At 32.9% G+C, this 72,089-nt stretch overlaps 5 protein-coding genes and 1 long non-coding RNA gene across 20 annotated transcripts; 4 read left to right on the forward strand and 2 right to left on the reverse strand.

The window, feature by feature from the left end:
• Window positions 1-21,374: 21,374 nt before the first annotated feature.
• Window positions 21,375-25,059, forward strand: LOC112281938 (protein WALLS ARE THIN 1). The gene is made up of 8 exons (XM_024518999.3): window positions 21,375-21,736; window positions 21,938-22,130; window positions 22,439-22,501; window positions 22,879-22,995; window positions 23,170-23,419; window positions 23,714-23,872; window positions 24,104-24,255; window positions 24,545-25,059. Exons 1-8 carry the CDS (start codon window positions 21,475-21,477, stop codon window positions 24,738-24,740), a joined length of 1,392 nt encoding a protein of 463 aa, XP_024374767.1. The 5' UTR covers window positions 21,375-21,474; the 3' UTR covers window positions 24,741-25,059.
• A 2,019-nt stretch (window positions 25,060-27,078) lies between these two features.
• LOC112281529 (F-box/LRR-repeat protein 15) lies at window positions 27,079-36,532 on the reverse strand. 13 transcript variants are annotated; one of them, XM_090249659.1, is made up of 20 exons: window positions 35,448-36,131; window positions 35,186-35,276; window positions 34,832-34,918; window positions 34,440-34,666; window positions 33,914-34,107; window positions 33,465-33,729; window positions 33,157-33,289; window positions 32,857-32,959; window positions 32,382-32,582; window positions 31,963-32,233; window positions 31,508-31,606; window positions 31,025-31,113; window positions 30,494-30,593; window positions 30,139-30,309; window positions 29,642-29,955; window positions 29,248-29,446; window positions 28,501-29,039; window positions 28,207-28,270; window positions 27,865-27,951; window positions 27,079-27,558 (listed from the first exon to the last, which is right to left on the reverse strand). In XM_090249659.1, exons 2-20 carry the CDS (start codon window positions 35,259-35,261, stop codon window positions 27,460-27,462), a joined length of 3,318 nt encoding a protein of 1,105 aa, XP_090105785.1. In that variant the 5' UTR covers window positions 35,262-35,276; window positions 35,448-36,131; the 3' UTR covers window positions 27,079-27,459. The 13 variants fall into 13 exon arrangements, with proteins under 13 accessions (XP_090105785.1, XP_090105786.1, XP_090105787.1 ...); XM_090249660.1 differs by having other exon boundaries at window positions 35,664-36,100; XM_090249661.1 differs by having other exon boundaries at window positions 35,844-36,090.
• Window positions 36,533-43,985: 7,453 nt separating this feature from the next.
• Window positions 43,986-46,566, reverse strand: LOC112281849 (uncharacterized). The gene is made up of 6 exons (XM_024518795.3): window positions 45,933-46,566; window positions 45,614-45,741; window positions 45,333-45,468; window positions 45,097-45,157; window positions 44,847-44,925; window positions 43,986-44,672 (listed from the first exon to the last, which is right to left on the reverse strand). The coding sequence occupies exons 1-6, from the start codon at window positions 46,245-46,247 to the stop codon at window positions 44,438-44,440; spliced, it is 954 nt and encodes a 317-aa protein (XP_024374563.1). The 5' UTR covers window positions 46,248-46,566; the 3' UTR covers window positions 43,986-44,437.
• Window positions 46,567-49,534: 2,968 nt separating this feature from the next.
• LOC149989379 (uncharacterized) lies at window positions 49,535-51,686 on the forward strand. The gene is made up of 2 exons (XR_016502585.1): window positions 49,535-50,977; window positions 51,243-51,686. It is a non-coding gene; the product is annotated as an uncharacterized LOC149989379 (long non-coding RNA).
• A 1,014-nt stretch (window positions 51,687-52,700) lies between these two features.
• LOC112280910 (dol-P-Glc:Glc(2)Man(9)GlcNAc(2)-PP-Dol alpha-1,2-glucosyltransferase) lies at window positions 52,701-56,442 on the forward strand. The gene is made up of 10 exons (XM_024516852.3): window positions 52,701-52,716; window positions 52,890-53,167; window positions 53,277-53,365; window positions 53,573-53,832; window positions 53,959-54,032; window positions 54,218-54,506; window positions 54,704-54,841; window positions 54,953-55,151; window positions 55,451-55,593; window positions 55,879-56,442. Exons 2-10 carry the CDS (start codon window positions 53,039-53,041, stop codon window positions 56,145-56,147), a joined length of 1,590 nt encoding a protein of 529 aa, XP_024372620.1. The 5' UTR covers window positions 52,701-52,716; window positions 52,890-53,038; the 3' UTR covers window positions 56,148-56,442.
• A 3,069-nt stretch (window positions 56,443-59,511) lies between these two features.
• On the forward strand, window positions 59,512-64,863 carry LOC112281892 (O-fucosyltransferase 35). Of its 3 annotated transcripts, none has more exons than XM_090249662.1 (9): window positions 59,512-60,320; window positions 60,675-61,621; window positions 61,931-62,074; window positions 62,245-62,332; window positions 62,542-62,612; window positions 62,761-62,849; window positions 62,988-63,120; window positions 63,263-63,969; window positions 64,110-64,863. In XM_090249662.1, the coding sequence occupies exons 2-9, from the start codon at window positions 61,163-61,165 to the stop codon at window positions 64,330-64,332; spliced, it is 1,914 nt and encodes a 637-aa protein (XP_090105788.1). In that variant the 5' UTR covers window positions 59,512-60,320; window positions 60,675-61,162; the 3' UTR covers window positions 64,333-64,863. The 3 variants fall into 3 exon arrangements, with proteins under 3 accessions (XP_090105788.1, XP_024374654.1, XP_090105789.1); XM_024518886.3 differs by having other exon boundaries at window positions 61,085-61,621; XM_090249663.1 differs by lacking the exon at window positions 59,512-60,320 and having other exon boundaries at window positions 61,432-61,572.
• Window positions 64,864-72,089: the final 7,226 nt, after the last annotated feature.

The following is a 72,089-nucleotide window of genomic DNA, read 5'->3' on the forward strand; positions in this document are numbered from 1 at the left end:
ATAATTACAATGTTTCATTTGATAAGTCAATAAGTAATAGCTCTTGATTTGAATCTTTTGGTTGTTGGTTCTCTATTTTTTTAGTATCACAAATGCACAAAAGTTCCAAATAAAAGTAAAAGATAGAATGCTACCTTTTGTAGATCTTATTTCTTTTATAGCAATGATTTTCTATTTTTTATCTTGATTTTTATAAATATTTTCAATGAAAAATTTCAACCTTCTTTATTACATTTGTAAGATTTATTTCTAGCTTCCATGTGCATTTATTAATATCATATTTTTACCAATGAACAAGATATTTTAACCTATTTTAGGATCGCCTTAAATCTAAAATTTCTTCCACTTTAAATTCTTGATTATTATCCATTTTTATAAGAGGAGGTGGCATTTGTTTTCTTTCCAAGATATTCATTGTTTTATATGGCTCAAGAAGAGTGATATAGAATATAGAATAAATCTTTATAGATTGACATAGATATAATCAATAATCAATAGGATTTACTTGTTCATTAATAAAAAAAAAAAACTTCAAGCCTATGATAGTTCAATTTGTCACAAGAACAAGTAGTCTTGATATTGTAATAAACTAACCATACCTTCTCACCCATATTGAATTATAGTTGTTCTTTGTAATAGGCATATGTATTGATCTTTTGTTGCTCTTGAGCTTCCTATAATTGTACCTTTATTGTTGCATATAGCTCTGACTAATAATTTGCCAAATCTTTTGTTAAAAAATTTTTAACTTTTGAAAAGTCAAAAGTATCAAGTCGTAGATAATAAACATAATCTGTAAAGAAAGGTTTTTGTTGAGTAAAAGAATATATTAAATTATTATATGCAAACTCTACCAATTGCAAAAGAATTGTTCAATTATCTTGATGATAATTCATAGTATATCTCAAATATTGCTCCAAAACTTGATTCACTCATCCATTAGTTTGAGGATGAAAATTCAAAGAGAGTTTTATATCTACTTTTAATATCATGAAGACAATTGTCTAAAATCTTGATATAAATTGAATATTCTTATTTAATATAATATCCTTGGATAATCTATGATAGGAGTAGATATTATTGAAAAAAACTTAGATATTTCTTCACCTATGATAGATTTTGTATATGATACAAAATATGTGATTTTAGTAAAATAATCGACTATCATGAATATAAACTCATACAAACCTGAAATTAAAAGATTTATGATAAAATCTATGGAAATAAAAGACTACGGTTGCTCTAAAATAAATAATGACTATAAAAGTCCATAAGGTCAATGATAAGGAATTTTGGATCTTGAATAAATATCATATGATTGTACAAAGTCTTTGACTATCTTCTACATTTGAGGCCACCAAAAATTCTCTAGATTTTAGCTCTAAGGTCTTGTTGTATATAAAATATTCAGCTATTGAAAAGTGATGACAGGCTTGAAAAACACATAATCATGCTTTGACTTCTAGAATATCTAATCATTCTTTGAAGTAGAGTAGAATATTTTTAAACTTGAACTTGTAAGTATCATTAGACTCAGAAGAATTATTCTTGATATTATGAACAAGAAGATCAAAAGACATACTTAATTGAATTTTCTTGATAAAGATTAAATCAACAATCAATATTGATTTTATTCCTAGAAGATGAAAATACTCCAACTTTAAGATAATAGTTTTTTATTGATCAAAAGCTACATTTCTTTTTTTTGGTGCAAGATAAGAACATCTAGAAATTGCATCTAATAAACCTTGTTTTTTTTTCAAGTTTATAAGTGATCTTGAAATCAAATCTTGATAAAGACATACTTCAATGGACTTAGCAACAATTTAAAACATGTGCTGATATAAACTACTTGAGGTTCTTGTGATCCATATATACAATAATTAGATTAAAAGCACTTTTTAGATAATGATGCCATTTTTTGAAATGAATCCATAATTTTAAGAAGCTCTTTATTATAGATCTTGTAATTAATCTCAGTTGCTGAAAATTTCTTGAAATGAAAAGCAACTGGGTGGAGTTTATAATTTTCTTCCATTTGTGATAAAATAGCACCCATAGTAAAGTTCAATATATTTTTTTTTATAAAGAATGTCTTAAAAAAATTAATGCAATATAAAATTCGTGCAAAAATAAATGATGTCTTTATGGCTTTAAAAGATATTTTTGCTTCTTTGTTCTATTCAAATTTATCTTTACATGTCAAATGTATAAGAGGAGCCGTAATTTGAGAGATATTCTTGATGAAGATTTGATAATAATTTGAAAATCTTAAAAAACATTGCATATCTTTGATTTTTTTTGGAACCTTCCAATCCATGATAATCTGAAATTTCTTAGGATCCATTATTAATCCTTCATTGGAAATAATATATACTAAAAAATCATCTTAAGTAATGTAGATTATACACTTTTTCATCTTTGCATATAATCTTATATTTCTAAGTTTTTGTAATACATGACGAATATGAAGTTCATATTCTTCTTTATTCTTAGAGTAAATTAAAATGTTGTCTAAATAACAGAAAACAAAATTATCAAGAAACTCACAAAAGACATCATTCATGAAATATTAAAAAATAGTTAGTACATTCGTGAGTTCTAAAGGCATGACATTGTATTTAAAATGTCCATACCTAATTTAAAAAGCGGACTTTTATTCATCTCTTTTTTTAATGGAGACTAGGTTATATATTCCTATTAGATCTATTTTTATATAGATCTTTGCTTGATTGAATTGATCAAAAAGTCCTAAAATGAAAGGTAGGAAATACTTATTCTTGATAGTGATCTTGCTAAATCCTTGATAATCTACGCATATCTACAAAGATCCATCTATTTTCTTCACAAATAAGATAAGAGCTCTTGTTGGAGATTTTGAGTGGCATATGAAGTTCTAGATAAATTCTTGTCAATATATTCTTTTAGTGCAATCAATTTATTTTGTGATAAGCTGTAGATTAATTTCAAGGGTGGTTGAATTTCTTTTTGTAGATCAATTGTATAGTTTTTATGATCGATGCTTTAGAAGAATATTTATATTTTTTAAAAAAAACGTCCTAAAAATCTTAATATAGACTAAAAATATCTCTTGACATCTTTTTACTATTAAGAATGGATGTAGCATATATAGCAAAAGATGGCCCTTTTGTTGTCGCATGCACAAAATTCCTTGTACCTATTAATAAGGATTTGCATGAATTAGGCTTATCTATTTTTACTTCACTATTAAAATTTTATATTAAACTAAAAGAAAAATTAAGGTTACAAGAAATTGAATTTATCTAAGTGTTATATTTTTTTAACCATAATAATTCTAAAATAATTGGATTGGAGAAGGATCTTATTACATTAAATATTATTATACTATTATGATCTTTAATTGCTTCATGTAAAGAAATAATCTTATAAGTAATGTCTTTAGAAGATAATGAACAATCATCTATGACTTTTTCATTTACAGATTTAATTTTCTTACTCAAGTTATTTTTTATTTTTTAACAAAATCTTTGTCTATAAAAGAAGCTAAGGCTCCTGAATCTAATAATGTAAAGACTTTATAATTTTTGATCCTAAATATATATCTATTGTAAAACAAGGTGAGGGATCTAAGAAAAGAATATGACCTTTATTAGATATTGCACATGATTTCAACTGAAAGGTTCCTATTATAGCTAGAAAAACTTGTGTTTTGGTGCATTGTCTTCTTTGGCAGTTATATTCCTCATTTTGTAATTACATTGCTTCTTTGGATAACGTTGAGTAGTGTATTTAGCTTCTCTATAATATAAGTACAAACCTTCTTAATGACATCAAATCTTTTTCTACTCCGTGAGGGATTAAAAACATATTATATCAATTTGCATTAGTTTTGGTCTTGATGAATAAGTTTCTAAAAATTTGAGAATTTTTCTCATTACTTGAGTTGTTTCTCTCTAACCAAGTTTTTATTCTTTATAGTTTTCAAATAATCAATTATCACATGTAATGGCTTGAATAATAAATTTTTCTTAGGATTTTATCTTTGGCATTGTTAATAACAAGTTTTTGACATTATCCTTTAATATATATTAAAATTGATTAATAAAGGCTTTGTTATTTTTGTCCACATCACAAAGGATATTTTGAAATTCAATAGTATATATAGTGGTTGACCGTGATCCTTGTCATAAAGATAAGAGCTTCATCTCTACTACTCTTTTTCAATCATTTTTTTTAAATCTAGTTGTAAACACTTTCAAGAATGAATTCAAATCATAAAAGAGTAGTAAATTCTTTTCCATTAAAGATACAAATCAAAAGAGAATATTTCTAGATAAAAGTGCTATTATGAACTCAACTTGAGTAGATCCATCAGATTATTGAAAAAATTCAACCTTAAATAAAGCTTAATTTGTTGCAAAAATCTTTGAAATTTTAATCTTATTCCATTAAACTTATCTAGCATACTAATTCATGTTCTTATTGTACTTGTAGGAGTAAAACTTCTTAGATTTGGTTGTAAGGTCAATTTACTTGCTTCCTTTAATTGCACAATTTCTTATTGTAGGTTCTAAACTTCTTTCATAGGTATAGGATTAGTATTTCTGTAGTTGTTACTAATGATGTATGAGTGTAAAATTCACTCCTCAACCCCAATTACAAGATGGCCTCAATTAAGAATTGCTTTTAATTGGTGGTGTGAAGTAAAGTATACAATTAGCAAAAAAATCAAAGAAGAACAACCACAATATAAATAGAAGAAATGAAATCAAGTAATTACAACATCCAAAATTAATTCATAATTTTTTCATTGTATTTTCATCCAATAAAAAGTAAAAAAATAAATAAAAATATTTTTATTATCTTTCTAATGACATAAGAAACATATAAATCTAAATTACAGTGAGTAAGTTATGAAGTTTTAAAGATAAGTAAATAATTAAAAAATGAAGTAAACATATTTTATCTCAAGGATAATTTGTTTATAGATCAAGGATTCGAGCCTCACCAAGGCTCACATATAGTGTTTAAGGGTGTCTAAGAGAGGCCACGAGGCCATAGTCTTATCCTCGTAACTATCTTCAAGGTGCTATAACCCAAATGGGACTTGTGCACCTCCCTTCCTATAAGGACTACACTAGTTGCTAGTCCTCCTATTTTCTACTAGAAGGACCAATATTTTTGTATTTTTGACCTCATTGTGGTATTCAAAAATATCCAATTAGCCTAAGGTCCAGAATTGGCCTTTAAATCATACTCCATTTCTTCATAAAAGCTCCCAAAGTGATAAAACTCATTTTTTCTAAGATCTTAAAAATTGTTCTAAAAATTCCTAAAAAATTCTAAATAAATTCTAAATAAATTCTGAAAAATTATATAATATTTCTATAATGCTAATTTCTATTCGAGGCTACATTTTTCTACCTTAGTGATTTTTGATGATAATAAAAATTAATTTAAATCCACTATAAATCTTATTTTTTATATCAATAACTAAAATGATATGAGGTTCTTTCTCATGCTTCTTCTAACTACTAATATTTATAGTTTTTATAAATAGTACATATAGATAGAAGACCAATATAAATATTAGTCTTAATAAATAATCCTTAATATTTAAAAATGAATAAAAAGATAATTGCTTCCAAGACTTACTAAGACTCCATTTCTACTACTAACATTCTAATTTTCTATTTTTCTAAGGATTTCTAAACTAATCACTATATATCATAATTTAAAGCATTCTAAATGCATATTTTTATCCTAAAACAATAAATGAGTTAATTTGATGATTTACATGATGCATGAAATTTTCATTCTAAGAATATTGACACGTTTGTAAGGATTTGTAATAGTTACTAATCTATTTTTATATCTACTAAGTATATCTATGGAGTACAAGATACATATTTTAATTTACAAGAAAAATTATATATATATATATATATATATATATATATATATATATATATATACTACATAATTAGCTTATTCCATAAGCTATCAATACATGGTTAACTTATTGATCAAGTTTCTATTCTATCAATTAACTACAAATATATGTAAAGTCAAAGCAACCTCTATAAAGATTCTAAAAAGCTTTTCTAGGAAATATCATAAAATAAATCTATTTTTATCTACTTCTATTTTATCATATAGGTAAATATCATAATAAATATGTATATCTGAGATATACAGCTATCACAAACATACATAATTATTCTAATAATTATCTATATGATTAAGTAGAATTAAGTAAATATAGATTAATTTCATAATATCTCCTAAAAAATCTTTTTAGAAGCTTTATAGATACAATTTTGATTTTCCACGTATTTTTAATTAATTGATAGGTTAAAAACTTGGTCAACAAGTTAATCATGCAATATACATGTTAATAGCTTGTAGCACAAGCTAATTATATGGTGCACATATAGATAATTTACATATAGATACATTTAGTAAGTTAAATCATATGTCTAATAAAATCAACACTTGTTGGAGGTCTTATAGAATATCTCTATATAGCTACTAGTTAGAGAATATCTATAGAGATAAGAATGAAGCCTTTTTTACTCTTGTCAATACTTTTTTAGTCCTTAGTCTTATTTTAAGACTTTCTAGTCTTTATGTCTTTGGCAATAGCCATTCTAGTTCAATATATTACCATCTTTGAGTGCTTTTGTAGTCTTTTTGAGTGATATAAGAGTATATTAAGGATTTCTTCTTTCAAGGTTCATGTCCTTGATAATTTGACAAAAATATAAACTTATTATTCTTATCTTTTTTTTAGAAGTAAGTAGATCATCTTATTTCTATTGTTGTATTTTGAAGGTTGTACACTACCTACTTTTAAAGAAAAATTTTAGTTTTCTTCCTGTAATTGTTTCTTTAAAGAAAGTAGATTACTCTTTTTTGTGGAAATTTTCATTTGATATTAGAGGTTACAGATCACCTTCTTTTAATTTAACTTTTTGAATTTATTTGAATTTTTTAGGGAAGAAAAGCATATGGATGCTATTGTCAACAAAAATAAGAATAGATTTACAACTATTACAAATCTTTACAAACTTATCAACACTTTAAAAGTAAAAAGCTTACATATTTTTAATATAAAATATGAAGGCACTATCCTTACATCTATAGAAAAAGTCCATAGTAAAGTTTAAAGTTTGTGCCAAGAAGTTTTACAATTAATAAAAGTAAATAGATTAATTTCACAATTAAATCCTAAGAATCATATTACTATAAGTATAAAAGAGGTAAGAATTAGTATGCTAGATATAAATCATTAAATCAATTCATTGATTTTTTTAGAATAAAAAGATGCATTTAGATTTCCAAAATTATAATATATGATGAATGGTATAGAAATTCTTAGATAAATAGAGAATTAGAATATTAGTGGTAAAAATAGAGTCTTAATAAGACTTAGAAGTAATTATCTTAGTTGATTTAGTAGCTTTATTTATTATTGAGTATTAAAAATTAGTTATTAAGATTAATATTTGTATTTGCCTTCTATCTATATATATGTTATTTATAAAAAATTATAAATATTAGTTGATAGTTAAAAGAAGCATGAAAAAGAAATCCATGTTTTTTTAATTATTGATATAAAAATAGGATTTATAGTTGATTTTTATTTATTTTATTATTATATGAAATCACCAAGGTAGTAATTTTTCTACTAGTAAAAAATAGGAAGTCAATCAGCTAGTATAGTCTTTATAGAAATCCTATATGGGTTGTAGTACCTTGAATGTAGTTAGGAGGATAAGACTAAGATCTCATGGCTTCTTTTAAAAACCCTTATATACTATATGTGAGCCTTGGTGAGATTCAAATCCTTGATCTACAAGCAAGTTATTTTTGAGATAAAATATTTTCACATATATTTTTATTTATTTACTTATTATTTTTAAATCTTCATAACTTATTCAAAGTAACTTAGATTTATAAGTTTCTTATATTATTGAAAAGATAAAAAAATATATCTTTTTAAAATTATTTTTATATTTTTATATTTTATTTTTATTGGATAAAAATTTAGTAGACAAATTATGACCTAGTTTTAGATTGTGTAATTACTTGATTTCATTTATTTCATTTATTTTATACTTATTCTTCTTTTGTTGTTGCTATTTACTTCATTCACTTTATACTACCAACTACAAATAATTTTTAATTGAAGCCATCTTGTAATTTAAATTGAAGGATGAAATTTACCTTTAAATTAAAAAAAATTGATGGAAAAAAATCAAAATCTTAAAGATTTTTACAACAAGTAAAGATTTATTTAAGGTTGCATCTTTTTCAATATCTTGATGGATTAACTCAAGTTAGATTAATTAGAATACTTTTCTTTGGAAGTATTCTTTTTTAGTTTGTAGCTTTGATGGAAAAAGATTTATAATTATTCTATGATTTGAATTCATTCTTGAAAGTATTTATATTTATATTTGGAGAAAGTGATTGAAAAAAGTTAGTAGAGACCAAGCTCAAATTACTAAAATAAGGGTCATGTTCAACCACCACATATGCTACAAAATTTCAAAATCTTGATTGTGATATAGATTTGAATGACAAAGCCCTTATCAATCAATTTCAATGTGAATTGCAAGATAATATCAAAGATTTATTATTGATAATAACAAGAGAAAATTTATTAAAGTAATTTATTGCTCAAGCCATTGCATGCAATAATTAATTCTTTAAAAGATGCTAAGAATAAAGATTTGATTGAAGAAGTATAAATCAAGCTATTTTGATATTTTTTTAATTTTTGGAAGCTTATTTTTTCACACCAAAGCCTATGCAAATTGACATGGTACATTTTAAATTTCTTATAGAGCAAGAAAAGATTTTTTATTATCAAAAAGGCTTATGCCTATATTGTAAAAAACTAAGTACACTACTCAACATTACCTAAAGAAATAATAAAATCACAAAATAAAGAGCATGGTTGCCAAAGAAAATGAGATGTTGAAAGAAAAACTACTCTAGTTACAATAGGGACTATGCGACTGAAATCTTACAGAACACCTAATATAGGTCATATTTTCTCTTCAAATCCTTCACCTTGTTTTATAATAGAAGTTTTTTTAGGACCAAAAAAATCACAAAGTCATAGTCGTATTAGATTCAAGAGCCTCAACCTCTTTTATAGACAAAGACTTTGACAAAAGATAAGATATATCTTTAATTAAGAAAATCAAAGCTATATATGTAGAAGTAATAGATGGTCATTTGTTGTTTTTTAGAAATATTAAATATCAAACTATTCTTTATTATTAAAAGAATATTCTAGTAGTTATGATAGTTTAATAATATTTAATATAATCAAATTTCTTTCTAATTCAATTTTTTAAAGATTATTGTGGCTAAAAAAATATAACCTTCAAATATACTGGATTTTTTGTAACCTTAATTTTTTTTTATAGTTTAGTCCAAGCTTCTGCTAAGCAAGTAGAAATCCATTAAATTAATATATCCAAACCATTATTGATAAGTGCAAGAACTTTCATGCATTTTGCAAAAAAAAGATCAACTTTTGTTTTATATGTCATACCTATTGTTGAAGGAAAAAAAAATCTCAAGTGGTATTCCAAGCTAGTGTTAAGATTATGAAGATGTTTTTGAAAAGAAAAATCCAAATATTCTTTCAAAACAACATTCCTATGATTGTTCCATTGATCTTCAAGAAAGAGCTTAACCACCATTTAGACCAATCTATAGCCTATTACAAAATGAGTTAGATACATTCAAAGAATATATTAATAAGAATTTGGCTAAGAACTTCATATGCCATTCAAAATCTCCAGCCAATGCTTCAATCTTATTTAAAAAGAAAAAAGAGGAATTTCTATAGATGTATGTAGACTATCAAGGATTTAATAAGATTACCATAAAAAATAGGTACCTTCTATCTTTAATTTTAAGAATTTTTAATTAATAAAATTAAACAAAGATTTATATAAAAATAGATCTATAAAAAGTATACAATCTAGAATACATTAAAAAAATAAATGAATAAAAAACTATATTTTGAACTAAATATGGATATTTTATATATAATATCATACCTTTTAGACTCACAAATATACTAGTTACTTTTCAAAATTTAATGAATGATATCTTTTGTGAATTACTTGATGATTTTATCATCTATTATTTAGACAATATCTTTATCTATTTAAAAAATATAGAAGAGCATGAAGTTCATGTTCATTATGTATTAAAAAAACTAAAAGATATAAGATTATATGCTATTATAAAAAATTATATATTTTATAGTATTCAAGTTGATTTCTAAGAATACATCATTTCAAATGATGGTCTTGTAATAGATCCTAAGAAGGTTTATACTATTATGGATTAGAAGATTACAAAAATAATAAAAGATGTGCAATATTTTTTAGAATTTTCTTATTATTATAGGATCTTTATTAAGATTTTTTTTTAAGTTATGGCTCTTCTTATATATTTGATATGTAATGACAAACTTGAGTGAAGCTAAGAAGCTAAATCATCTTTTGAAGCCTTAAATGCAATATTTATTTTTATACCAATTTTATATTACGTAGACTTCTACAAAGCATTCTTCAAGGAAACAAATACATCAAATTTTGCTAAGGATGTTGTTTTGTCACAAATAAGAGCAAATAATAAGCTCTACTTGATAGCTTTTTATTCTAGAAAATTTTCAATAGTCAAGATTAATTATAAGATCCATGAAAAAGAGCTTCTTGCAATTATGGATTTATTTGAAGAATAACATTATTACCTAGAAGATATCTTGAGTCCAATCACCATATATATGAATCATAAGAATCTCAAGTATTTCATGTTGGCATGTATATTGAATTATTGCAAGACTCACTGAAGACTATTTTTATCAAGATTTGATTTCAAGATTATTCATTGACTCAAAAAACAATAAGGTTTATTAGATGCCTTTTCTAGACGTTCTTATCTTATACCAAAAGAAGTATTGAAGAAAGAGAAGTTAGAAGCCATAACACTTAATATCAGTAAGGTTACATATAAAATATAGTGTGAAATAATATTACTCTCACTTCCAAAATTCTTTACTTATAGCTAGAATTTACATTGATTATTCATAAACTTCATCTACAATCATTTTCATCTTTTTTTCCTATATCCAATTAAATCCTTTATTCTTCTTAATATAGCCACTATATAAAATCCTAGCTACCATTATAGAAACATCTTTTAATCCTATGTTATCTTTTGACTATTACAAACGTATTATGGTTTAACTTTATGTAGTGGAAATTATGCAAGATCTTTTTGATCTTCAATACTCCTACTTTGATAATTGTCAAAAGACTTTCAAGCTTAATACATCTATCAATTTATGGTGTCTATTCTTTACTAATGCTTTTGTAGGCATATCAACAAAGATGTCTTTTGTAGCACAATATTTCATACCAATTACTCCATCTTCAATTTCTTCTCATATAAAATGATGTTGAACATGAATGTGTTTGGTTCTTGAATGGTGCTTTGGATTCTTAGAAAATACAAGACATCTTTGATTATTATATATTATTGGAGTTGCTTTTAATTGTACTAGTTCAATATCTTTTAAGACTTGTCTTATCTAACATGCTTCCATTACATAATATCTTGTTGCCATGTACTCAACCTCCATGGTTGATCTTGCAATAGTAGGTTGTCTCTTACAATTCCATGAAATAGTTCACACTCTAATAAAGAACACATATCTCATTGTGGATCTTCTATCATATGCATCTTTAGCCTAATCCATATTACAATAACCTTAAAAATCAATATTCATACTATTAAGGTATAATTTCAAGTTCTTTGTATCTTTCAAGTATCTCAATATCATTTTTATTGTTACTCAATGCAAAGGCCGTACTTTAGACATGTATTAGCTTACAATACTTGTATTAAATATAAGATCCACTCTTAGATCCACCATTGCATACATAAATAAGCCTATTATTGCTTTGTATGAAATACTTTGTATCTCATCTTCAACTTGTAGATACTCTTCATTTGTAAATTTCATCAACTTTAAATTAGCCTCCAAAGGTATTTCAATAGACTTACACTCTTTCATATTGAATTGTTTCAATATTTCTTCAATGTACTTAGTTTGATTCATTGTAATGGTCTTGTTATCATGATCTCTTATAAACTCCACTCCTAAGCAATAGTGGAGCTCTTCCAAATCACTCATTTCATACTCTTTTTTTTAATATGGCCTTCATTTAGTATATCTTTTTTATATTATTAGCCAAGATGATTAAATCATCAATATAAAAAATTACAATTAATAAGAATTCTTTAAATTACATCATGTATAGTGAATGATCAGCCTCACTCCTTACAAATTCCTTATTAATAAAAAATATGTCAATATATTGATACCATGCTCTTGGTAATTGTTTTAATCCATACAAAGTTTTTTTCAACTTACATATAAGGTATTCTTTGCTTTGTTGTACAAATCCTTGAGATTGGTCAATGTAAATGTCTTTTTATAATTTTTCATTCAAAAAGACCGTCTTCACATCCATTTGATGCAATTCTAAGTCCATTATTTCCCCAATTTCCACAATAGTCCTAATGATAGTGAATTTGACAATAGGTGCATAAGTATCATTAAAATCAACATCAGTAACTTGTGAATATTCTTTGACAATTAATCTTGCCTTGTCCCTCACCTTTACATCCATTATATCTCTTTTAGTGCTAAACATCCACTTACAACCAACACTAGATTAATTTGTTGAAGGAGGTGCCAATTTCCATGTACCATTGTTCATAAGAGATTGGTATTCTTCTTCCATAGCCTTCTTCTACTTGATTGCATCTTGGAACTTTATAGCATGACATAAAGACAATGGACCAGCAAAAAGAGCAATATTTGCATGTTGTTCACTTATTTGAAAAATGATGTGGTTCTTCCACTATTCGCCATGAGGTCTTTTTTCTTTCAAGGAATATCTTCTTTTATTTAAAGAAGATTCAACTTGTTGTATTCCAAGCTCTCTTCTAAGCTTCTTTTCTTTTAAAGCTTATCTTTTTTCACTTAAAAGTTGATACTCTTCATCCTCATCATTATTATGATCTTTAATATCTTTATTACTGGTCTTAAGAATTTATAAGGCCTTCTTCTTCATCTTCTTTGTCTCCTCATCTTCATTATCTTCATCTTTTTATTTTTTTATTGAATTTAAAGGTATGTCCATAAATATACCATTATTCTTACTTGGACACATCTCCAAGTATTTACAAGTACTTTAATATTCTAAAAATTCAACATTATGACTTTTGATGATCTTTTAGAAGATATATTTCAATTCTTGAAGAATATCATTCTTAACAATCTTGCTCACTTTTTGAAGTAGCACTAGATTTGAAAATATAGGCACTAGCTCCAATCTTGATATTAAACCATAAGTCTTCATCTTTTATTGTTTAGTCAAAAGTCCTAGTGTCTTCTTTACTAAATTTTAATTATTGATATAACCACTCTCTGATGTCTTGTCTCTTAAATGAAAGAGTAGTTATTTTCTAAATATTCATTAATTGCTTACAAAAATAATCCAATTTTTCTTGTTTCCAAAAGTTGTCTATTTTGCCATAGCAATTGCTGAAACTTAGTTTCAAATTCTTTAATTAATTCATTTGAAGCTATTTAATTCTTTTGTCTTTTTTCAATTCATTCCAAAAAGATCTATTTTGTCATTTTCTCTGAATCTTCTTCAAAAAAATTATCTTTCAAGAGTTCTTCAAATTTCTTTTATAATATAGCCTTAGTATGCAACTCTTGCACCCTCTTTTTGATTTTTGGTATCACTGCCAAATTAATAGTGATAATCATCTTGATTTCTCAAACTTGATATACCTCCATTTCACATGAACAAATCCTTAAGAACTTAGAGATGTTCCTCCTATCAAACCTTCCAAACTTATCTACTACTTCTTATAAAGTTTTGATGGTATTTATATCCTCTCTATGCACGTATTGTCTCTCTTCCATAAATTGAGAAAATACCTTGAATAAATCATAGATACCCATTCCATCTAGTAATGCTAATCTTGGAATTTGATCTTCTATCTTGACTTGTTGAAAAATTTAGTGCCTTAAGGTTTTCTCAATAGAAGCAACAATAATGTCAAAGTAAAGAAAATTTGTCTTAAAAAAATACTAGCCTTTTGGCTATCACTAATTATTGAATTAAGTCACAAGATAGAAAAGCACCAAGTTTATATATAAAATTGTTCCTATAAAGGCAATAACATCAATATATAAGCCCTAAGTACCAAAGATCATTCAAAATATCATAAAATATTATAAAACCTTATATATCCTTAAGGTAAAATCCTCTTGAATTTCAACAACTGATATCTCATGTTCAAACCATCCAAACAAACTAAAATTGTATATAAAGTATTTTTGTATTTTTAACAACTATTGAAATAATTTTCAACTGAAATTTTGTTATGGATCTTGAGATATTACCAAAATCCTAATAATAGCTTCAAATCCTTGCTTACATACATCCATATGCAAATTTCTTCATATCTTACAAAAAAAGTATTTAAATACTATAAAAAATTTATATATGACTTTTTAATCTAATAGTACACACTTTTAAAAAAATTGAATCAAAAATTCATCTAAAAACTTAAGATATGGCTTCAACCATTACTATCAATAAAATGACTTATTTATTGCCTTTGAATTACATGTACTTTCTTCAATGCTTTATAACTCTTTTATACAAATTCTAAATGTAAAAATTCTTTTGCAAAAGACATAGGTCTTAAAATCATCTTTGTAGCCATAGTTTTTGATCTCCAAAAGCTATTGTAAAATTCCTTGTATCCTCAAAAGCGCAATAGTATATCTTATAAAGACACCTTAATTTCAAACACCTATAACTTCATCACACTAATTCCAAATCATCTAAAATTTATATACAAATTGTAGTCTAAATGCTAGATCTTACAACTTTTACTTTTGATTCTTAAATTCTTCTTTTAAAGTCGCCAAAATGCTTATTATGGTTACAAATAACCTCTTCAAAGCCTATTAGATATGGCTTTTGACTAATAGCAATGAAGATCTTTACCTTTGCCTTCATCCATCCATATTCTACTTTCATCCTTCTAAATAAGTTTTTTTATTATTTAGATCTTTATCTTTGAGCCCCAATCTTCTTTTTAAATTTTATTCTAAATATCTAAATCCTAAATAATTTAAATACTATAATCAAAGTACGTAAACTTCAAAATAAATTTTCTTACATCAACTCTCTTTAAATTAACCTTCTAACCACTCTAATATATATTAATATTTATAAATATATTATGAATTTTAGATATTTTTTACATATTATAAACAATTATAATACAATAGCTTTGTTTCTTTGAACAATGTTGAGTAGTATGCTTTGATTCTCCATATTAGAAATACAATCCTTCTTAATGATGATAAGTCTTTTATTACTTAGTAAGAAGTTTAAAATGAACCATATCAATTTGCATATCTTCTACTTCTAAAGGTATGTGTTGAAAAGACGTTTGTATTGCCATTGAATTATAATAACATTGAGGTATATTATGTGACTTTCAAATCAAAATTTAAAAAGTTAATTATTATACTTTACAATAAAATCAATTGCTTGACTCAATATTTGAAGATCAGATAAACTAAACATCAATTTTTTAACCTCATATTATAATCTATAAAAAAAATTGGCTAATAAGTGCAATATCATCCTAATTGATATTAATTACAAGTTGTTCAAATTGTGAAGCATACAATGTTACAAATTGATTTTCTTGTCACAAAAAATGGATCTTATTTGTTACAACATAAATTATATCATATTTTTTATACATAAAGCAAAAAAATTCTAAAAAAGCTTTCAAATTATTTAATATTAAATAATATTATTTAAAAAAGATAAAGACTATGATAGTACACAATCAAAAAGTAGTATTCCAATAAATCTGACTTGAGATCCTAGAATTGAATTGCTTTAGGATTGAAGTATAATTTCTAGTTATATTTAATTAATAAATCCTCAAAACTTTGATCTTGCACTATCAAAATTTTCAAGTAAGATAATTTTTGGTTCTTCAATGCTTCAATAGTATTCTATTATAAGAAAAAAGATATGAATTGGTACAATTTTTGAAATGGCTCCAATTATCTCTATATCTTTATTTTTTTATTTTTATTTCTCCTTGTGGTGGTAAATTGAGTTGATGCATTGCAAATATTAATTCCTTCAATTATTCTTATATTTTTACTATTGTACTCTTTATTTTGATAATCTTTGTCATAATAACTCTTAGAAGAAAAGAAATATCTAATATTGCTTAAGACAAGTAAAAAAAAACTTCACAATAAACAAAATACTAAAAAAAATATTAGTTTAGAAGAAGGTAATCAGTAACTTCTAATATACTTATGTCTTATTAAAAAAAAAGATAATCCATTTTTAATCAAGAAAAGACAAAGCTCTAATATTATTAGTATATTTTTGTCAATTTGTCAACAACAAGAATTTGATAAAAGTAAATATATAAGTCAAACTTTCTAAAAGAAGTATCATAAAATAAAAATAAAAAAATATGTATATTAAAAAGAAATTAGAATGGCTATTGCCAAAAGATAAGATAATTAGAGATTCTTGAAATTAGACTAGAAATAAGAAAAGTATTGATAAAAGTAAAGAAGACTTTGTTCTTGCTTCTATATATATTATCTACTTAAGAGCTACATAGAAATGTTTTGTAGGACTTCCAAAAATATATTAACTTTGTATGACATGTATTTCAACTTGTAAGGCAACTTTTCTATGTGGATGCCACATAGTTAGCTTATTTTGCAAGCTACTAATATGTGTGGCACGTGGTTAGCTTGTTGACTAAATTTCTAACCTATCAATTAACTAAAAATACATGTAAATCCAAAGCAGTGTCTATAGAACTTTTAAGAAGCTTTTCTAGAAGATATTATGAAATTAATTTATTTTTATTTATTTCTATGTATTCATATTATCTAAATAATAATTATAATAAATATATATCTATAAAATATAATAATTTAGTAATATTTAATGTAATTAGAATTCTTTTTAATCCAATTATTTTAGGATTATCGTGGCTAAAAAAATATAACCTTCAAATAGACTAGATTTTTTGTAATCTTAATTTTTTTTTGTAATTTAGCCTAAGATTCTACTAGATAAGTAGAAATCTATCAAATTAATATATCCAAGATATTATTGATAAGTACAAGAACTTTCATACATGTTGTAAAAGAAGAGTTAATTTTTGATATTTATGCCACATATATTGTTGATAAAAAAAGGATTTCTAGTAGCATTCCAAATCAATACCGAAATTATCAAGATATTTATTTTAGAGTGCCATTTTTACAATTGTTCCATCAATCTTCAAGAAGAAGTTCAACCATTATTTGTACTAATATATAATCTATTATATAATAAGTTGGATGTATTCAAGAAATATATTGATGAAAATTTGGCTAAAAACTTCATATGTCATTCTAAATCTCTAATTAAGGCTCCTATCTTATTTGTGAAAAAAAAATGGATCTCTACAAATCTGTAGACTATCAAAGACTCAATAAGATCAGTATCAAGAATAAGTATCCTTTATCATTATTTTTTAGACTTCTTAATTAACTAAATCAAATAAAAATCTACATGAAAATAGATCTACAAGGAGTATATAACTTAGTATGCATTAAAGAAAGAGATAAATAAAAAATTATATTTCAAATTAGGTATAGATATTTTGAAAATAATATCATACCTTTTGGACTCACAAATGCACTAGCTATATTTCAACATCTAATAAATGATATCTTTGGTGAATTTCTTGATGATTTTATTGTTTATTATTTATAAAATATTTTTTTCTATTCTAAAAACATAAAAGAACATGAACTTTATTTTCATCATGTATTATAAAAATTAAAAGATACAAGATTATATTTCAAAATAAAAAAGTGTATATTTTATATTATTTAAGTTGATTTTTTAAGATACATCATATAAAATGATGGTCTTATGACAGATCTTATAAAGGTCAAGACTATCAAAGATTGAAAGATCTCAAAAAAATAAAAAATAAAAAATATTTTTAAAATTTGTTAATTATTATCAAATCTTCATCAAGATCTTTTTTCAAATTGCGGCTCTTTTTATCTACTTGACATGTAAAGACAAACTTGAGTGAAAAAAGAAGCTAAAAGATCTTTTGAAGTCTTAAAGATATTATTTATTTTTGCTCCAATCTTATATTTTGTCAATTTTTTCATAAAAATAAATGCATCAAATTTTATTATAGGTGTTGTTTTTTCACAAATGAAAAAAAATGATAAGTTTTAGTTAGTAGCTTTTCAATCTAAAAAAATTTCAACAACTAAGATTAATTATGAGATCCATGATAAAAAGCTTCTTATAATCATAGATTCATTTCAAGCATGATGTCCTTATCTAGAAGGTGCTTCTATTCTAGTCATTGTATATATAGATCACAAGAATCTCAAGTACTTCATATCAATTCATGTTTTGAATCATCACCAAACCTATTGGAGCATGTTTTTATCAAGATTTGATTTCAAGATTACTTATCAATCTAAAAAACAACAAGATTTGTTAGATGTGTTTTCTAGAAATTCTTATCTTGCATCAAAAGAAGGAGATGCAGCCTTTAATCAACAAAAAATAATTCTCTAAAAGCTAAAGCATTTTCATCTTTAAGTAATAAAATCAACATTGACTATTGATTCAACCTTTATCAAGCTAATTCAATCAAGTATGTCCTTTAATCCTCTTATTCATGATATTAAGAATACTTCTTCTAAGTCTCATGATACTTCCAAGTTTGAGTTCAAAAATAACCTATTCTATTTTAAAGGTTGTCTAAATATTCTAAAAAAAAAAAGACTCATTTATATATTCTTCAAGCACGTCACAACTTTCTAGCAATAGGACATTTTTGATACAACAAGACTTTGGAGCTTATATATAAAGATTTTTGATAGCCAAAAATGTGGAAGGCTATAAGAGTCTTTGTGTAAATATAAAAAATTTATTTAAGATCAAAAATTCCTTGTTATTGATCCTATAGACTTCTTCAACCATTATCTATATCAAAATAATCATGATCTCCTATTTCTATAGACTTTATTATAGATCTTCTAAGTTTAAGTTCATATGACATATATTTGTGATTGTAGATTGCTTCACCACAAATATACATTTTGTACCATGCATAAAATCTATTTTAGGTGAAGAAATAATTAAGTTTTTTTTTGATAATATTTATTATTATCATGGATTGCTAAAGAATATTATATTAGATAAAAAGATATAATTTTTATGAAAATTTTGAAGAATCTTTTTTAAAATATTAAAGAAAAATAGAAAATTATCTTGGACCTTTCATCCTCAAATTGATGAACAAACAAAACTAGTGAATCAAGTTCTAGAATAGTATTTGAGGTGTACTATCAACTATCATCAACATGATTGAACAACTCTTTTGCCATTGGCAAAATTTGTGTGTAATAACTTAATATATTTTTTGCTCAATAAATATCTTTTTTTGCCAATTATGATTATCATCTATAACTTAATACTTTTGACTTTTTAAAAGTTGATGATCTTGCAACAAAAAATTTAAAAAATTATTTATCAAAGTTAAATGTAACAATGAAGTAGTAGTTAAAGGAAGCTTAAGAATAACAAAAGATCAATACAAATGCCTATTGTATGGATTAATCTATTGTAGGTTCGAACCTTTTCTTATTTGTGAACAAGTCAATCTTCTTACTTATTAATTTTATCTATTGGAGTTTATGAAGATCCATCTCGTATTTCACATGTCTCTTCTTGAACCATATAAGGCAATAAATATCTTGGAAAGAAGAAAAATGCCACCTCTTCCTATAGAAGTAGGTAATAATCAAGAGTTTGAAGTGGAAGAAATCATAAATTGAAGGTGGCACCAAAATAGATTGAAATATCTTATTTATTAGAATAGATATGATATTAGTGAATGCACATGGGAGCTAGTAAAGAATCTTGTAAATACAGTAAAGAAGATTGAATTTTTTCATTGATAACATTTATCATAACTAAGATGAAGAATAGCAAGATCCATAAGAGATGATGACTACTTTTTATAGAATTCATCTCTAAAAAAGAAGATAATATCACGGACATACATATTTACTTCAATAATTATTTATATGATTAAGTAGAAAAAAATAAGTATAGATTAATTTCATAATACTTCTAAAACAATTTCCTATAAGCTTTATAGACATGATTTTGACTTCACACATATTTGTAATTGATTGATAGATTAGAAACTTGATCAACAAATTAACCACATACTATACATATTGGTAGCTTGTAGAATAAGCTAACTATGTAGTACACATATAGAAAACTTACCTTGCAAGTTAAGACATGTATCTAACAATGTCAACACATGTTGGAGGTTCTATATAAAATTGCCACATAGCCCCTAATTTGATAGTATATATGAAGGCAAGAGTGAAGCTTTCTTCACTCTTGTTAAAATCTTTTTAATCTTTAGTCTTATTTCAAGACTTTCTAGTCTTCTTGTCTTTAGAAATAGTTATTCTAATTCAATATATTACCATCTTTGAATGACTTTTTAATATTTCTGAGTGACACAAGAATGTATTAAGTTTTTTTTCTTTAAGATTCATATCCTTGATACTTCCTATTGCAAGTCAAAAGTCTACCAATTCATCAACAGACTACTCCACCTACCTTTTATGCTCTTCAAAATTGGTGAAAGATAAGTTATTGGCCTCATTATTAAAACTAATGATGTGTCAAAAAATTAGAGGATTTTATATTTTAGCTACACTTCTATCCATTGATCAAGCATAGAAAGAGGTCCTAAAATCAAAGTGGCTTTATTCTCTTATATCTTATATTTTTAATAATATTTTCTTGATATATATATAATCCATTTTTTAAAAGTATCATCATAACTTTAATCATTTGTGACTAGATTGATCCACATCAATTCTCATGTTTTCTTTTTGTCCATTTTTCCATTCTCTCACCTCTTAATAATAAAAATTCTTATTATTATTCAGACAACTTGAATAGTAGAATATTCCTTTATTATTTTCTACACAATTTAAAGAGGCTTTCATTAAAGATATAAACCAACCAATCATTTCTAAATGTCAATAACATCACGTCTCTTTGTTCTTCATTCCATGCCTCTAAACCTTTAAACGGTAGACATCGAAAAAGTAAACTACAAAGGAGAAAGTAAGGACGGCATGACGAGGAGGAGGAGCCTTTTTTGCGGTCCACCGAAGCTTTTGCAGCCGCCTCGCGAGCCCCGCCAGCGTCGCGGCGTGCGCGTCGTGAGCGCGGGGCTAACGATTTCATGGCCCTTCACCTCTCACTTCACCTGGTTTTGCATCGCAACTGGGTTGCGTGTAGCGACGCAATTAGAGTATGCGTGTTTGTTTCGGCGATATTACTTTTCGCCGAAGCAAACGTCGCCTTGGGATTGCTGATGACGCCAGTGGTCAGGGTGCAAGAAGACCATCTCAGCGGACCCCCTCGTAGCACAAAATCCAACGTCCCGCATCAAACTGGTGCTGATCCTGGTAAAGCCATCTACAGTGGCATCTCTGTCTCCCGTGGTAATCTCACAGCCCCACACAACTCGTTCCTCTCTTGAGAGAGCTCTGCTGGTTAATGAAAGAGAAAGCTCCGTACGCTACGTGGGTCGTTTGGTGTCATCAGTGCAGGTTTAGTTGTGGAGTTTCGAATGGTCAGAGTAAATTGCAGAATGGTATGGAAGAATAGAAGAGTGGGAGTTTAATTTTTTGAGCTTTTGTTAGGGATGGTGGATGAAGGATGGCTCGACCGGGCCAAGGTTCATGGGGCCATGATCCTGTGTGGTGCTGGCTATGGCGGCTATTTCGTGTTTTCGAAGGCCTGTTTGACTGGGGGGGTCGACCCGTTTGTGTTTTCAATGTACCGTGACTGCATTGGCTGCATCACTTTGTTTGTGTACGCTTCGGTCTTCGAAAGGTACGATGTTTATTTCAAGGTCTTGCCAATTTTCCAGAATAGTTATGTGCAGAGCTGGCGATTAGTAGTCAGTATGCAGGATGCTTTTCTTCATGATGCTTGAGTATATCGATTCTTTCGAAGAGCGGGAATGTTTGCCATAGGTTTGTTTAAAGTTAGATCTTCTGTTGTAGGAGTGAGGTTTTTTGTCCCATGCATTTTCTGTTGTCAATTTGGCATCCTTGTTTCTTGAGTGCGCAAATGGTTTTTAGCTGGTTGTTGATATTCTTTCAACGACCGATGGAGTTGGAATGAGGTTTGATCTGCAGGCAACATTGGTCAAAGATCTCCTTGGAAATCGTAGGACTTCTTTTTGCAATGGCAATTTTTGGGTACGTTAAATATTCGTATTCTCTTCCTAAATAATCGTTGCATAAAATGCCGCGATGTTCTTCGAAAATGTTGAATGTAAATTCCATGTCTGTGGGTTCCGATGTGTGAATGATAGCCTTGTCTTAACCCTGCTCAGAGAAATACAATGCTATCTCATTAATGTTTGCATTTCTTGGTGTTATTCATTCAATTCATCGAAAGTGTACTTTTATATGTTTTCAAGAAAGGAGGCTTAGAATTTATCATTATCACTGTGAATTAATGACATTCCTGGATTAGCTGTGTCTGCTGGTTTTTGTTCAATTCGTCTAGGGGGTGTTATCTTTCATATGCTTCTATAATAAACTTCAGCTGAACATGTTGTTGAATTCTGCAGAGTTTACTTGCAGCAATTACTTTTCCTAATTGGCCTGAAATATACAAATGTGATTTTTTCCTCCCTCATGATGAACTGCATCCCAGTCTGGACATTCCTAATAGCAGCAATTTTCCGGTAGGTCCTATAATTTTGCGTTGCCTTCACTTGCCTAGCTTTTGAGTTCCTGTGGCTAATCCTCGCAGGGTTTTAAAAACTCCCTTACTGGACGCTTTGTTCTCAAATTCGTAATTTGATATATTGGAGGTGACACACCACTAATAAGCTGCATATCATGCTATTGTTTGCCAGGATAGAAGAAGTTTTTTGGTGTAGGAGAGATGGGCAAGCCAAAGTCCTGGGAATTTTGTTCTGCGTCTGTGGAGCTACTATTCTGACTCTTTACAAGGGTCCTATACTTTTTGGAAATTCGACACCCGTATCTCCTCTTCGTAATTCTCTATTCTCCGTTTCGCAAGTTCTGAAACTCGATTCATGGAAATTCGGCGCACTCTGCCTTGTATTTGATAGCTTCGTCTGCGGAGCATTTGTCAACCTACAGGTGCCCTACAGGTTACAGTCTCTTAAAAGTCTACTACCAATACGTGTAACAACATATTCCTCTTGATTTTTGTATCTGGTGTATTTCATAGTTCCATCTGTTGGAAACCCTATCTTAGTAACTCTGAAGTCTAATCTGTTAACCATCGAATAGTGGCATTATTGCATCCAACGAAATCCTCTCAGTGACCTGATGCTGTCAGATGTTCAAAGAACTACTATGCTTTGAGCTTGTCATTCTGGTTGAGCCGTCACCATTCCTCATCATGTAGTGTTTTTGTGTTAAATGGTTCAGGTTCCAGCGCTTAGGAGATTTCCCGCTCCACTCACCTTAATGTCCCTTACAACTCTGCTAGGTGGTTTTATGTTTGCCATCACCGTTTTCTTCAGGATGAAAGATGTCTCGGAGATAATTTTTTCTCCTGGGCCAGACCTCATCGCAGTCATATATGCAGTAAGCCGCTTGAAGCTTGATTATATCTTCACCGAGTTTATGTGCTCAGTTTACTAAAATTGGATTTTTTTCGCTCCAGTTAATGTTTGGAATAGACACATATCACCTCTAGTTTGCAGTTTCGAAGACAACATTACTGCAATTTGCGGTATCCTAGAATATTTTGCTCAATGGAAAACTGAAACAGTTATCACGTGTTCAGTTGATACTACAATATGCTGTGATCTGCAGGGACTAGTGGCGTCAGGGTTGTGCCTCTTTTTCCAATGCTGGGCGAACCACAAAAGTGGCCCAGTTGTTGTTGCGGCCTACACTCCGATGCAGCCCATTTTCTCCGCAATTTTTGGTACCATATTCTTCGGCAATGTGCTCGTCCTTGGAAGGTAAGTTACAATTAGTACATAGGGTTTTGTTCATGAATGGAAACCATGATACCAGAAATATTTTCATTTTTAACATTTCAAATTTCAACAGTCGAGAAATGAAAATGTAGAGAGTAGTACTCTTATAGCTTTTGATGATAGGACACTGATATGACCTGCTTAATTTCTGCATTAGTGTTTGCAGAGTGGAGCGCTGATGAATCCCTTATTGCTTGGTTTGAGGTCACGTAGGTTTTTTAAAAACACGTCTTGTTTTCATCTAACATTCAACACCCGGTCTTTGTGGCAGTTTACTTGGTGCCGCTTCAATCATCTCTGGCCTATTTCTTGTGATTTGGGGAACAACAGAGAGTATGCGTTTGAAAATTCTCTCACTCCAAATTCCGACTCATGGATATTATGGAGATGCCACGAAGCCAACTTCACCTCCTGTTGATCCATTTCTGACCATTACTGCACCCTTGGTCCAGCCATTACTATCGTAAGAAAGTTTCTGCATTGTCGATCTACTTGAGGATGTTCGACAGTCTCATCACAATAATTGATCTTTTCATGGACGGAATGGTCTCTCAAGTTTGTAAATGTAGATGATTTTTATATTTAAATGGCCTATTTGAGATGACCTTGGAGGTGTGAAACTGCCTTGATGCCATTACAGACTTAGTTTATCTCCCTGGTTATTTAATATTTACGATGAACTTCAGATTTCAACTCGAGACTGGAGGATACTTCTCCAACTCAAAACTTTGTAAATTATTTCATTTAAACTCTATTTTGCATTTGCAACATACATTTGAACTGGAATCTGATGTACTCGTTGCAAATTTACTGAAACACTTTTTTTTGGACACAAGTAGTGGTATAGATCAGAAGTCTTCGCAATGGCCGCTGAAGGCAAGCTGATGCTTCTTGAGGAAGGTACCCATTGATTGTGAAGTAGCTCATTTAAATGCATAATTTGTGACCTCTTGGTGGAAGCCTTTACGAGTAATTTCTGTATATCAATGACATGTTTAAACTGTTAATTTAGGTTCAGAAAGACGTTCTGAAGCAAGTTTTCACTTTATATGTCCTCTCACATACTCGAGAGATTTCTGCTGTGGTTTTCTGTGAGCTTTTGTTTTGGGAATTGAGCAGTGAAAATTGTATTAGTAGTCTTATATCTTGGTCACCTTGACATCATCTTTCCATATAAATTACTTTTTGGAAAAGTATGATTTAATGTAAATTCGTTAAAAGATGTTTTCTAATATATGTCAAGCAAATCTTGATTTGAAGTGGGCAAAAAATGAGGTTTGGCTTCAATTATTGCCAAGTTTTGGGTAATTAAGAAATTGATCCACAATTGAAAGACTAACAATGTTAATAAATTGTAGAGAATTGGCCACCAATTAGGATATATAAAAAGATTGGACAAAAATAACAATTATTTTATTAGTGGTTTGGCATAATAATCCTCAAGTTCATACTTTATAGATGAATATCTCTCCATGAATGACATTTAGACATATCCAAATTTTTGCATATTTATTATGAATTTTTTAATAAAGTAATATGAGCTAGAGATTATAGTGTATGCAATGGATGATTGCAATGTTGTTGGCAAAGGCCCAAATTTTGAATCATAGCTTTGGTTGTGACCTTTGTTTATTTTTCATTTACAGTAAAGTTTTATTACATATTAGGTATGGTTTTATATTTTTAGAAGATATCTTCGCTCAAACTCATCAATTATAGATTTTTGGATTAGAATTTAGAAAAATATTTAAGAAAATATTTAATAAAATAAAATATATAAAGAAGTTAATATTAAAAATTACTTAGAATTCCACTTCAAAATATAAAAAAATACAAACAATAACTCTATAGAGTATTAAATTTATAATTGCAATAAATTAAATAAAAAGATATTTTAATTTTGAGGTGAAATTGATATAATCATTATTTAATATTTATAACTACTATAAGTTTTGAATAAATTTTAGTTTAAATAGTTATAAGAAAATGCAAATTATGTATATATGTATTCTTATATAATTATATTACAAATTTTAATCCTAATCTTAGATAGAAGGCAAGCAAGAAGGTAGTGCTTGGAGCAAAGAACTAAGAGAAGAAATTGAGCAAAGAGAACAACCTTTGTCTCTAAAGACTTGATGAAATTTTAGAATTCTTCACAAGTTGTAGGCATCTCAAGGCTTACCAAGCCTAATTTGTGGTAATCTATTTATCTTTAAATAATCAATTAAGTGTCTTCTCATCTCCTTTGGGGTGTAGCTAAAATCAATGCCACTTTCATTCTTTGTAACAACTTCTAGCACGTTTACATGTAAAGATTTTTTCATATAAAACTTATTATTACAAGTCCTTGTTTCAATGATATTATAGCATTAAATTTGAATTGGACTAGTTTTGTTTGGCGTTGTAACAAGATTCTGAACTTTCATTTTTTTGAAGTACACAGTAGCATGGTTATTTTACTTTTATGAGTAGACTTGCCCACATGTTGAAAGGAAATGAATGGCCTTCCACTAGTCTCACCAAGATCCAAAACATCTATGGTTTGAAACCATTTTTGGGATACCAAAAACCCTTAAATGGTAAGACTAAGTAACATGGTTAAATCCACCCCAAATCTCCCAAATTATAAATGTTGTTCGTCAATAGAGATTTAAGAAAATCTCGTCTTGTTCTATAGGTTGTTAAATAAAACTAGTTACTTGGTATTCATGATTAACTTTGGAGTCAATTTTCGTAACGATCTTGGTCAGTCAGGTAACTGATCACTTAATGATTCTGTCTCAAAGGCCTCACAGCAAAATATAAATTTACCCACTCAAGCTCATGTTCAAGAGCGAGCGGTAAGGAGGGTTCCTCATACCAAATATATGTACAGAAGGTACGATAGAAATAAGAACCACAGAAGCTGCAGATGTGATTCTAGTCATAATAATCCCGACTGTCATACCTCTCATAGTGAGCAAATACATTGAGAGAGGGTAAAATTCCTTATGAAAAAAAAAAAAAATCTAGGTATTTCACGAATATGTTGCTTGAGGCAACAAAACTCTCCTAACTTCGTATCTTTAGTCTGTAGATAGATCAACAAAATTACTTATACAATGACTGCTTCATAGAACCTCGTCTGGTGCCTAGTGTTCTTCGAAAAAAGTTGTCCTAACCGAGCCTTGCGCATGCCAAATGTTAATATGAAGGCAGCCGGTGCTCTGGAGGTATGGTGCTGTAGAGACGTTTGATGCTGAGGGCTCGACCACGAATAGAGGCTAAATCAGCAGCGATGATCTGCAAGCGAATATACCAGCTCAGCATTCTCACCAACGTTCGAAATGGACAATCGGATTACACGAAAGCGGTGGAGAGGAATGTAGGAACAACACTTTGGCTCACAACCAAGGTCTCATGCAAAAAGTAGATAGGTCAAAGAATAGCTCAAGAATCCATCATTAAAGCAGAAACTTAACTGAAGTACCTCACAACTAAGTTGAGCCCTCATTTGCAGCAGCAATCCTTGAGAGCTTAAGGGATACTACTTGGAAACAAGAGAGGAATGTTCTATGAAACAACGAGAAAACTTGTTTTGTACCATACCTTAGTACAGTTGCGAAGATCTAGACTCTTTAGAATAGTACATCCCTGAAGGGCAACTTCAAGCATCTGAAACTCGATTCCACAGCCCTGTGAATACACAAAAAGATACACAAAACGCCAATGGGTAAATGTACATCAAGAGTTGAAGTGGGTATTACTGCGATCTAAACAGCTCCAAATCACCAGATTAAAAACTAACAAAGGGCACAAATCATCAAATAGAGCAAGCGATTTTCTGAACATGCCAAGTACCAATTTTACTGACCAACTGTAGCACAAATCAACTGAATAACTTCAGCTGTGTCACAAGGTTCCGAACGGACAAGGAAGAAAACAGCTTACGTGGAGAGAAAGGGTCAGGAGGCGGGGACATTCCAAATTGAGCACTGAGAGAGAAGCACAGTTGCTGGAAAACATGCAGACAAGCTTCAGCATTCAGTACCAAAGCCTTGCTTCTTAAATCATTGACAACACAGGCTACTATGAAACGGTTAACGTTCCTAAATTGGAAAGCACATATTCACTATAAGCTACAGTTTACAAACGCAAGGGTGAAGTTACGAAATCGCTTCAAACAAAAGGAATAAAAATAAAAAAGAAATCGCAGGACATCTGAGCGGATATATGATATCATACCTCAAGTTAAGTGACACAAGATTAGTACATGCGAGATAAACTTCCCGAATGTTAGTGGAGAGCGACAGGCTGATTGTAGAGAGATGAGGGCAAGCCTCTGCCACTAATCTAACAGAGCGAACATTTTGACAGCCAACGCAACTCAAGCTCTGCAGTGCGCGTTCAGAAGTAGAAAACTCAACGCTGCTCCGATTTCCAACAACCACCTCCATTGCAGAGTTAGCATCCCTTGCACTGCCCTGCTCCGCAACCAAGTCAACCATGTCTACACTCGTAGGAAAAACGTCCATTGAATCAGCCGGTTCTAGAGGTTCTTGTCGTGAGCAAAGATGAGCCCATAAATGATCAGTCACACTTGCACAGCCATTGAGGCTTATGTGAACCAGATGGGGGCATTCAGTAAGAACAGTTTCAATGGCCCTCCGACCCAAGCTGCCATATGATATGTCCAGTTCTTGAAGTTCGGGGAGCTTCTTGCCACCATGCAAAGCATCCAGAGCGTTTTCCTCAAGATACTTACAAGCAGATAGTCTCAAGACCTGGACACATAAACGACAAATCATTACATTGAATTTCGATATTCGAAGAAATTATTTATACGAAAGAACCAAGCATTCTGCTTTTGTTCCTAGCCTATCTGCTTAGTTGCAGAACACACAACAAACTATTGTGCAGGCATGCAACACTAAATACAATGAAAAGATTTTAGAAAGTGACAATGCAGAGAGAAAGGTGTAATTTTCGCACCTTCAGACGGGGGCAAGCTTCAAAAATTGGTGATAGATCAGTAAGAAAAGTGTAGGAGAGGTCTAGAACAGTCAAATCAACCAGTTTCTTCAAAGCCAAGAGCCCCGCAGGACCAACTAAGAAGCATGCAGCCAAGACGAGTTGCTGAATTGCTGGGCAAGCAGAGGTTGTGGTCGCCAAACACTCGTCACCCAATTTACTGTCGAGCATCAGATGAAACCTATCAGCTAGATATGAGGGAAAAAAATGAATATATATATATATATATATATATATATATATATATATATATATATATATATATATAAATATATCACATGCATCACAAAGACATTTAAACTAGCAAGATGCTGAAAAGCATCTATGCCAATCCTTCATAGGGGCTATCACAAACCTGCAATATGAAGCGTCTAAAGATGAAAGACTTGGACAATCGATGATCGCTTGAGAAAGAAGTCCACAACCCCGCAAATCCAAGGCTATCATCTGATCGGCCTTGATTACCAGATTTGTCAGATGGGGGCAGATGCCAAGGTTCAAAGACAATAATCCAACTGGAACAAAATAGGCATCTATCAGACGGTCACACCCATCCAAGTGAAGGTGCTGGAGCCCAATGCACGACAGCTCAAGGGTCGAAACCTTTCTGCAACCCACTAATGAGAGCTTCTCAAGAGATGCAGTACAGAGCTTCACTTTCACCAAGCCCTGTACAACCATACTCTTGTCAGAAAATCAGAAATCATATTAAGACACTTGCTGATTGATACTGTACCCAAGTGATGACATAAGTGAACAGAAGAAACGACCGAAAAAAAATTGGATCGAGTACAATTCAATCCAAATTATAAAAAGGGTTTACAAGATCAAAGAATAATGCAGGCAACGTACATCACAATTGTCAAGAACCAGCGTATTCAGTTTTGGGCAGCCTCCTCCTTCGCTGAAAACGTTGCAGACCAGGTCTGTCAGAGATTCACAGTCAGAGAGGTCTACAACTCGTAGCCAAGGGCAACGCAAAGCCAAACTTGCCAAACTCGATTGATTTTTCAGGTCAAGTCTCTGTCAATAACAAATACAAAACCGCAACTCAGTAATGTCGACTTAAATTCGTGCAATAATCAAATACATCAATACAAATGTTCACCTCAAGCAGGCACAGCGGTGGTTGGGTACCATTTTCACACTTATGTTTTGACAAGTTTATGCGGCTAAAACTGGCAAGGGCGAAAGTTATCAAAATTACCAGCAGACTGCTGGAAGCGAGGTCGATGTGATTAAGAGCGGGACAATTAGTGAGGTTGAGCGAAGCAAGAAAAGGACTGCGTAATGTAAGCTCCACCAACCTGTAAGTTCACTTTAGATAGGTTACAAACTCGGGAATAATGCATTCCAAGATCTAAGTCATGTATGACGTTCCAGAAAAATTACAGGGTCCTAGTTGAGATAGAAAACCAATCCTACTCGGTTAGACAGCCACATTCATCAAAGAACATCATCACACAACCTCAGATAGGATTCACAACTCAACTTCGTAAAATTCATCAATAGGTGATAACTTCGCCATTGTATGAACTCTAGTTTCACAACAAATCACCAGAAGCTTTGTGATTATTCTAATACCTTCAAGACTACGCCATCAAAACATGCTAACTGTATTAGATACATAGTATCCTAAACCAAATACCAAGAAGCACTAATTATACAACATGAATTCAACTTATTTTGACGTAACACTATAAATAACCCCACAAGTAATAGAAATATAGAAGAGTACTTCTTATTATTAGCCAAGCTGATGGATCGCAAATGTGGCAGGTCGAGAGTCACCGATGTAAGCAGCCAACAGCAGTCCATAGCCAACACCTGATAAAACCTCCAGTAAATCAGGCGATTTCTGCGTCTTCTATACAAGATTAGTTTATTAGATATTTTGGATATACTTCAAGTGCTCTCTAATTCTTCAACGAACTGCAATTTTGAAATTAAATTCTTGGAAAAAATTATTGTTATCAAACCTACTTGAAGCAGATAAGTAGTCGTCACAAAAGTCCCACTTCAAGATTATAGAACACAAGAATCGACTTCTTAAATGTCGTTTAAATGTCGGACCATTGAAGAAAGCAGTACTATTTCTTTGCAGAATAACCATATGTTTAGAGAGCCAACCATATTGAGTCGTGATTGTAAACTTAGTAAGTAAGCGCCGCATTAATCAAACAAAGCAACAGAAACAGGCCTTCTAGGAGACAGTTCATACCTCGAGCATTATGCAATGTGAAAGAGCAGCCATAGAGGAGGAGTTAATGCCTTCACAATTTTGCAGTCTAAGCTCTGTCAACATGGGCATGCGCACTCCCTGCCAAATAAAATCATCAATTGTACATGGTTTACTCTCCACAGACAGATGCTCAAAACAACCTTTATTCTTCAAGATAGTACAAGGTTCGACAGGACATAGATATGCTGTAACCTAAAGATAAGACCAGTGTCATTGTCGCTTCAGATGATCAAGCAGTTTTCAAGAGTAACCAGATCAAGTTAACTCCGACATTTGCCCAAATCATATGGGAAAGGAGAAGGAGAAAAAGAATGTGATTTACACGAAGTTTTATCAGAAACAAAGGGTGGAGGGAGGACAGAAGAAGAAGATAGCAAAGAAGATAATCGTGATGATAATAATGATAATGACGATGTCGGTGACGATAATAATACCTCAAGGGAAATATTGGAACAGTTGGAGGCATCAAGAATCTCAAGATTTGGGCACGCAAGAGAAACCTCGCGAAGAGTATCATCAGTGACATACGCACAGCTGGAAATGTTCAAAGATGTCAGCAGTGGACAGGCTATTGCGGCAGCACGAACTCCAGCATCCGAAAGCTTGTGACAAGACGAGACATTTAAGCTCGTAAGACGAGGGCAATGCAGCACCGCAGAAGCAGTACCAGTTCGATTCAGCGAAAGTTCCTCCAGTTGTGGACACCTGTTGTACAAAAATTACGCATGGGGAAAAACAAAAGCCCCGATGTGTGGTATTAGAAGAATGCACAAATCTACAATAAGTTAACGATTGAGGAATCAACATATCTATGACAACGTCACAAGCGTGATCATGATATAGAAATTATGACCTAATGGCAAGTCGGAGGACCCGGCACTTGATAATTTGCAGTGAACGTAAACCTTCATGTCGTAGCTGCACTTCTTGAGCACCTCCACTTCCCAAGCTAGCATCCGTTATACTCAAAGTGCGTAAAGATGCAGAGTTAGAAATTGTAGAGAAAAACATTTCATCCAGCAAATTTCCACCCAATGTGAGCACCTCCAGGTTCCTGCAAACATACATAGAAGGCATCTCAAGGACACGAGATGGCAGTTTGTACCAATTTGCTGAATTCTAATTCTGAGCTAATTAAGTTCGCAATAGAAACCAAGAAAAAAAATTATTCACTGGTAATATCACTGGTGAGTTAAGGTCTCAACAGTAAGATGCGAAAACATCAGAACGTTTTGAGATACAAAATAAGCTTGTCAAATCCATCGAAATGAGACGGAAGCTAGTGTATTTAGTTCTCGTCTTATACTCGACAATTAAACAAAATGCACCTGAGAGAACGCATAGCATCAAGGATCAGCCAATCTTCAACATTGGCTGTATTCTTCAAATGTAGCTCGGTTGCCCTTGGATAACGAGCGCACACTTCCGCAACTGCATATACTCACGGAATGTGATCATAGACATGTTTCTCAACTATTTCGACATACAATCTCACGCAGTGGAAAAGAAACAGTACCATCATTCAAAATTAGTACTACGGTATAAGAAAGAAACTGGAAAGAGGTAGAATTACCCTAAATATCTCATATTTGTAGAAGGAACTGGCCTTAATGCAATGTAGATGGTACCTTGCGCATTTGTTACTTTGCGGTACTCAAAATTCAATGATTTCCAAAAATCTTCATGGACACTTGCTGCACGCCACTGTCTACAAACCAAAGCCGCGTGACATAGAGTGATATGGTCCAAACAGGAGAACACCTAGAAGAGCAGAGACACCATTAGACTTTGCATATAGACACAAGCATATGCCTGCAGGAAAAAAAACATTTAACGTCTGGAATACATACACCAATAAAACCACACTCAAGCCACACACAGGTGACCCTGCTCATTCTCAGAGTGTCGAATCAAATTTCTGGACTGGTTAATGCACCTTGATGAGCAAATCGTCGGTTAGATCAAAGCGTGATCCATTAACCTTCGCCTTTTCGACGTTGCTATCCTCACTCCCATCTCCGGCATTGCCAGACTCCATGTTGCCCTCACTTCTATCCAGCAACTGCGATGAGGGATTGGAAGGGGGACCTATTGATGAACTCTCTCTGGGAAAACCTTCGAATTGCAACGACTGACAGCTGGATGAGCTTGAGTAGTCTACTGAAGGTCCACCTGCACTGGCACTTAGAGGATGTTGTCGCCTGCGCATGAAATTCAGAATACTGTTGCTTAACTGCTGCACTTTGAGGATCTATTTACATACTATAATTAGTAAACATATACTTCGGTAGAAAATTCCCCAAACTAAGTTTAAGATACCATGGAACCACATGCATCCTGATACCACAAAATCGAGAACAGGTGAAGTGCATTGCAGGTACTTACGAGAGGAGAGGAAGGTACTTGACACGTTTTCGGTGGTTATGCGGTGGTGTCGTCGGATTCTGTAGGAGTGATCGTGCATCCGATCCAGGACGCAGATTTCGAATCTCCTGTTTATAATATTCCTCCAAGCTTTGAAGGGAAGTTCTCTCCATAGATATAGTCTCATGTTGCTCGTTCCCAACTAGAAGATTTCTCTGAATATGTGAATAAAAAAGCAATTACCTTTACATTTTCCTCATATGGCTTCCTTACAACTGACAACTTGGGGTTCTACATCTCACATCATCAAATTTTGTTGCTTACATATACACCAAAAATAAAATAAAATAAAATAAAATAATTACGGGAACCATGTGCACTTCAGCCCTATTCAGCAAATTATTACGCAGGGTCAAAAGACTCCACTAGTGCCAGTTCAGCCCTTTGGAGTCCAGTGCATACGCCATCGAGAGAAGTAAGTGTGCTGGCTGAGGTTTCATCTTAAATCACAATAAGTACTTGACATACCAAAACGCGCTGAACTCACCATCAAAGAAGGCTTCACGAATTGAGCCAGGTCATCATCGTAAGACAAAAATCTCTCTTTCAACTTTGGAAGCGGAGCGTAACCAATTGGACTGTCAAAAGCCTGTGCTTCAGGCTCAGTTTCGGGTATCTCGGAACCTCCTAAAAGGTTTCCGTGCCCTGACGCGAAGGTGTAGCTGGCTTCAGCTGCTTCACATAATAATGCTTCATCGTATGTCAGCTGCTCGTCTGCGCCATGTCTCCAGAAACAAGGGCTGTGATGCGGCGAAAGTGATAACGAGGCGGAAGAACTTCGACCTTCATAAGTTTGACGGAATCTACTAACGCTTGGTTCGTTAGGCAATGAGTAGCCGAGATCAGTAAGCATTTCATCATCTTGCAGCAATACTGTACCTGGAACTTTAGCCTGGTCCGTGTCTATGAATTCTTTCCTGCTATTGTCATGCTCACCAACTTCGGACGAAGGGTTCGGTTCACCACCTGGTGCAATTTTGAGCATGTAGTATAATCATGAATATATTTCGAATACGCGACTGACGTGAGATCAAAACAATATTTGCAGAGTAAATGAATCAAACAATACGCTGAACAATGAGAGCTGTTCCACATGAATGAGACGTTCAGCGATAACCATCGCTTTCAAGCTGTGGCGAAAGTAAACCCCTCACAATGGCTGATGTGTACAAGTACCACGTGATCTCACGCGATTAAGCTTTAATTGCTAACAGGAATGGGTCATATGCTCACCATTTGTGAGCTCAGGTCGAATAAGTAACCCATCAGCCAGCCAGGGTATGCCGCCTTGACTATCATCGGCGGCCATTCAAAACTATGTTGTCTGCAGGTGCAGAGATAATCAATTCCTGAGAGGGACAAACCTACGAAACACGCAGTTGTGGCACCGCAGGCATCATATAGGAGATTCTACATATATAACAAGGAACCAAAAAAATACTATTTTATTTACATGATAGAAAGACTCAAACGTGTAAGGAGGTGCTGAATGAACCTGACATGCCGCATTTGACCCAAATCAATTATACAGAAATCCCTAAATGAAATCCTCCGATCAGATGCTGAAACCGCACTTACTAACAGAAGCAATAGTCCTCTTAAAAAAATTAGGGTATGTACTTGTCCCAAACTGATAAAGAAAAATGAAAATAAACGCTTCCCAACAGCAGCAAAATTACCACGACAGGCTATTCTGTGAAGTGGACTGTACCTTAGGTACAACGGAAACGCTTCACCCGAAGCGAAGACCTCACAACATTCAGCTTCTTTCAACTCCTGACGGCCCCATAGCGAAAAAAAAAAAAACAAAAAACAAAAAACAAAAAAAAACCAATTGACACACCAAGAACAGACTATCTCAGGACCCGTCGCGGCATCAAGGGATCTCCACCTGGGTCCGCATCAAAGAAAGAAGTGAAATCCTTTCCAGGTCTGCCCAAAGCTACTGTTAGAAATCTCCGTGATTGCGGCGAGCGTAACCGAGCGTCCATCACAGCGCGACATTCCACCGCACACCTGCCGCTCTGAAAGTCCCCCACAACACGTTCTTTGCCCCATGCAAGATCTCCCACCCAAACCACTTCCAATTCAAACACGAGATGCACGAAAGGTACGCAGCGGGAGGCAAGCGCTTGCGCATCCTGGCACTACAAAAACCTAATTCCGCGGTTCAGGGCCGTGTCGGTACTCAACTTTCCTACGCTTTTTTCCACGCAGCTCGGTACTTGTCCACCACAAACACAAATCGTTGACAAGTGGGCGTGTCCTAAAACCCCAGAGGGTGACCTGCTCAGCCTCGTCTTGGGCCACAAAAAGGTGACAAGAGACACCTTTCCACAATCCCTCACAGCCAAGAGTCCCAAACCCACACACAAGGGGAAAACGACAACACGCCCACTTTCGCATCTGATCTCTCACACAAAATAACAAGGGCACCGAATAATTTCCTGCATATAATCCTCTCTGGATTGGACGATTTCGCGACCATTATCAGTTATAGCACCACGTCAGGTTGTCGTAAAAAAAACTCACCGCATGAATCCCGGATTAGTTTCGAGTTCAAGGGAACGGCTCTCCTCCTCAAGTTTGAAATTTGCAATTTTGTCAGAAAACCCCTCCACGAGGCTTTACCGACTCACCCAAATTCCCTTTCATTTCTCTGAGCTTCAGCCGCAACGTCAAAGGATTTTGTTGCACTGAATTCTACTGCTGCTTGAAGCAATTCCCTTCATAATCATTTCCAGACCCACATCATGGATTGCGGTGATTTTACCGCACTCGACTGAAGTTCATTACCCGGGAACTGCCACGCGGAGGCATGGCTGAGGTGTCCGTAACTTCCTTTGCCTCTGCCACGTCTGCTTCCACGTCACTGATTTGTATTCTTTGCTGCCAGCGTGTAATCTGCTGCATTGGTGCGTTCATTCTTTGTCCTCCCCCCCATAAAAAAATGATATTTTGTGCCATGATTGTGAAGTGATTTCCAAGTTGAGAATGGAGCAAAATTTTAAATTGCACAAGTTGTTATATTTTATATGACTAGTGGAAACCCATGCCATTGGCTACAAATATTTTCTGAAAATTATGATTGGGAGTTTTTGAGCTCCATGCGGAGTGATTTTGCAGTGCTACTCTCGGCAATTTGCAGCAATAGCTTGTAGATTTTGATTTATGATTGATCAAAAGTTGAGTTATTGCTTCATTTTTGTTTAATTTTTGATGAAAACAATGAGATATGCAATCAATCAAAGATATATATATATATATATATATATATTAAGAAGTTATAATATTCAAGTGAATATAATAAATAAATCATATTAAAACTATGATATTTAATTTTTTATATTATATATGTATATATATATATATATATATATATATATATATAACTCAAAGCATAATTTAAAACTAATTATTTGCAAATTTACATATATTCCTATAGGTTGGAGTAATAGTTATTACTTTAAAACAGTTTATGTGTATTTTACCATCGTCAAGTATTAATTATAAAAAAAGAAGAAAAAATTATAATAACTTGTACAAAAAAATATTTTAAATTATATATATTTATATATATGTGTGTTTGAAGACTTTTTTTAAAATTAAATTACTCCATGGATTAGAAACTGAATATTTTTATAACTATTTAAAAATAATAAAATGTGTAATTAGATCAAATGAAAATAAAAATGATTTCATATCTAATCAATGTATTTTTAGTTTTAGTTATTTTCTTGAATATAATCTTAATCTTTAATAAGGCGACATTCTATATTGTAGTTTTCTTGGTCCATGCATTTTTAAGAAAATAGTCTTTCTTTTTTTAATCATAGTTTCAATCATTGTTTTGTTTTGATTATAAAATATCTTGTTCTATCTGTATTTAATTTTATTTGTAAGTTTATTTTATGTTAATCTAAAAAATTCCTTAAGAAATATATAAGTTTAATTGAAAGAAAATTTATTAAGAGTCATGAATGAACAATATGTTTAATTAATTACATTTGTTTAATATTTACAACACCAATTAGCATCATTTTAATATGATCAATAGAGATTTTGGAACTGGTCTTATATTCTAGTTAGTTGCATTTTCTTAATACATGCAATTTACTTCCAAATTTGGTTATTTTTTTCTATTCATTATGTATTTAAATATAGAAGTAAATATTTTATACCCTATTTTAAATATATGCCTGTAATTGGATACATATGATCAAATTTTGTATGTATGTTTATTTTTGTTTGTTAAGGTAAACATGCAATAGTAATTCGGTTTTGTATCTAAAGTCTTTCTTTTTAGAACTCAAAATCTTATAAGTAAATATTTATTTCTTTCATTTCTTCTTAAATTATTTGGTTTTATATTGTTAATCTGGTTCAATTTAGAAACTATATAATGATTTTGTAGTTTAGAAACTATTATTTAAATCATAAAGCAATATTGTGTATAATATTTTATTAATAAAATAGAATTTTATTTATATTGATTTTATAAGATTTAAATTTAGACTATTCAATTATTAATCAAGAAATAAAATATTGTACAATGAAATATTGTATAAAGATATACAATTTATTTTAATAAAAACCAAATTGTGTATGTTGTTATCAAATACAATTCGAATTGGAAAAAAATTCAAAGAAGTTATAATTAAAATTATTAATAATGCTTAAAAATCATCACAAAAGTGATGAGTCATCATTGTTTATAAATTTAACTTAATACAAGATTTCATATTGGAATTTAAAAATTAGTTCGAAACATTTTTATGTATATATATACATATATACATACATAATTGTTATTAAACTTCATATAAAAAATTTATAAAATTACAAAATTATTTTATTTTATTATATAAAACAATAAATATTCATAAATTTACTTAAAATAGTAATACTATATTTAATTGTGAAAAAAATAAACGTAAATATAAAAAATAATCAATAAAATAAAAGTTAAAAAAGATTCTTGTATTTTCTTATAGTATTATGGAATGTTATTTTATTGATTATTTTTTAGGTTTATGTTTATTTTATGTAAAAATAAGAAACCAGATATGATTATCTTTTATGTTTATGTTTATTTTATATAAAAAATATTCTTGTATTTTCTTTTGTAACTTTTTAGATTAAAATAAAATTATTTTTATTATAAAATATTAATTTTTCTAAATGTGATTAGAAATAACACTATTCTTTTCTTTTTTTTAAATCACCTTTGTGTACATAAGGTTTGATAAAAATGTGTTGAAACCTAAAGATTTGAATTAAATGTAAACAATTTTTAAATTTTAATTTTGAGTTATAAAAATTTTAAATGTATTTTTACTTATATCTATGGAGTCTTTGAGTTATGGTAGTTAAGATTTAATAAATATTTGAATCAGCTATCTATAACATTTGTAATTCTTATGTTGTAGTAAATTTTACTTTAAATTATAAAGCTGTATTTTGAATAATACAACTAATTTTTCGATGCTTTTTTTCTTTTTTTCATTTCTCTTTGAAATTTCAAGTCTGGAGAATTGTGATTTGTATATTAATTGCATTAGATAAACATTATTTACAACCATAAAATTTTATATTTATCTAACTGATTTAAAAATTGACAAGATACAGATGTTGGAACAATGAAATATAAACTGAATCAAAATACCAACGTGGTAAGAAGAATAAAAAAGTTATTTTAAATACTTTTTTGAAGATACCACAAAATATTTACCGGCTTCATTTAGATTTATTTAATTTTATCTTTGAAATTAAGAAAACTATATAATAACGGACACAAAAATCCTTTTTTGTCTATTTATTTATTTACCAGTACCGTTCTCATGGATATATGAATATATATATATATATATATATATATATAGATAGATACCATTCTCATTGGAAAGATAGAATTAAATCAAAATTATTACTTAATGCATTAGATTTGTACAAAAGTTGAAATTGGTTAAATAGAACAAAATGAAAGCTGATAGAACTCTCTTTTCTAGGGGCATTAAGTATGTTTTTATTTTATTTCTTTTTTTTTTATTGTTTTCTATAATAAACCAAATCTTACAATGACATAGTAGACCATTAAATTTTTTAGAAATATGGAATAAAGAAAAAAATAATACAAGATACAACAACTACATTGTACATATATGTTGCAAAGTAAAACATTATCATTTGCAAGGTGCTTCCATAAAGAAATTTTGCAACAAAACTTTTTTTTATTAATAAATGGCATATGAAGATACTAATGAATGTGGTTAAACACACATAAAACAAATTACAACCTTAAGTATGCTTTATTATATTCAAAAAACCTTTTGTAGAATTTTTGATTTTTGGACTACTTTTTTTGAGATTTATGTATCCTTTAAAAAGTACTAAAATCTTTCTATAAGTTTCCATAACCTTCTATAGTTTTCTAGAATTTTTCAAGAAACAATTGCAGTCTTTTAAAAGCTTTGTAAGTCCCTTGTAACCATTTAGAACTTTCTTTGGTCTTCTAAAACTTTCTAAATAAAAATCTCTTGATCTATAAAATTTATTTAAATTTTAGATCTTTTAAAAAACAATCATATAGAATCTACTTGCTATAATAAATTCAGAAAATAAGTCAAATAATATTTTAATGTTATCAATACAAATTTAAAAGAAATCTAAGTCGTCTTAAATTCCTAGTTATAAAACTAATTTTTATTTCAAAACTAAAAACTTATTTATTTTTATTTTTATGTAAATTTCTTGATCTTTTGTTCATTATCTTTGGGTTGTTGACAAGTAGCATAATAATATATTTCTAAAGAACAAAAAATATCTTTTACATCTTTCATACATATTTTAGAATAATAACTAAAAAACTATAAAATTAAGAATGAGTCAACTACATACATATAAAAATTAGAATGAAAAATTATTCTCTAATTGTAGTGCTGTCTTGGTTTTTTTTAAAATATTAAAAAAACACTATAGAATTATATTATTTCTTTATTTTTAAAACACTTGTCTCCTTTACATCAAGAAATTAGAAAATATCTGTTTTCATTGTGATTATATTTTAAAAGCTCATTTTATCTTAGATTTTGTATTTCTTTATTTTATTATTTATTATTTTATAAAAATTTAAATTTAATATGTTTCTATATGTAAACCTACTATTTTTCTTTTAAATTATTTTTTCTAATTGGTTTTGATCTTAGTTTGTTTATACATAAAATTATTTATACTTTATTCTTGTTAATTATTTACAACTTATAAATCTAATTTATCTTGTATTGAAATATATATATATATATATATATATATATATGTAATTTCTCAAATAAAAGTAACAGTCTTAAATAAAACATCATTACAAAGAACTAATATACATTCCTTAAATAATTTAAGTAGTAAATACTACAAAAAGTTCAATTCATTTTTCACTAAATTTAGAAAATAAAATATACGTTTTTAATATTTTAATAAGTCTTTATTGGTATCAATATACCTTAGACATGCAATTCCACCAATAACCTAGTTTCTAAGTGTTAATATAAAGCTAATGTAAGCAACAAAGTTCATACAACAAAAAATAAATAAAGAATGACATGTACATAAACAAATGCCATGAAGAGATTGTTTTATAAGTTAATGCATCTTTGTTCTGACAAGAGATCAGTAGTGTTTTATACAAGTGTATAAATTTTTGTTTAAGAATGAGATTTTTTAATTTTAGAAACATGTTATAATTTTTTTTATTTTGTAAACAATTGATTGCATATTCCAACTACAAACCAAATCTAACTTAAAATTTGAAGGAGAAAACACTAATTATTCACCTATCATTTTATTTTTAAAAAACATTACTTGATGTAATCTAGATTTTTTTTTTTTATAACAGCAAACAATAATAAAACTATAAAATTATCTTTGGTTTATTTAGAGCCAATGTATCTTCAACATTGTCTTTTGAACCAAATCTTCCAAAATATAAATTCTAACACTTTGATCTCTATTAAAATATTTGGAATTTCAATTATCAATTATCAAACCTTGGACTTAGTAAAATCAAAAGCATGAAATTGAGAAACTTGTTAACTAAGTCTAACCCACCTCTCTTTTTCAGTCCCTCTGCTTATTCATTCATCTTCTTATCAACCTCAACTAATATGCTTCTTGCAACCTCTTGACTTCAGGTCACATGGTTCACCTCAGATGGTCCATTCCATTAAGATAAGTGTATCTATAACTAGAAAAAAGTTGTTCACAAGTTTTGGTTCATTCTTCTTAAATATGGTAAACTCTTGTGGCATCAAGTTTTTTTTCTTTTTAATAAATTAAAAATTAGACAAAATTTGAAATACAACCCCCTCTAGTTTGCACAAACCTGCATTCAAATGTGAACTCCTATTTAAGTCACTTTTGTTTTAAGAAAGAAAGAAAGAAAGAAAAAAAACAAAACAAAACAAAACAAACAAACAGAAAAGAAAACAGTGTACATCTTATTCCAGCAACGATCATTTGTCCCAAAATGTTCATGTCTTGAGTTAATATTCTTGAGTTGCCCTTTTGTTCCATTGTAAAATATCACATCCCAAGTCATTTGTCTTAATTCCTTGTATTAAGTTTTGCCAGATTTGAAAGGTCTGCAGTTTATAAATTGAAACGCTGGCAACTCCATGGAAAATAATAGATTCAGTGAAGGACACAAACTGATTTCTGAGGGCAGAATTAACTTTTTATCATCATTGTGCTGTAGGCTGGAAATATTGCCTCAACTTGGACCATCCCCTACACATGATTGATTACATGGTATGCATTTAAATTCAATGATAGTGTCCTATCTTTTAATTCAATTGACCAGATACATCTGATAACTGGATTGAATCAGAACCTAGAGCTGAGAGCATATCACAGCAAAAGAAGCTATGACGTTACAAATGTGTATATATATATATATATATATATAATATTCTTCTATCACCAATACCACTAAAAATAAAGATAATACATGTACATGTTGTTTGATTTGTACTTCGATAATTAGAATGTCAAATTTGATTAAACTCCCTCAAGTCACCACCAAGAGACACCATTGTGTAACTCAAACCTCAACCTTGTAAATACACAATACAATGCTACGTATTAAACCCCAAAAGGCATACTCAAAGATCCTACTACAAAGATCCAGTTTGTTTCTTGTAAACTCAACACTCGTTAACATGAGAGGAAGAGGAGAAGGTTAGTCTTAAGATGAGAGTAGGAAAACAAAGATGGACAAGCAGCAAGAAGCATGAAAAACAAGAGTTGCAATCGAAACCTACACTTCTCTGAAGGTAAAAAAATAAAATAAAATATAATAAAAACGTTACCCACTCCCACAAGCCAACTTACCAGATTTGATGCTGTGAGGTAACCAAGGCAAATTTTTTACTCCATTCATTTTTGTTTTTGTCTCACCATTAATAAGATGGGTCTGCTTCCTGAACAGGCCATATAGCTAGGACTCACACTTCCTGCTCATGTACCAAATGTGCAGGTGGAGCTAGTGCTCAGGACAAAGTCATATTCAGATGAAAGGCCCGTCGCCAAACTGAATTGTGCAACCTTCTAAAGAGGCAAGGGCCGTGATGCTCTGAAGTATTTGTAGTACAACAGTTGTAGCGAGCATATCCTTGCTGTTTCTCACCCCTCACACTCTTCCTTACTAGTTTCAAAGGCTTTATCCTTCTGGCACATAGCAGTTCACTATGAAGGTTGCAGAGGATACCAATTTTAAGTACATGAAATGGAATGGAATGGTTGCAACAGTGGCATTGTTGAAAATTTTAGAATATGGACCTACACCAAGATTATCCTGCATCCATGGGGTCAAAGAGTCGTTGCAAGTAAATTAATAAACACTTCAGTTGCTTACGAACAAAGAAATCATACATTCAGTTCATACCCCTCAAAAAATTGAACTTGGCGATACAGAATCAACTCTACGAGTGAAAATAACATGAACATGAAACTAGAATATAAGAGCAAGCGAGACAAAGTAAACCAAGTTGAAAGCAGCCTCAATGTATATCAGACTGAGATTCAATTAAAAAATGACCGACATGTTAAAATGTCTTCTATACCTTACAAAAATCAAAGAATTTCACTCGCCACAATTGCTACGTCCCCCTTGTGGGCCAAAATGCTTTGGATGCAAGTCTAAAAAAATTAACTTTAGAGGATGTATTTCTGACCAGTTCGTATTTTACTTTTAGACTCGATGGAGATGCGAAGGAGACAGGGTTTCGGTTACACGTGACTGGCCTAAATCTAGTGCAATATACTAGATCTCAGGTCCTTGATTCTCTTAATCTAAAAGGGCAGAAGCGAGTTGATATTACATTTGAACCCACTTCTGGAAAGAATTGACTCTGCTAAAAAGAGAGCGTCAATGAAAAGGGTACACAGTACCCGGACATGTTCTATTGCAACAACCCAAGGGCTTCACTACGAGGGTTATGATGCTGATATCTCTTTGACTCTTGGGGACCCTGTTGCTGAGTGCATGTTAACCAAAAGGTCTGGTGTGGCCAACATGGGCAATGAATGGCTGCAATTGGCAGACAAAGACTTCGAATGTTTTAACACACCGTTGGATTTTGGATGATGTGCTGAGCCGTTACGGAACAATACATTCATTCTCGAGGTTCCAGAAGTTCCGTTCCCACATTTGGAATGATCTACAATCGATCTGTAGTTTACCATCTTAAGGCCGTCAGAAAAACAATCTTCCGCAATTGGCACACACAACGAAGATCTGGCTGATAGAATACGAAGAACAGCAAATACACATGAGGGCAATGAAATGTACATTCGGTCCGAAGGGAGATATGAAAGAAGTTTAGGAGCAGAGCAAGGTACTTACTCATGATTGATCATAGATGTCCCGTTCTTTGATGGCAATTGACAACCATTTGACAATGAAGCCTTAGATCCATTTAGCACTGTACAGCCGAGGTCACCAATTAGTTTCGATACCGCTAGTGGCAAGCTGTCAAACCAAACGGAACTTCAGGCAAAAAAAAGAAGAGAAGAAGACGTAATTTGAGTAGTCTGCTAATCCAAGCAGATCCAGCAAATCCCAACATAATGAGATGTAAAGGAAAGCATCATACGATATTCCGTAGTGCCATGGCAGTGGGTAGATGTAATCGAACTGCCGAGACCTAGCAAGGCCTGCAACGCATAAAAAAAATACGAAGAATGTGCTTTGAATCTGGAAAATGCTGCAAAGCAACATGGGGAAAAATAACTCTACCAAGTCATCCTGTCTGTACTCTTGGTAAAACCACCCAACAAACCATACACAGCTGTAAAGGAACTGGAGCAAAAATGGTCACGCATTGTCTACCTTCAGTTCTTCGTACGCCTGATCCAGCTCGGCATTCACAAGAATGTAATCAAATAGAGTGGGGTCTTTGGCACGCTCAAGCTCCTTCTTAGCGTTTTTAAGTCGCTTCTGTATTTGTTCTTCTGTCTCCGTGTCTCTGAATCAGCCAGGCCCAAACATACCATAACCACCAGCACATTGATGCATTGGCTTCATAGTCGAGTGCAAACATGAGCGTTGAATCTACAACTCATACACCTCGCACCACATTTCAAACCTCTGGGCCCACAGCGAAAGCTCACCTTCCTCGAAGCCGTTTTTCAAGCTCTTCTTCCTCAGGGGCTGGAGGCTTGATAAAAATATATGTGGCTTTCAGGCCACTGTTCCGCACTGCCTGAGCACCTTGAACATCAATATCCAATATACAGATCTGCGGGTTGCAATCAGGCACATCAATGTAAAAAAGCGAAACAACACAAACGACGTGTTTCTTCGCTGAAGTTCGCAAGGAACTTAGTTGTCATCGACGACAGCTAACGATCTCATGCTACATGTAGTGCTAATCTTAGGGCGACCTTAGAAAATGGCGCAAAGAGCGCGAAGTTCAGCGTGTGATTGCACCTTGCCAGCGTCAGCGACAGCCTCAACAGCAGCCCAGCTTGTTCCATACAAGTTGCCATGGACCTCCGCAGACTCCAGAAATTTGCCTTCCTTGATTTCTTGCTCCATCACAGGACGGGTGGTGAAATGATAATGCACCCCATCAATCTCCTTTGCTCGGGGCGCACGAGTGGTGTGGCTCACGGAGAAGCCGAACTTGTCCGGGAAGTCTTTCATCAACCTCCCAATGAGAGTGCCCTTGCCAACTCCTGAAGGCCCACATATAACCACCGGCCTCGGAGACTCCGACACGGAGGTCACCGCCTTCATACCCATGATGCTAAACAAACAAACAAACACAAAAAGCACTACAACTCTTGTGTGATACTCTCTCTCTACTCCTCAAAATCCGCCGCCTCTGCAACTCAAACCAAAACAACAAGGCACAATCCTGGACTTAAAAATGTCTCTCTACTCCCCACCCTCCAAAAAAAATAATAATAATAAATCTAAAATCTAAAATTTCAAAAGCACAAACCCCGCCCAAACCAGACACACACTCTCTTATCTCTTGTCCACCCCACCTGTCAAAGCACGAAATCCTCACACTCACAACACAATGTCCAAGAAAAATGAACTCACTAGTGCCCAACGTGTTGCCGGAATGCCTTAAGCAAAAAAACCAAAACAAAACTTATTCCCCTCACCACACACCCCCAGTCAACAGCAAAAAATATGAATCTCCTCCACCACTCCACAAGGAGAGTGGGGCACCAGGGGGGCAACTAGCCGAGCCCAAGTGGAGTGAACAGCACAAGTGGACTTGCATGTGTTCCAACCTTGCAGACACCATCAAACCACCCAGATTCGCCACCCTTTCCCTCGGTATGTAAAATAAATAAATAAATAAATAAGACCCAACAAAACAGCCCCAGAACTCACGTCAGGGGACGGCGACACAACGGAGACCAAGTATTACAACACTCCAAACTGGGTTCGAAGCCACTTTTCCCCAGGGGCTGCTACTGCTGCGATGGTTCTATCTAAACCTGGACCAATCCCAGGCTGCACCGATGTCAGCAGCGGAGAGGAGCCTGCCATAGACAAATATACATTGAGAGAATCCACCTCGTCATGACAACCAAACCTCGTCAAAATCTCGCAATCGTGTGAATGAATGAATGGATCGTCGTCGTCGCCCACTCCATTGGGTCATAGCCAGATGGACCATCGCGCCATAGCCAGCAGCGCTACAGCAATTAATCTCGCAATTCGTCGCTAACTGTAGATGTTCCTTCCTTCTTTCCTTCCTTTCTTTCTTCCTTCCACATCTCCTATGCTTTGACTCTTTTTATTTACCCTTCTTTTCTTTCTATATTTCTATCTTTTGGGGCTGTTTCTTTTTCTGTTTGCGTTCCCTTTGGGATTAGGGGAACGCGTGCTCATAATCCCGACGATTCGAACTTCTGCGACGCGCTTCCCCATGTCTCTATATCTTCATTCATCCTCTACTTGCTGGATTTTCATTCATCTTCTACTTGCTGGATTTTTCATTCATCCAGTCGTGGATCTGTTTGAACTGTTCGGGGATTCCAATTGGGTTCATTGTGATCATCCAATAAAATCAACTTAAAAAATAGCGTCAGGAAATATTGCAAAATGTGGTAAATATGAAATTTATGAAGTAACTCGAGTTAAGGAAATTTATGTATGTGTGTGTATATGGGGAAGGAATTATTTTTTAGGGAATTTTTATAAGATAACAACAAAAAGAAAAGACGCACCAAAAGATTACATCAAAAAGTTGCGCTTTCACCAAGTAAAGCGAGAGACAATGGCTAAGACAATAGGTCTATTTTCCACGTAGAAGACCACTTTGGAAGCTTCTAATGTAAAAATTTACGGTGGTGACATGGGTGCCAATGTGAGTATAATGTACATGGGTGCAATTAATAAAAATAAAAATAATAGAATAATAAAAAATAAATTATTGTTTGAGTGCTTTTTTTTCACCTACATTATTTTTATTCTATTTATTTTGTGTACTCTGTAATGATTGGAAATTGCATCACATTGTGTCTTATTTGAAATTGTGTTTTTCATTATAATATAATTTATTGTAAATTTCAAAAATATTTTGTTTGAAAAGTAAAACTATAAATAAATAAATAAATTTTAGAATCTAATAAGGTAGAAGTAGAAACTATATATATTTTAGAACCTAAAACAAAATTATACTATAAAACAAAAGACAAGATCCAAATAAGAATATGATACCTTTATAAGATGTTGTTGCACACAAATCTAGGTACACAATTCTTTTTGAATCTAGCAAAGTTTGTTTTTTAAGTACACCATGTTATTCTAAAATTGTATTCTTTGATTTGAGGTTGCACTGCTTCTTTAGATAATGTTGAGCAATGTATATTAATTTTCTGAAAGAAAAATATGATCTTTTTACTAACATTATTATTTTGTTTAATAATTTATTTGTTTCTTTGTGTGTGCATATGTACATGCTTTAAAAAAAAATTATATCGTAATTTCTATAAGTCTTCTACTTTTAACTAATTATTTTTAATGCTTTTGATTTTTACAGAAAAATTACAAAAACTTTTAGATTTATTCATATGACTTTTGAAATACATTTGAAGGAATTAATTATTATACTTGATAATAAAGAATTGTTTTTGATCGAATGTTTTAAAAATAGAGTAAATTTAGTTGTAATTTCTTCACATCATGTTGAAATTCGTACACAAATCATAAAGTAAGATTATTAATATACTAAAAAATGGATTATTTTTTTCCAAAAAAATTATATATATATATATATATATATATATATATATATATAATTAATTAAAAAAATAAAAATAAATCTCAAGATTCTAATCTTATTAGTTTTTGAACAAATTACATTATGAGTTCCATACATAGATCAAAATTATTTCAAACTTTTATTAAATTTGTTCAATGTTTATACTACTTCGAAAATCAGAAAAAATAAGTTTGAGTTAATCCCCTAAATAACGTTTTAATAAGTTTGACCTAAGAGTATGAAAAATAGATAACTTTGTGATTAGAGTTTAATAATAGCTTATCTTAGATTATTAATTTTGCTAAACTTGGATTTATTTCCATAAAAAAGTTTAAGAAAAAAATAGGATTTTAATTCTATAAAAATCTATAATAAGAATGATATGTTGAAGCAACATAATTTTTGAAATAGTAACAGCCATATTCGTTTTTTTGACGTTAGTTATTCTTGAAGTTGGTAGCTGTGGTAAATAATATTGATACATTGCAATCATGATTTTTTTAATTATTTGTTCATATGTTTATACTATAATTATTCCATCTAGGTTTATCATAGAAAAAACATTTAACACATTAAAAGATTTTACACAAGGAATAACCCGAAACCCGAGACCCGAAACCCTAATCAACCACATTTAAATGCCATTCTTTGCGGCAGTGAAACTCCAGAATCTTCTTGTGAGACAGCACACAAACAACAACAACAACAAACAACAAAGGGAAGGGAGGGAGGAGGGAGGGTCTCGTCCGGGTGTGTGTGGGTTGGTGTGTATTTTTATCTTACTTTCTAATGGGGGGGGGGGGGGACAGTGAGTGACAGTGCCACAACCGACGCTGCGGGGGCGAGTAAGAGTGAGAGAGAGTAAGAGTAAGAGAGTGAGTGAGTGAGTCCCCCACCTAGTTCCATGTGCGATGGATAAAAAACCCCTATGCCTTCATGTCCACCTTCAGGACATATGTTGCGCTTTCCGCCATTACCTAGCCAGGGTCTCGCAATTCCATGCCTGCCCTGCTGACTCCTCCCCCACACGGATGCGATGTGAGGCGGCGAGGAAGGGAGTGAGGACGTAAGTCAGTATGCAACTTACGTGAGAGAGAAAGAGAGCGATTCGCTTTGAAATCACTTTGACGCGCGGGATCCAGAGCTGCGAACGCGTGGAAGCGAGTGGGTCCAGGGACGACGAGGTGGCGCTGTCTGGCTAACTAACGCAGGCAGGCAGGCAGGCAGGCAGTGTCACACCGTCCGAAGTCACGGCGCCATGTGTTGATGAAGAAGCAGCTGCAAAAGCAAAAGCAGCAGCGCCTCCTCCTCCTCCACCTGCCATCGCCGATGTTCCTTTCTGAACGGGAATCATCCTCATCCCTACTGTTATTGTGGACCTTTTGAGCGCAATCTCTTGAAAGTTTCGTGACACATGTGTGGAATCTGTGCTTTTTTGTGAAACTCCCGTATTTCTTTCCTTTTTAGGTGCATATATGTGTTGTTTATTTTATGTTTTTTGGCGAATTATGGAACAAAAATCACAGGTAAATTGCATGCGTTTCTCAAATTAAGAATGAGGAAATAAACAACCTGTTGTTCTAGTTGGAACAAAGAACATGTTAATTATGCATATGGGATAGTAACCATGTATGTGTATAGTGCGAGGAGCAAGTTGTTGGTGTTTGTGGGTTGTTTCAAAATCTAATTTGTTTTCCACCAACAAACACAAAAATGCTTGAAAATGTGGTCTGGTGCAATTTCTAAGATGTACTTTGATATGGTTTCAATATTCTTGATGAAAAAGCAAATCTATGTTTATCATAATATTTTGATTATTTAAATAAAGAGAAATTTCAAAAATGCCCCTATAGTTTGCTGGAATATAAAGAATACCCATGTATTCTTGATAATCGCAAAATTGCCCCTCATCTAACCTACCCCTGATAATATCTAACCTACCCCTGATCCTGATAACCTCTCATTCAAAATCCAGATTTAGTGTGGACTGGGCCCAAAGTACGTGTCGCGCACACTTTGACGCGGCGCCTGTTTTCTCATGTGGTCTCGAATTCTTTGCCAACAGTGCCGCTGTTCTCTGCTTGCAATGCTTGCCATGCCCGCTGATAACTTGGTTTCCCACCATTCAATTCAACGAAGCATGAGGTTTCAGTGTAACAAAACTCTCCAGCATTGCAACATAGAACAAGATCACAACCAACTACAGCAACAGATGTTGACAATTTAATGTTTGAAATGTAACAAGGTTGTAATTAATGAATTATTTCATTTATTTATTAAAATACCACTTCTTTATCTCTTAAATGCATTTCAAGGGTATATATTTTTTGAAAATCTAATATGATGTATGATTTTAAACTCATTCAATATACAATAAAAAAATATATGAATTTCAAATTGGTTTGCTTCTGCATATGCTCACATGAAACCCTGCTACATTCCAGACATTAAATTGTCAACATCCGTTGTTGTATTTGGTTGTGATCTTGTTCTATGTTGCATTGCTGCAGAGTTTAGTTACACTTAAATTGCATGCTTCATTGAATTGAATGGTGGAAAACCAAGTGATCAGCAAGCAGCAGGTATGGCGAGCATTACAATTAGAGAGCAACGGCATCGTTGGTGACGCATTCGGGACCACACGAGAAAACAAACACAGTGTCGCATTGAAGTGTATGCGGCTTGTGGTTTGGGCCCAGTTTGCACTAAATCTGGATTCTGAATTAGAGGTTATCATGGTCAAGGGTAGGTTAGATATTATCAGGGATATGAGGGGCAGTTTTGCGATTATTAAGAATACAAGGATATTCTTGATATTTCAGCAAATTGCAGGGGCATTTTTGAAATTTTTCCTTGTTGAAATAATCTAGTTTTGAAAGGAGAAGACAACATTGAAAATTATTCTAAATTTTCCAACATGTCTTCAATGGAAAATTTCATATTTTTACAATCTTTATCATGAATTATTTTACTTTATGCACTCTCTTCTTATCATTGAGTGAGTGTAAATCACATCCATATTATTTGTTGATTGCATTGTACTTTAATTATCTAATAATTACAAAAAATAAATATTGTGCCACCGTGATGCAGTTATTTTTTTGACACAGAATGCAAAATAAACAATAGGACCAAATCATCGATGTATTAAAACATCAAGGAATTATCAACAATTAATGCAAACCAAAACAATGCTTGTTTTATAACATTTTAATAAGACACTAGAATTGGGACCTTTGATTTGCTTTGGAAGGAATGTGTTAGAGTGAAATATTGATGAATGACAATATAGAACACAACAATGAACCACAATACAAACAATGTAACCAAGAACTACACAAAACATATTTTTACTAATATCATCCATATATTTAAAAATAAAAATCTAGTAAATTGAATAACAAAGTAGAAAATCCACATACATACCAAAAATATAAATTAAAAAAATGAAGTAGATTATAATTGTACAAGAACAGCAGTAAACAAATACAAAAATATGACTAAATGAATCTCATGATATCAATTTGTGACATGTCTTTCATATTTCTATCTATTAAAAGCGAAATTAAAAAATAATCAGACTGATATCTGTGAAATTTGTATTTCGCCAAAACGCTTAAAAAATATCCACAATTATATTTCTTTTCGAATTATTTCTTTTATTTTCTACATTCAAATTCTGGAAAGATTGGTTTATTTATATATTTATTTTGATCAAGGTTGGACAAAGAAAAATAAATAAATAAACAAACAAACAAGATAAACATACAATTTCAAAACATGTGTCTAATTGAACAATTTGTTTGACTGACTCAAGTGTAACCACTTTCTACAATGGATCGACGTGCAACTAAGTGAAAAAAACTACACAACAATAACAACAACTACATGTATTCTACTTTTGTGAATTACTTGAAATTTGATCAACTGTAAAACCATTCACATTGCAAGCAAATCAGTTTACTTTCCAATTACAAAAAAAAGGTAATATTATCCTATCCACAGAATACACATCGGTAACCTATTTCACTTAGAACACGATAATTATAAAACGTTATTAAATACACGCTCATCAAGGTCACAGCAACGTTTACATACAATAGCATTACAGACTTATCTTTGGACATCTGTTGAAATTGCGAAGTGGGAACCCACAGGGAGAACGATCAACGAACCAGGGAAGCAAATCGAGGGTTTTGGATGGTTTCGGCAACATGGGTATCGCCGAATCACTCACGTAGATTTGGTGTCCGTCGATGGAAGTTGTGACTAAACACTTGAACCAGCTTAAAAATTGCGTTTCTGAATGTACCCATATCGAGAAATGGCGATGACGAAGGGAGCCATGGGGCAGGTGGTGATGGTGGCGATGCTGTCGATGTGTTTGGTGCCTGTCTCGTTTCTTGTCAACCGCATCGTTCCGGAGGTTTACATGGTAAGGATCCGGATTTGATTTTTGGGGATTTTTTAAGGGTGGGCAGTGCATTTTATCGATTCGTTTAGTACTGTGTGGGGTTTAATGTTGGCTAGGATTTTGTTTCCAGGACGAAATGTTTCATATACCACAAGCACAGGAGTATTGTAAAGGCGACTTTCACAAATGGGATCCCATGATCACTACCTTCCCTGGCTTGTAAGTTTGTTTGCGCATTGGTTAGTTCATGTTTTGGCTTTGCCATTGCACGTCGAAATTTTGGCTGATTGGTCTGTCTGATATGTTGAGCTTTAAAAGTTCGGATCTTCGATTTGATGAAATGGCATCCAGGACAGGTATTGTTTTTTTTGGAGTGAAGATGACTTCATCAAGGCAGAATTTCTGAGCCTAGGGTTCTGGTTGCAGGTATCTTTTGTCTCTTGTCTACGTAGGGATGGTTCTACCTGCAGCCAAATTCCTCCATGTCACCCCTTCGCTGTTAGAACTTTGTAACCCAGCTGTTTTGAGATCCGTCAATCTGGCGCTTTTACTCTTGTGCTCTTTATTATTTTTCAATATTATACGGCATTTGGAGCCAAAGAGGAGTGAGAGGAAGGCTCTTGCAAAGGCGTTTTTGCTGTCACTTTACCCTCTACATTGGTTCTTTGCGTTCTTGTATTACACAGGTCGATCTCTACTGTTCTATCTCTTACAATTTGACAATCCTATGAATTTTTTTTAACGCTCTTGCAATAGTGTCTTGAATGTAGTGTCTTGATTGCTGAAGAATCGTGTATTCTCTTGGTGTATAGATGTGGGATCAACGACTGCAGTTATGGCTATGTACCTGGCGGGACTAAAACGGGCTTATTGGATCAGTTCGCTGGTGCGTTGAGGTCAGTCGAATGAAATTGAGTCGGCTTTCAAACACTGTACTTGTATGGAATTCGCCTTTGAATTTCTGAGGCTACAGTCATATCCTTGAATTTACAGAATATAGGAGGATCATGGTTTCGGATGCGGCCTTGGGTTTTGCTGGATACTGACATTGCTGTTTTGCGCCTAGTGCAGTTAGCTGCGATTGCCGTCATGTTTCGGCAGACGAATGTTGTGTGGGTCATTTTCGTTGTTTGTGCTGGAATTTTGGACATGCTTAGCTCTCCGATGAACTCGAGCACCGATGTTCGGAAGGAGTTGACGGACATTCCATCCATTGATAGAACCCTTCGGATTCTCGCTACGGATTTAGAGGATTTGAAAGGAGTCCGTAGAAGGCGAGCAGCTCAAAACTCATCATTGAGTTTTATCAGCCCAGATACTGAAGTGAAACAGAAAGGTCCTCGCAAGTTTGAATCTCGAGGTAGTTCTTCCTGCTTCCTGATGACTATTTATTCTTACATTAGTTCATTGCATGACCAGGTTTCTGTTCAGAAAATTATGTCGCGCGGCTATGATTAGAATGACTTCATTTTGAAGCTAAGCTGAAATGGTTAATCTTGGTATTCTCAGAATTTGTATTGTTCTTGTGTAATGGATTTGGTGCCTGGGGCTTAGCAGGTCTTGTTTGGGAGGTGCACGCGCTTGTAAAACTGGCGTGGGCCGAAAGGACAATGATTCTTCAAAACTTTAGTCCACTAATCGCGGTGATTTTGGCCTTCTTTGCATTTGTGCTTCATAACGGAGGCATTGTTGTTGGTAAGCTATGTCCTTTTTGTACAATGTATCTTTTCAAGGTTTTGGAACAATCAAAGTTTTACAACTCTATCTGCGCCCGCTGATTAAAATGACACACTTGCTGATTCGTAGGGGCAAAGGATGCACACAAAGTTTCACCTCATTTCGCTCAGATTTGCTACTTCGGGCTAGTAACAGCAGCTGCCTTGGCCCCTGTTCATTTCTGGCCTCATCGTATTTATGATGCTGCTCGTCAACTTCATAAGCGACACGTTTGGGTGTTCGCATTGGGAGGCTGTACTTTGGCTTTTCTGTTTGTTCATTACTTCAGGTTTGCTAGTTGTTGTCTCGGCTTAGTCGAATGTGTTATTTCTTTTTCTCTCTTCTCTTTAATCAGGGTTGTTTGTGTGTGTGTGTGTGAGAGAGAGAGAGAGAGAGAGAGAGAGAGAGAGAGAGAGTGAGTGTGTGAGTGAGAGAGAGAGAAACCATCGGTTGCATGTTGATTGAATTACGGTTTGTTAAAAATACTCTTATGGAACTGTTCAGTGGAAGGTTTGCTTGGGAGGCACCACGTCATCTGTGACGAAAGTCTAGCAAGTTGTATTTTATGTGTTCCTTATTTGAATGCAGTTTTGCGCATCCATATCTGCTAGCAGACAATCGACATTATACTTTCTATTTGTGGAAGAAGGTGATTTGTGCGCACTGGAGCGCTAAATACTGCTTGATACCATTGTATGTCTACTCATGGTGGTCCATATACAACTGTCTACGTGAGTATTTAATTCTCAGTCTCTCTGGTTCTTGCTACGAACATTTTATGGGTCAGTAAATCAACAAGAGACGTTTCGTCACTCTTTAATCATATGCTTTATTCTGCTCCTCTCAAATCCAGATCCACTTTCAAGGAGGTATACTAATGATCAAGACAAATCAGCTTAGCATGTACTCAAGCGGAATGAGCCTGCGAAGTCTCATGTGACGGTTTTTTTTATTTTTGATTTTAATCTTGTCGTTATGGATGGTCTTGTTTGACAATCCTTATCTTTTGTTTTCAGAGAACTACAAGAGCAAGCTTTGGATCTTGGTGCTGTTTGTGGGCATCGTAGGAGTGCTTGTACCAACTCCACTTATTGAATTCCGTTACTACACAATCCCTATGTATCTCATCGCCCTGCATTGTAGAATGGAACAGGATCACGAAGACCTTGAGAGTCTGCTAGTAGCCTTGATTTATACGGCGGTCAATGTGTCTACCATGTACCTGTTCTTGTATCGTCCATTTCAATGGGCACATGAACCGGGTGTGCAACGATTCATGTGGTGACAACTGAGGTTCAAACTTATTATGATACAATACAAGATTCACAGCTTCCATGCAAGAGGAGTAATGAAGATGTCTGATGATTAAAGCTCATCCAACGCACCCATTCTGTTGCTTCTCCGTAATGTAGAACCAAAACACTTACACATGGAATGCTGTTCAGGAATGGAATACGGAAATTCGGTGGATGTCTCCAAGAGAATGTCTACATATGTAAGATGTAGCTTGATTCTTTGAAATATGACGTTGTAGCACTGTATTCCTCTTGCAAGCAATGAAAGTTTCAACCTTCACATCACTGATGCTATCATATTTTACGTGTTTGCATTGAAATCTTTGATTGGAGTATGACATGACACTCAGTTATGAATTGTAATCGAAGTCAGAAACTATATCTGGAGTGAGTTCCAAGCAGCTCAAGATTAGAATGAAGGTGATTACAATTTGGAGCGCAGTTTCGTGGTACGGATTGTTTTTCTTGTGAAAGGTACAACATGAGCTGTACTGCCGAGTGAAGACAATAGCAGTAAACATCAATTAAAGAATTCATCACCGACAATTGATGATTCTATCGCTAACACATGATAATAACTTGAATGCTGTTACTATTTATTATGATAATGCTAAAACTAATCGTACTAAACATTCTACATAGGTAGGATTGTTGTGGATTTACATTGAATGACCGAAAAAGTGAGTTGCGATTTTTTGAGGTTTCAAACAGAAGGTGTTTTAATACCTTCCAATATTGGTGGTGAGAAAAGCTTAGAGCCTCTTTACACTGTAAGCCTAAAGGTCTGCAACTAAACAGTACTGTGGTTTTAAGAGAAAAGGCCTTCATCACACCCCAAGTTATTGAGTTATTAACTCTTTTTTAGAAAAAAGAAAAAAGGCAAAAGACTTCATGTGACTGTACAAATTGTGCAGATACACAATTTAGCTCTTGATTTATACTTTATCATAAATGAATAATTCTATCAAGTAACCAAAATGTATTCAAAAAGAAGAAACAATGTTGGAAATATGGGTCTAAAAATATCCTGTGTCTGCATGAAACTCAGAAGTTCTTTTGAAATGTGACGACACTTGGTGAATTCTGCATTGTTCCATTAATTTCCCAAACTACTTAAATAGTAAGCCTCGACAAAACAACATTTTTGAATCAACACACGGTTCTGGTATTCTAAATTAGTAATGGTATCATTAATAAAGAGAATGCTTAAATTGTTAGATGGAAAGAAACATCCCTGCGCATCATGCAGTGATTATTTTTGGCAAATTAATTTACCCATCTTGTCTTCTTCATTCATGCACATGTTTTCATGTGGAAACGGTCATTCATCGATGTCCACAGTCAACTGGACAGTCAACTCGATTGTCTAACAAGGATCACAGAGCTAAATTGAGTGATTCCCTTTTTTATGTTTTTTTCCATTAAGGAATAGTAACTTTTAGGAGTAATTACCACCTACCAAGTATCATAAAGTTTAATCTAAAAAAAAATTAAAGAGTGGTTGCTGACCTTCTAAGCCTCTGTTTGATTTTATTTTTATGAATATGGCAAATGCTCAAGTGGGTAGTTTAGAGGCAAATGCTGGGTCAAGCGCAGTTAACTTGAAGATGGGTCTAGATAGGGGATTGGGTATCCACCTCAAAAGTTGCTTCTCCACCTTTGGAGGTACCCAAAGTTTTAAATTTCAACAAAACCTAGTCAAGGAGTTGGATTGTCTCTGCAATGCAACCATTTTGATACTGATTTTGTACACAAAGTTGAAACTGCAAACATTATAATAAGTTAAGAGGTTTAGTGAGGAAACAGTAGTTGTGAACTGATGAGGCAGTGTGGTAACTTCAAAGCTAATCAAAGAGCAATTAAAAGGAAATGAATGATTGAAGTTTACGCTACAATGATTTAACAATAATGAATTAAAAAAAATAAAAAATACTAATCTTTTGAATTAAAACACAAAACATTGTGTTTTTGGGGAATTGATATTTCCATCCTAGAGTTTCACTATTCCTACCTAGCATTGTGTCACACCCACCATGTTATTGTTGTTGTTGTTGTGGTCTTGAGATGACTTTAGAGGCAATTTTGCATTTCTACAACAACTTCACTTGCATGTATTGGGAGAAAAGTGTGTGCTATTTGGAGACCCTTATCTAGGGAGTTGTTGTGGAGCATATGTGTGTAGATATTGTTGCCAAAAAAACATCCCATGTTGCCAAAAAATTGACAACAAAGACAAAGGATTAGCCCAATGGGACATTGTTCAAAGCAAAATTGCCTTTGAGCATGTCACAAAACAACAACAATAACAATGTGGTAGATGCAACATGATGTTGGGTGAAAACAATAAAACTTTGGGTGAAAATATTAATTCTCTATTTCTACCTCTTTTTTTATTTATTCCTTATATATTGTTTGCATATTTAGTTTATGTGTGTTCATAATTTCTTTATGGAATATAATTAAAATTTTGTAACATACTGATTTGTTCAAATTTACAATAATCAGTGGTTTTACTCACGGTGTTCTTCATAAAGGTTTTCTTTTTCTTTCTTTCATAATTTGTACAACCAAGTCTTGGTTAAAAAATAAAAAGAAAAGAAAAACACAGTATTCAACTACATTATTTACGGAATTCGATTTGATAATTTTCATGAGGTGTTCTCTATAAATGTTTTCACTGAAAACACATCTTTTCCATTTTAATCAAATTTTCATCTCTCTGAAAGACACGATTAAAAAAAAATGTAATTTTGTATGAATTTCAATAACACAATTAATTACTATATTTGTCAATAAAAAATACAAATCGTGTTGAATCCTATCGTTTACATTATTGTACCTTCAAACCAATAACATTTTTTACAAAAACTCAGAATCCATTCAGAAAAGGTAAAGCAAATTGAGCAAAGATCCTTTAGATATTTTTCTCATCCTTTGAAAATCCAAAGAAGAGCGTTCAGAATCAACTAAAACCAATATTATGTAATAGTTGAGACTATATTTTCTGGCATTGAAAGCCACTAAAATTATTTTTAAAGAATTACAAATTGTAACTATAAACATGCTATGTAAAAGAAAACACATGTGCATTTACTTTTACACGCCCACATAAACGGAAACGCGCTCATAACACAACAACCGAAGATGAACGGAGACGTAACGAAGATAAAATCGTTCATCGACCAATGGATGGATACGATTAGAAAGAGAAGATGAACATACTTACGTGCGAATGGATGAATATGGGTAGAAAGAGTGGATGAACAAAGGTCCGTGCTGATCAATGAATGAATGTCTGGACGAACGGGTGAAGAGTGTGTAACGAGGGCGAGGCGTGAAGCTCCAGCGCGGAGTCATGGTGACGGAGAGCGAGCGAGGAAGAGACTGCGCTGCGGGGAATAGAAATCTGGGCGGTAGAAGAAGCAACACCTCGGTGGTAGATGGCGATCTGGGTCGTGATCTCACTGCATCACGAGGGAGCGTTTTTCAGAGCCTCGCAGTGGAAATTATTACCAAACCCAACTCGTGAACCTGAGCTTTGGGATTGATTCAAGGCGCCTCCGAGGCTGAAGGGGAGTGACTCCCATTCGGATGGCGTTGTTCACTGCGGGAAAGCAAGCATTCACTCCGTTTACGCCCCCCCCCCCCCCTTTTCCCCACGCTGTGTCGCCTCCGGACGGGTCGATTCGCCTCGCCCCAGTTGGACTATTATTACTGAAACGCTAGCGCGTGTTCCGACTGCGAAGCGCAGCCACTGCAACGCCGCAATTTCCGCGTTGGCACCCCGACTTCGCCATTCATGACGGTCCCGCCTAGTTTTCCAAGCCGATTCGCATCCACCCGGTTCCATCCACTCCATCGCATCACATGTTGCTCGTCACTCCGGTGCCATTGTCTAGAACTCTCACGTCGTGTGCTTCTGCAGGTTCTCGATGTCCTGGGATGCTGGCTAACTCCGTTGACAATCTTGGAAGTCCAGTGAGGTGTCTTCATGCGCACGTTATCGATTGTAAGAACGGTGGCTGAGGAGTCGACTAGAGTGGTAGCTCGTGACCTGCATTGGGGTGGAGTTTGTGCTGGGAGGTTGTTGTTTCAGTCAGGGCTGTTTCGGGGGATCGAGGGCTGTTCATTCAAAGGTCAGCATTTATGGCGGAGTATCTCAGGTGATTAGTACTGATTTTCTAGCGCTTGTTAGGGTTGAATGTGCATACATTTGGTGCAATTCGGCAGTTGAGGGGATTGTGTTCGCAATTCGTGCTAGTCGTGAAGAATGCTGGATGCATCTAGGGTCGCGCGCGTTTCCTCGCGACGCACTTAATGTGTTGCTCCGCTTCGTTGATGAGCAGCTTACTTGTATGTGGGAAAATAAGCGAAGAATGTTGCGCTGTCTAAGTGGCAGCGCGAATCTCCGTTCTAGTCTACTTTTCTCAATTTCATAGTATCATATTCTTAGAGATGCAGTGCGATACATTCTCTCTGGGACTTAGAATTTCGCATTTCTGCTTGAGCATTGTCAGCTCTTGCTTGTAGAACAATCTAATAGAGAGGCGAATCTTTGGTCCAAGGCTGAACTCCACCGACCAAGTGACATGCTGTCAGTGATGTGCACTTTACTTGTTCTCGGGTTCGACACAAAAGAAAGCATTTGCAGCGCTTCACATTCATGCCCATATCACCCCTTGACATCTCTCGATCAATGTCCGCGCATCCAGAGGGATAAACTTTGGAATCACGCAGACGCACATCAACTTTGTGCCATCTGATTGCGGTGACTTCTCCCGTTGGATCATCACGGGTCTAGCGCTATGCAGAGTTGGACACTATAACTCTACCTTGTACAAAGATTTTAGGTCTGGTACTTGTTAACATAGCAAAATTTCAAGGACTTAGAAAGGAGTTTAAGCTGGCGCCCATAGTGATCACGCAGGTTCAACTGGATTGCGAGTATCCGCCAGTCTGTGCCGATGGCACAACGACGGAAGAGGGATACCGCAACTCCGAGGAGATGGGCATGTTATGGGGACACTCGCCGAATTCAGATGTTGTTGGTGGTAACCGAGATCTCACCCGTGTGCTCTTGAGTCCCCGCGTTGTAAGCACAAATAACCCATCTCACCCTATGAGCAGGAGGTCTCTCTCACAGAAACGAATGCAGGAGCCATCGCCGTACCTTCTATTGAAGTTATGCAAGGGCCAGCGTGCTCACGAGGGTGAAGAATCCCCAAACGAATCAATCTCGAAGGCGGAGATGGACGATGGCGGCAGCGGTAAAGACTGCAGGAAGGATCGTTGTTACATCTCTAGGTTCGGGGACAACACTGTTTCGCAATATTTTGGTGGTCCCAAGAACTGGAGACAATCAGCCTTTTACTTCTCTACGCTCCTGATCATCACATTCTTCCTGCTCAAGATTACGTACGTGGGGATATTTTCCGTTCACAACCGTACTTCAGATGTTCTGCGGGTAATATTTGACGTTGCTTCTTGGTAGTGCTAAGTCCCTGTTCTTGCTTTGAGTACAGGGAGTTTATAGACTCTGCAGTTATAGTACATACAGCATACCCACATTGCTTAGAACACACTTGAGTGCACTACGTAAAGGAGCGGTTTTGGGTTTAACCATCTATAGACACCTTAGTAATGCTTTGTTAATGATATTGTCAAAACCTGGTAGGGTATGTCGTTTTGCCTAGGGTTCATGAGAGCAATTATTAGTCATTCAGATTGCTTTGATTGTTGTCGTTGCTAATGGTACTAGCTTCCACCCTTGCAGTATCATGAGAGGAGTATTTTGTTGAAGCCTTTTAAGCTGGAATCAAACAGCGCCGTTGATGATAGCAAATCTGGCAATATAATGAGCGACTCGTCAGTTCTCAAGTTGCCCAACAAGCTTGGCCGCTCAGAGAAGCTTCGTCAGGTAAAACCCTTGGCCACCAGCGCTACACCTTGCCTTAGTATTATCGTGACGAGTTGAAGTAAATGAATTAGGTTTTGTTTGATTGGGATTTTAAAATTACACCTAATTCAATTTATGTTCACGTGTCTTGGGAGCCTCGACTAACACTGCACGAGGATCTCTGTTCGCAGACACAGTCTTTGTGGCCTGATGAGCTGTGGGCAAAGCCAGACAGCCTGGGGTATAATCAGTGTATCGATCGTCCTAAGAAGACAGCAAGTAAGTGCATCACTACATTTTTTGTGTCGGAGTGCCTACTTTTGTTGGGAATAATTTATGAAATTCAATGCTACCTCCACATTGAGCTGAGGATTTGTATTTGAACTCCGTAGGTATGGTAGACGTGATCACGGATTCTTGGTCAGAAAAGGAGCCTGCTGCTGCTTGGAAAGCTCTCTGATGTGATCAATTTCGTTTGCTTGCTACAGATCCTGGAGGTCCAACGAATGGATACATTCTAGTGAATGCAAACGGCGGTTTGAATCAGATGCGATCGGGAGTGAGTATTGGATTAACTGAATCTCTATCTTCGTGGAAACTGTGATTTCCGAAAACTCTATATTACCTTCTAGTGTTATTGTATCTCAATTTACGGCGAGTTTTTTGACTATGAATTGTTGTTCACCAGTAGAGACATCTGTATGCAGATTTGTGACATGGTTGCCATTGCGAAGCTGATGAATGCCACACTTGTCGTCCCCAAACTTGACCATAGCTCTTTCTGGGCTGATCCTAGGTCAGCACATACTTCTCGTCAGCATGGGGAATTCCAACTAAATGGTGGTATATACGCCTGCTATTGTGAGACATTATTCTCGCAAATGTCATGATACGATGGTTTCGGTGACTTTAACGTGATATTACCTTCCTGCAGTGAATTCAAGGATATCTTCGACTTGAAACATTTCGTTGAGTCACTCCGGGAGGATGTCGACGTTATAGACACTTTACCGCTTCACCTCGCTAAGATAGAGCCTGCAACTAAAGCGCCCATCTCTTGGTCGAAGGTGTTTATTCTTTAGCCCTCGAACACTTGGTGTTGTTTCTTCATTTGATGTCGGTCTTTGCAGATCTTAGATTTTAGAACTCCTTGCAGCTGCATCTCGCCGCTATGCACAGACTGACATCCTTGTCATATGCTATGAACAGGTGCCTTACTATGAGAAGGAGCTTGTACCTTTCCTGCAGGAGAGCAAGGTTCTGTATTTCACTCATGCAGACTCTAGGCTAGCAAACAACGATTTGCCTACCCATGTGCAGCAGTTAAGGTGTCGAGTCAATTACCGGGCGCTTCAATACTCAGTGCCTATTCGACAATTGGCGAGCACCTTCGCTAAGCGTTTGCATGACGTGAGTCCTTACTTAGCTTTGCATCTTAGATTCGAGAAGGACATGCTCGCATTCACAGGATGTGCACATGGTCTCTCCGACAAGGAAGCTGAGGAGCTGAAGCAGATGCGCTACGAGGTGAAGCATTGGAAAGAGAAAGAGATCGACGGAGAAGAGAAACGTAGGCTGGGTGGCTGCCCTCTTACCCCCCATGAAACAGCGTTAATGCTGAAAGCATTAGGGTATCCATCTTCGACTCAAATTTACATTGTGGCTGGAGAAATTTATGGACAAGGTACCATGGATAGTCTTTACAAAGAATTTCCGAAAGTATACGATCACACTACGCTTGCAACTGAGGCAGAGCTTGCCCCTTTGAAAAAGTACCAGAACCGACTTGCTGGCCTGGACTACATGGTGGCCTTAGAGAGTGACGTGTTCGTCTACACATACGACGGGAATATGGCCAAGGCTGTGATGGGGCACCGGCAGTTCGAGGGTTACCGCAAAACAATCAGCCCGGACAGGTATGAATTAATGCCACTCAAAAGTTCTTGCATTGTAATGAATTCACTTCAAGAATTTAAACCTTCTGTGTTCGATTCCGAGACAGGTGTTGCCAGTTTTGAAAACTTTTTGCTTCTGTGGCTTCCGAACATGACTGCAGACAGCGGCTAGTGAAGTTGATTGATGACTATGAAGCTGGTTCTATCACGTGGAAGGATTTCGAAGGTCATGTTCGCAAAATCCACAGCAACCGAACAGGAGCGCCGCATTGGCGGACGCCGGGAGAATTGCCCAAGCTTGAGGAAAATTTCTACTCTAATCCTTACCCTGGTTGCATTTGCAAGAAGGAATCGCAGAACCGGCGGCTGCTCAAGAGACCGTGAAGATCAGAACTGGTGTCATTGGGTTGCCCGAGAAATGAAGCCCGTTCTACTTGGGCTTTGTGATCTACTTCCACTTGTGAGTGGCAGCGCGAGCACGGCTCGGATCCGACGTTGAGCGCCATGAATGTCTTCTCAATGGTTACCATCACTGCAAGGAGATTCTGGCTACGAACTGCACGTCTAGGTTCAGAGCTGTGCATGCGTTCTGGGGTTATGATTTTTTCGAATCCATGGGATTCCTATCTGATTCCCAGGAGTGTTTTCGCTCCACGCCCTCAAGACATTAGGCTGCGATTAGTATTGAGTCCTGTCTGACCAACCGTCCACATGAAAGGAATTAACCACTTCCGTAGATTTAGTGCTGGTGTCTGTGTGTGGTCGCCCCTAAGTATCCTAGAGTTTCCGCCTATTCTTTCAGTACTTCTCCTACAATTGTAAATTTAATGAAGACCTGAACTTCTGAGCCACGTATGTGCTCATTTGTATGGTCTTGCCAAATATAATGCACGCAAGAGTATCATTGAACCAAAATTTGCATTCCTTACCCAAGTCCTCCTTTGAAGGGAAACCTTATTTCTTGCAACTCAATTTTGTACGCCTCGAAACTACGATTCTCACGGTTTCCTGATTCTTTGGCCACGGACGATTCTGGGTTCCAGCGCTTAAAGCGTATTGGAACAAGAACACCATGCTGTGAATCACGAGGTCTGGTGTGCGAGATTATGAAAGAGCGGTGATGAGGGAATTGCCTCTGGAGGTTTTCCTCTTGTATTTGGCCGATACTCTCTCAGCTCTCTCTTTCGGTGGGTAATCACATCCTCGTCATCGAGTGAAATGATTCTTGGATTATTTAATCAACTTCCATTTTTGCAACAGAAGAGTCTTTCCCTGAGCACTTTCTCAACGTTCATCGACTTTTCCTACATTGCCTCAATGAGATCGTCGATGTCCTCTGAACCAGATGACTGTAGGGTATCGAAATGGCATCAAAGGTGTTAAATATGAGGAGCATTTGGTTGGATCGCATTCATCAGATGGCTGATTGTCATGTCAGGTCGTCATCTTCCACGTCCATTCCACTGCAGTCGCCGAGCGGTTGGGATCATGCAATGCTGGGCTCCACCTGTGCTTCACCACGTTGCCATTATGTTCCGAAGCTGACTGATCAATCTAATCATTGTGCAAGTCATCTAGTTTTTTACTTCATCCCAGGTAATGAAAGCGTGGAAAGTTGCTCCGCAATCCCTAGAGAGGTGTATACCTGCAAGTAGTGTGCTTTGCTAGCTTTGCAGAGGTCTGTGTGCAGTGATGAGCCCATTCCTTGAAAGTGAATGCCGTGATGCCGATGCTGCATAGAAAATGCCCGCACGTGTTGAGATTGTTGAAGCTCCGAGTCACTCCAAATTGCACCTCATATATCAACAACGGTTGTAGCTCCAAGCGAGGAGTCTACCAATGTGTGAGACTAGACGAACTTCGATTGAGTAAGCTAAGCTTTGTGTAAATTTTTTAGGTTGTTTTGAGAATAATCTATCAAACATCTTATGGCTTCGACATCACCAGAACGTTATCCTTATATGAAAAACATTGTGACTCCGCTGTGGGGCACCTTGTACATGCCGCACAGAAGGCATCCTGTTCAGCGCTTTTAAGAGAGCTCAAATCCTCCGTGGTTAAGAATTCCAGCAAACAATGTATAAGGATTTTACCAAAATATAGGCCCTATCAATTTGTTTGATTAACGAGGTATGCGTGATGCACACCAGTAGACTGCAGGAGCTATGAAACTCAATGCCAGTTCTAAGCTGTGGTGCAGATTTCTCAGCTGAGAATAGTAGTTGGGTGGAGCGGGCTGTGAGAGCAAGGATCAGAAGACCTAATGATATTGTAGCAATAGATAGGTTAAGAGAAGTAAAGAAAAATAATAGATGAAATTTTGATTATAAAATATGACCACAACTTAAGGCAATAGAAGAAGGTGAGTGGATCATAGTCCATGATAATAGTTTGAATAACCAACATAGTATATTACAAAAGTTTTTTAAACATTGGTTTGGACCATATGTTGTTGTGAAGAAAGTTTATTACCATAGTACATACTTATAACAAGAACTTGATGAAGTAAAATTGAAAATATGTATAAGAAGCAAGAAAATCAAGTTATTTAGATAAAGAGGTGAATATACTTATTATGGTAGAAAACAAAATCCATTGAGTGATACTAAAATGAGAGTAAAAAAACCAAAATTTAATTGGGATGAAGAAGATTCTATATTAATATATTGAAGAATAATTGATACATGCCAATGTTGTATTTTGTAAAAACAAACATTAGAATGCACTAGGCATTTGGCTATAGAAGAATTTGAACTTACTTTGAAATTTGATTTACAACCTAATATAATGCATAAGTTGTTTACAAAGAACCTTTGGCAACCTTAAAGAATCCAAATAAACTTCCAATTATTCAAAGTACATCATATTAATCTTAGAAAAATCTTAGATATATCTTATCACAATTTAATCAATTCCAAATAATCCTAAATAATCTTTAATACACTTTAATCAAATCTTAATAAAATTCTAATCAAATCCTATCAACTCTAAATAAAATCCTAACAAATTCTAAAAATATCTTTAAAATCATAATTAAATTCTAATAAAATCTTAATCAAAGCTTAATAAAAACCTAAAGAAATTTTAATAAAATCCAGACAAAATCCTAAAAAGAACCTTAATAAAATCTTAATCAAATCCTAATCAAATCCTAATCAAATCTTAATGAAATCCTAAAAGTACCTTAATTAAATCCTAATCTAATTCTAAATTTTAAATCCTTATCACATTCTAATAAAAATTTAATAAAATCTTAATCAAATCATAAGTAATTATAACCAAATCTTAATTAAATCCTATATCAGATTCAAAACCTCAATAACTAATAATTTAACCATTGATCTTGATTCAAAAGTTTCACATCTTTTAATATTTTAGTTGAAAACAAAAAATTTATTTTTTAAAGAGGATCAAACTTACCAAATAAAAAAAAAAACTTTATAATCTACTCAAGTATTAATTGTCTTCTTTTTTAAACCTTAATATCAATCTTCTTATATTAATATCTCTTATAAACACAATTCAATTGCTTTTAAAATTTGCATAGTTCTCTAAAATCAAATTTGCTATTAGTACACCAAATTTTATCTCAATCAAATTAATAAATTATTATAAATCTTAGAAGACCTTATTGGCCCTACAAAATCCAATTTCTAAGATCTCAACTCATTTGAATTTACAATACATATTAAATACAAAAATAATAAAAAATCTACAAATTTTCACTTCTAGATCCACTACAAATTTGACAAAATGTTCCAAAATATATATATTTTATTTCACAAAAATCAAAGTCACCTCAAAACAAGTCTAACTTTGCAAAGCTCTTAAAAAAACATAACAAAATCAAATCATCTAAAACTAATACTCAAAAAAATGCTAACAAGTTTTTACTTAAATTCCACTTTGCAATTAACAAAAGAACTCCAGATTTGTCATAAGAGCACAATTTTGTGCCTTACGGTCTAATTTCAACTTATATTCATAATTGGTCGTCTTTAAGTATCAACATCTAATTTTTCTAGGTAATTTTTGCTAGAAGCTACTATTTACTTCTACCTCGAAATGCCCATGATACTAATTTTGCTAATTTATTTATTTATTTATTTATTTTTATGCTCTACAAAGTAAATAGAAGTCTATTTTATAAAAAGAAAATATTAACATTAATAAGTTTTACTACCTCTTTATCTATTATTTATATTTCTAAGATAATTTTCTATTATATTTAAAAATAAAATATTTTATTATGTAATTTTTTCTTCTCTCTTTTACACTAGCTATATTATACCAAAAAATGCACAAGTTTGGTAGAAGATAATATAGAAAAGAGATGGATGTTGTATTATAATACAAATATTGGATAAAAGAAAGAAAAAAAATATAATATTCTAAAAGAGAATATATCAAAATATGGTAGAAAATTACCTTAGAAATATAAATAGTAATTAAAGAGGCAACTAAACTAATAAATATTGATATTTTTTTTAATAAAAGAAATTTTATTTATTTTATAGAATTATAAATATGTTAAATAAAATAGATTAGAAAAAATAATATTATAAATTTTTTTAGATAAAAATAAAAAATAACAATCAAAAAATATAAATTGATAAATCTTAGATTAATATCTATAAAAGACCAATTATAAATCAAAGTTGAAATTAGACCTTAAGCGCAAAAATATATGCCTACAATCAATGGATTTTTTTATTTTATTTATTTATTTTTTTGACTAGAATATTATCTCTTTAAGAAAACTTGATAGGATTTCTATATGTGTTTATTTTGAATCATTTGAGTTCATATTGAGATTATAAGAGCTTTGCAAAGTTGAGGTTGTTTTGAACAACTTTATTTTATATTAAATAAAGTGAAGATTACATTTTGATGAATTAAATGAGTTTTGTAGCAGATCTACAAATGGGATTTTGTGGATTTGTGAAAGCTATTGTGCTTAGTATAATCTATGAATTTGTATTTAATTGGACATCCATATAAAAGTAATTGAGATTCAAGTGAGTTAATGTCTCAAAAATCAGATTTTAAAAGTCACTAATGATTTCTTAGATTTGAAAAAATCTATAGATTAGATTAGAAAATTGCATCATTATGCTAATATTTGGCTTATTATAAAAATAAAATTTCACATTCATTATGACAAAAAATAACAAAAAAAATCAGATGTATACTAATACAACATGTATGTGGTTTACTTCTTTTGAAGCTACATCTAATAAAAAAACTCTTGTTTACAACTTTATTAATATGACACTTATAGAAAAATATGCTCTTTCCAAGTTCACTCTTACATTGCAAATTTTTTTCTACTTGCTGATTTTTAACTCCAAGTCCATTTAAGATTATATCCTATTAGACATGCTATCAAAAATATGAATGTTAAAAAATCAAAAGATTAATACATTCCTGTGTTATTCAAAAAGACTAGATAATTATTCAAAGATGATATGATACTAAACTAAAATGGTTATTATCAAAAAAAAATAAATCATAATGTCTTGAAAGAAGATTAAAAATAAGAAAGATATTAATAAGTTTGAAGACGGATTTATTCTTGCTTCCATATATACTATCTAACTAGAAGCTTCATTGCAACATTCTATAAGATCTCCAATACCTATCCAACTTGTGAGACATGTCTCCAACTTACAAAATAAGTTTCTTATATGTACATTGTATGATTATCTTGTTCTATATGCTACTAATACATGTGACACATGGCTAACTTATTGGTTAAGTTTCTAATCTATCAATCAACTACAAGCACATATAAAGTCAAATATGCATCTATAAAGCTTCTAAGAAGCTTTGGTATAAGATAATATTAAATCTACTTACATTTACCTTCTTTTTAATACTTTTTATCTAAATAAATATGTATGTCCATGACATTATCTCTCTTTTTAGAGACAAGTTCCATGAGGAGCAAGAATTATATGATGAGAAAGTTAAAGATGTGGCAAATTATTTTTGCCACATATTTTGATCTTTTTTTCTTTTGAAGATGGTTGATAGGTCTTCTTAGCCATTAATAGTATCTTATATTAGAATAAGAAGACTACCATAATATTTGATCATTGTTGAGGCTTTTGTAACTCCCTTCAAATCAAATATTTGAAACTCTATTGGAGATGGTTCCTACTTGTAATAATATCACCAAACATTGGTAGTCTATTCCAAGGTTGTAATATCAAATGAATTATATTTTATCATATATTTGAAGAAAAACATGTCTTTTTTTAAAATCTTCATTTCTATTGTATTGTCTTGAAGGTTGTGACAATTGCAATGTCTCATCCAATAACTTAGCAAATAATAGTTCTTGAATTAAATCTACTAGTTATTAGTTTATCATTTTTTTAGTGCTAGAAATATAAAAAAATTATAAACAACAATAGAACTTAGAATACAATCTTTTTTAAACCATGTTTTTTTATAACAAAGATTTGTTATTTTTTATTTAGATTTGTATAGATATTATTAATAAAAAATATCAATATATTTTTTGATAACTTATGAAAAGTCAAAAGTATTGAATTATGGATAATAATCATAATTGATAAAAAAATAAGATGTTGAGTAGAAGAATATATGATGTTATTATAAACAAATTCTACCAATGGCAATAGGATTGTTCAATCATCTTATTGGCAATTGATGGTACTCCTCAAATATTGCTCCAAAATTTGATTCATCTACTCTATTTGTCTACTAATTTGAAAATAGAAAGCTGAAGATAGTTTTATATCCACCTTTATAATCTTAAAAAAAAAAATTCCTAAAATCTTGATATAAATTAAATTCTTCCATCTAATATAATATTTCTTGTCAATCTTTGATAGTAATAAATATTTTTCAAAAAAAAATTATTTGTTTCTTTACATATAATAGATTTTATATATAGCACAAAATATGCTATCTTGGAGAATTGATATGTTATTACAAATATAGTTATAATAACTTAAGTTTTAAGTCTTAAATCTATATAAATAGAAGACTATAATTTTTCTTAAATAGGTAATGGTAGAAAAATTCTTTAAAATCAATGATAAATAATTTTTGATCTTAAATAAATTTTACATGATTGTATAAATTCTTTAACTATATTCCATATTTGAGGCCACTAAAAATCTCTAGATATTAGCTCTAAAGTCTTGTTATATCCAAAATATTATATTTCTAGAAAGTTGTGACAAGCTTGAAGAACAAGTAATTGTGCTTCTTTTTCTCAAATATATAATCATGTCTTGAAATAGAATAGATTATTTTTAAACTAAAACTTAGAAATATTATGAGACTAAAAAGAATTTTTCTTAATATTATAAACAAGAGGATCAAAAGACATACTCAATTAAATTTACTTAAGAAAGTTTGAATCAATAATTAATGTTGATTACATTATTCAAAGATGAAAATATTTTTGCTTTGAAAGAAGCATTCTTTGTTAGTCAAAAGCTGTATCTTTTACTTTTGATATAAGATAAGAATGTTTGACAAACCTTATTGCTTTCTTTGTCAATAAGTAATCTTAAAATCAAATCTTGATAAAAACATGCTCTAATAAGCTTGACAATGATTCAAAATATGTATTGACATAAAATATTTAAGGCTCTTATAATCAATATATATGATGATTAGATTAAAAGCACCTTCTAGATAATAATATCATTTTAAAAATAAATCTGCATTTGCAAAAAGAAAATTTTTATGGATTTTATGATTGATCTTGGTTACTAAAATTATTTTGGAATAAAAATCTACTGGATGGAATTTGTCATTTATTTCTATTTGTGACAATATTATTCTTAAAGTAAAGTTTGATGTGTTGATTTTTATAAATAATGCCTTAAAAAAATTAACAAAGTATAATATTAGTACAAAAATAAAAACTATCTTTAAAGCTTCAAATAATGCTTTAGCTTCTTTATTCTATTCAAGTTTATTTTTACATGCCAAATATGTAAGAAGTGTCACAATTTGAAAAAAATTCTTGATAAAGTTTCAATAGTAATTGACAAATCCTAAGAAACATTGGATATTTCTTATTATTTTTGGGACCTTCTAATCTATGATAGTCTAGACTTTCTTAAGATTTATTATAAGGCCATCAATTGAAATGA

Source organism: Physcomitrium patens, chromosome 4 (genome assembly GCF_059467195.1).
Source record: "Physcomitrium patens ecotype Gransden chromosome 4, ASM5946719v1, whole genome shotgun sequence".
NCBI classification, from domain to species: domain Eukaryota; kingdom Viridiplantae; phylum Streptophyta; class Bryopsida; order Funariales; family Funariaceae; genus Physcomitrium; species Physcomitrium patens.

Coding starts and splice junctions, on each gene's coding strand:
- LOC112281938 (XM_024518999.3), top strand. CDS start 21,475: ATGGCCCTTCACCTCTCACTTCACCTGGTTTTGCATCGCAACTGGGTT. Junction 22,502..22,878: donor TTTGCAATGGCAATTTTTGG/GTACGTTAAATA, acceptor TGAATTCTGCAG/AGTTTACTTGCAGCAATTAC. Junction 23,420..23,713: donor GAGCATTTGTCAACCTACAG/GTGCCCTACAGG, acceptor TAAATGGTTCAG/GTTCCAGCGCTTAGGAGATT.
- LOC112281849 (XM_024518795.3), bottom strand. CDS start 46,247: ATGGGTATGAAGGCGGTGACCTCCGTGTCGGAGTCTCCGAGGCCGGTG. Junction 45,742..45,932: donor CTGTCGCTGACGCTGGCAAG/GTGCAATCACAC, acceptor TGCAACCCGCAG/ATCTGTATATTGGATATTGA. Junction 45,158..45,332: donor AGGCGTACGAAGAACTGAAG/GTAGACAATGCG, acceptor TATGCGTTGCAG/GCCTTGCTAGGTCTCGGCAG.
- LOC112281892 (XM_090249662.1), top strand. CDS start 61,163: ATGGGCATGTTATGGGGACACTCGCCGAATTCAGATGTTGTTGGTGGT. Junction 62,613..62,760: donor TGAATCAGATGCGATCGGGA/GTGAGTATTGGA, acceptor ATCTGTATGCAG/ATTTGTGACATGGTTGCCAT. Junction 63,121..63,262: donor CGCCCATCTCTTGGTCGAAG/GTGTTTATTCTT, acceptor TGCTATGAACAG/GTGCCTTACTATGAGAAGGA.
- LOC112281529 (XM_024518175.3), bottom strand. CDS start 35,261: ATGGCCGCCGATGATAGTCAAGGCGGCATACCCTGGCTGGCTGATGGG. Junction 29,447..29,641: donor TTAGACGCTTCATATTGCAG/GTTTGTGATAGC, acceptor GATGCTCGACAG/TAAATTGGGTGACGAGTGTT. Junction 29,040..29,247: donor AAGCTTGCCCCCGTCTGAAG/GTGCGAAAATTA, acceptor TTATGTGTCCAG/GTCTTGAGACTATCTGCTTG.
- LOC112280910 (XM_024516852.3), top strand. CDS start 53,039: ATGTACCCATATCGAGAAATGGCGATGACGAAGGGAGCCATGGGGCAG. Junction 53,366..53,572: donor ATCACTACCTTCCCTGGCTT/GTAAGTTTGTTT, acceptor TTCTGGTTGCAG/GTATCTTTTGTCTCTTGTCT. Junction 53,833..53,958: donor TGCGTTCTTGTATTACACAG/GTCGATCTCTAC, acceptor CTTGGTGTATAG/ATGTGGGATCAACGACTGCA.